Here is a 72089-nt window from a genome sequence, read left to right on the forward strand (position 1 = left end):
TGTATTGTGCGGGGTCATGGGAACATCATCTCTTACTGGTGGGCCATAAAAGACGGCTAAATGATAATGAGAAAAGGCTCTGGTAATTCAATTCCTCAAGCGTTGGTTTCCATCCTTTTTCCTCCCCCACCCCTCCTCTCTTCCTTTCTCGCTGTCTTTCTGTCCTTTTTTTCTCTGCCCGGCTAATTGCGGAACTTCATGTTGATGTTGAAGTGGCTTTATTCAGTGCGCATGAAAACACACACACAGTGTGCTTTAGCTGCAAAGAAAGAAGATGGTTTTACATCATTTTTTTATTGAATCCACTCTTATTGCTTTTTATGTAGTATAGAGTTCATGAAAGACTAACTAAATATACGGGATTTGCCTCTCCAAGATCTGAAGCTTTGTAATGCAGGCAGTGGAAAATAATAAATGAATGGGCATGCACATAAAAAAACATACATACATAACAGAAGCTATCAGAGAACAGATTTAAATGCATTTGATATTTTGCTGGTAAAATACAAATAAATAGATAATAAGTTGGATATGCTTCTTACTTCCAAACTCACTGGCTCAGTTGTCTTTTTGTACACTGACCTCTGACATCTGAGAGCAGCCGACCAGGAAGTGGATAGTGTTAAAAGGGATTGATTGGTTTGCGGTCTATAGATGATTGTTTATATCATTCCATACTGGAGGTTTGACCTTTGGCGACCCTTCTGTGGACCAATCCGCTGAGAGCCATGACCTGCATCCATTTGCAACAGCGCTAATTAGCTTTGACGGGTCTGGGTTTGCGTCGGGGTTGTAAAATGAAGCCCTGCAGTGCGCTGATTGAAGAAAGACCCGGCTACTCCACTTTGGGCCCACCATTTCCTCCCGCCAAATGTCAAACACATTAAACTTAATGTACCAGCAAATCTTACTCAATTATTTGTATGTTGTTGAGGTGTGTGTGTGTGTTTGTGCGCCCGTGTGGTGCCGCTAAATGGCGTTCATATGTCAGTGTATGTTCAGCTGTCTGAACACACTCAAGCATGCTGGTGTTTACATGTAAGCGGGGAGCGACAGAGTAGGAGACAGAGAGTTTGCTGTTTCACTGGCACGTCCATGTGGGATGAGGTTACACATCCTGCGACGCACTGCAGAGTGATGAGGAAACTTGCTTTTAAGTAAAATAATTGGTTTATTGCATCCTGTGATCTGGCTAATTGTAATGAAAGCAAGCTTACAATTTTCCAATTATAATTCTATGTCGATTCTGTTCCTCTCTAATAAAGAGGAGCACTGATGCAAAACAAAATGCCAGGACTCCATTTCCTGCTTGTGCCTTAGAGCTATTCAGAGATGAGGGATGTACACACCCTCCAAATATCAGCCCCAATACCCCACATAAAACATCCGACTGATGAATGAGAGCAATAATAGCGTGAGGAGAGTGTTTCCGTGTACAGCACACTTCCACAAATCAAATACAGACGTTTTTTTGGAAAAAAAAGAAATCATTTAAATTTCAATATAAAAGAATACATTATACATTAACAAAGTATGTAGCGCAAAATGATTGGATCATGTGACTTAAGTGCTACTTTGTTTTGTTTTTTTACTAGGCACCTAACTGACACGAGTCACACTTTGTGCCTCTGACAAATCATCGGATAAAAATCTCCTCCCCTCACAGTCGTCACCCCTCTCTCCCTGCTCCTCCTCCACACGGACAAGCGCACTTGTGCCTCTCGGTATCAGTCACTCATATGTTTCTCCACCCGGCCTGTCAGTCTCCTACTAAATTCCCTGGATCACAGTACATCTGACAGTATTTCATCTCGGATTTGAGGATAAGTGAGAGGATTTCAGTTCAAGCTGGGAGCTTAGCATGAAAATGCCGCTCAGTGTGAAAAGCTAGGAGTTTACACGATGTGGGAGCCCTCCAGTCCCCCCCTGTTTTTTCCTCCTATATTATACCCCCTCTCTCTCTCTCTCTCTCTCTCTCTCTCTCTTTCCCTCGCTCTCTGTTGTTGATTTAGCTGTGAGTGGCTGCCTGACACAACACTGGGTAAGTCCTCAAGGAGCTAAATACAGCTAACCCTGTTGCATAGTTATTCTACCGCTGGACTCCGAGGGGAAAAGAAAAAGGATGTATTTTAATTAAGCAAAACCCAGGGGCTTCAGTATTACTATGGCCACACTGGGGTGAAGACAGTGAGATGAAAAAAAGAAAGAATAATGTGTCAGGAAATAAACTGTAAGGTTTAAAGGTGCAGAAATCCAGGGGGTGGGTGGCAGGAGGAATTCTTACATTATCCGCTTTGATTTGACATGTTTTGAGTCTAAAACACTCGTTTTAGAAAATGGTTTATCCACATTAAAAAAAATATAAACCTGCAATTTTTGTGAGACAGTATATCTTCTCTTTCTTTTCCACACGTGAACGTTCCGGCGCCGTTTTTTCGCACCAGATTAGCATTTGCGCTCTGAATTTTGTGAACTGTTCAAAACTCAGATATGAAGCGCTTCAGCTAATTTCCTGCATGAAAAAATCGACCAGACGACACGCGATTTAAAACACATTTTCAAAGATGATGTTGCCCGTCGTCTTGCGTATAATCTCATTTAAATATAATTACAGTAATTACACTAATGCCTTCAAATTTCTGTGAAACGATCTCGTTAGCATGGGAGGGCTGCTCATGAACTGACTTGAGTGTTGTACTCCTGCGTGTGTGTGTGGGTGTGGGTGCCAGAATTTGCTGCAGCATACATGTCTAACAGACTCTAATAACAGATGAAGGGAGAGCGTGGACCCCCTCCACCTCAACACGCACAAACACACATATTCTGCAGCCTAGGTTAACCCTGGAAATAAAGAAATAAAGGCAATACATGGAGAACCTGAGGAGAATCTTGAATGTCAGTTGCTGGTAGGAAAGATGGATTGCCTGAATTCTCCACCAATCACCAAACAACACATTGGCTGCAGCATTGATTGATGAAGTATTTAAGTCGTCAATCTCACATCACCTGCTTTTCTTTTCTCTCGTTCAGCCAAACGGCTTCAGAAAAGCTATGCTGTGTCTGCAGATCGGATGAACCCTGACCAATGGAAAGCGTCAAGGGTTTCTCTGAATTTCAAAAAAAAAAAAAAAAACAACCCATAAAAGGACTGGTGGCGAGGCCAAAATTTGGACAAACTTAATAGTTTGCAAAGAGACTGCGCTGAGCTGTAACATTTGTTGCAACCTATCCGCCACGCACTCACACAGTCACAATATGGAGAGAGTACCACTCCCAGTATTGAAGCAGTCCTTTTCTACACTGCAGATCATGCAAGCTCCACTGCAGTCACAGTCCCGTGGAACAGGCTGCAGTGTATATAACTCAGTCCAATATTATTGATGACAAATCATGATTAACAATAACAATATTGATAAAAATGGTACATTAGCCCTCACCTCTGACCTTATTTGCAGACCTCTTTGTACTATATGATGTATTGAATATCATAATCATGCTTGAGTACACTTTTAAAAAGAGAAGTGTCATGATAATGTGTTGACAGTACATCGGAGAGCATATGCAGAACTGCTGTTTTCTTGGAGTTACCCCGAAGAGGCCATTGATCTGCCAGTTAACCTATTCTCCTGCAGCAGTTCAGCAGCAAACCCTAGGAGGAAAGCACCCCCCTCGCCACCACCTCCACCACCACCACTCCACCTGGGCCATTGTTTCCCTTCCCTAATATGATACCCCCTGAAGGTTCTCCACAGACCTCATTTCTAATCAATGCATGTGGTTGGTGGGATCATCCTGTCTCTGCAAATTAATGACTTCACTTTTTTCTGTGGTTTCATTCCATCGATTTGTTTTATTAGCCCATTGATCTCCAAGCACCTCCTCCCCACCTTACCCAGCCCCAACCCTCTGCTTCTTCTTTACTTATCAATATGAGAGCTGATTGCATCACTTCTGGGGAAAAAAAAGTGCTTCCTTCATCATGACGATGACGCTTTCTGGAAACAAATATGTAGATTTGTGTGAGGTTTTTTTTTTTTTGGTGACTGTATTTACTCTCTGTAAGTGCTTAATTGATTGACTTGTCCATAAAAGGTTCAATATATGTTATTTTTCTCTCATGTTTTCTGTGAATATATGAGTCTCCAGGTTAAACTAATCTAGTTTCATTAGTTTAATACAACTGTCATGGTCTAAATCACTCAGACATTCATCTGGTCAGGGCTCGCTGGTCTTATTAACAGCCATATCTAACGCTCTCCTCTATAATTCCCTTTGAGATCTGAACAAAAGGATAGGAAGTGCTTTACTCTGACAAGTCAGACTTCACTTCACAGGAGGAATTACAGCTTTTCATTTTCTGTCACTGGAGCGTTTTAGTGAGGTGCCCCACTACCATAACGATGTTCTTTCTCTCTTGTTTTATGACTTGAGCCACGCACAAAGAGTTGATTCACAGTAATCACTTATGAAAACACAAATGCCCGTGTGTGTATGTAAGCGACAACCGCAAAAGTACACACACTATATATTCAAATACTGAGAGAAATATAGTCAGCGCCATTTGTGCCAGACACAAAGACTTACACCCTCAAGTCGAACAAAAACACACAAATTCCCAGAAGGGAAACAAAATTCAAATGTGTGGTCAGTCGAGTTAGCCCCGGTGTCCATTATTGCTTCTGTCGGAATCCATTAGGATAAACACAGTTTACATTCTCTGGACAACCGCAGTTGCATGTTGTCCTCTCACATGTGGCAGCCATATTATTTCTGTCCTTCCTGAGCCATCAGATAGTGGCACATGCCATCTAGGAAATAAAAGCTCAAGTAATGCTAAAGGCTGTAAAATTTTGGACTCCATTAATCATCTCTTTGTCTCTCTCACTTGAAAAAAACAAAACAAACAAACTCACCGTATTTTATTTTGGCTCTGAAAATAAATCAATATCTAGAGAATGTCCGTGTTCAAAGATGAGAGAGCGACTATCAAGCACCCAGCTCCCTCGACCAAAGTGCATGTTTATCCAGCTTGTGGGAATTCCTGTTCCTCAGGATGGATCTGGAGTAGTCATGATTGGCGATGTTCCCGTCCCACCCCGGCTGGCTCTTTCATGAAATCCCACACAGAAGACTGCTCACTTTTCCCCAGCTCACAGATATTACACTTTTAGACTGGCAGCAGGAGATATTGCTACTGTGTTTACACTAGAAAAGAAAATGGATATGATCCCTGACAAACACATTCACATCTGCACATGCGGTTATTCAGAGTGAACATATGTGACACATCAGACTGTCGTAGCTTTGCATACAAGTGAACCAGCAAGACTTAAAGTCAGCAAAAGTCTCTGCTGCTTTTGCCCTTTACTTTCTTTTACAGATCTATAATTCCACATCCTCAAGTAATTCCTTAGCTTCACCCCTTCAAAAATCATCTTTCAGTAAAGCTAATCAAAATTGCACTCTCTTTCCACACTACTGCAAGTCTACACTGTGACCTTCACAAAGTAATAACTGCCAGCATGATAGATACACTGTATACACAAAGCATTTACATATGTTTGTCTGAACACGCCTTTATAATGTTTATGTTATCTTTATAATTTTACCTCTACGCTAGGCCTGCGATTCGAGTCATAAAGAATTATCTAAGCAAACAGGTAGGTAAGTTTAGATAGGGTTAGCTGCTACTACATCCCTGCATCTCCTGTCTTTACGTCTTTACATAAATCCTTTCAGGGCTTCTGGCAGCAGTTTCCTGCTCTTTCATCTGGCTCCCTTGTGGTAGGACTATTAGCTCGGCCTGTTTACCTGCAAGTGTTTGGAAGGCAGCTGGCTTTGGACGCTCAGTGCCTGCATAGGGCCAGGGGCTGCTGGGACCTGGGAACGCTGGCACCAAATACCGATGGGTAATTAGACCTTCATTCGAGAGCGAATGTGGCAAGCATTAGACACAAGGCTCTTTCCGGTTCAATTCATATCTCCATCCTGCCTTCCTTTCCCTTCTAACAACCATCCACCATCCTCTTTTTTTTTCTTTTTCCGGTCTTACACAATCCATAATGGCAGGCCGGTATTTTAATGTATGTTAGAGCAGGAAAAAAAGATCAGCAAGAGGTCAGCAAATAATCAGAATGAGGTAAGTATATATTTTTTTATATAAATATCTAAGACAATCATTTTGAAAAGAAAGGAACATGTGGGACAAAGGGAAAATTCAAAGCAATAGTCTAACGTCACTTGAATTTTGAGTTTTAATTGCTTAAACTCTACTAAATATTTGAATCACATGGAGAATCTATTGTGAAACATCTTAAATGTCTGTGCACTTTTTAGGTCCTTTCTGGGAATGAGATCTTTATGCTTAAAAATGAAACCAGTACAGACATGTTCAATAATAAAAGCAGAAGTGTAGCTGAAGTACCAACCTTCTCAAAAAACATTCTCAATAAATAAATAAATAAGTAAAAAAAGCACAAAACCAGACAACAAATTTTAAAAAAGGGTAGATACATACACACATACATTACATCATAGATTTTCATTCATCGCCACAGATTCAAGAACACTTTTAATTCACGCTGTCAATGTAATGCATTTTTATGTGGGTCTTTTTTGTGGCATTTAGCAGTTTCCTTCACTTGTGAGAAACATGACAGAGGTTCTTTCTCATGTGAGAGGAAATCTGTCGAGAGGCCCCTTCTAGTTTTGCGGTGAAAGGTGACATAACCCATAATTCCACTAAAACCACAATGTTCTTTTATCAGATGTTCCTCTCTGATACTGTGAGGGTGGTTCACATGATGCTAACCAAAGGACTGAACTGCAGAAAATGCACAAAGGTACATATGTTCAAGTCATTACATGGGGCATTAGAAAATAGGCAACCTAGCAGGTAAAGTATAATATATAGATGAAATCATAAAATTTTAAGCAAGTTATTCAACAAGCCTGTTCGCTTTATTTCTCAAGCTTTAAGTGGTTGGCCAGTGTAGCTAATACAGTTTGTGAGTGTGAATTATTAACTTACTCTATAAAGGCAGCAGTTAATTTGTTATATTAGATTTATCTGTTTTTTTGCAAATGGTTTAACAGAATAAAAGATAACGCTGAAGTTCAAAAGCACACACTGTTGCCTGCTAACAATGGCTAGCTACTGAAACAGCTAGCAGTCAAAGGATCCTTGTTCAGCTCCCTCTGAACAAAAAGATTTTATATTACACTATTTTTCACAAAAAGAGTGAATGTGTGTCAGTGTCATTTTTAAATCATTGTGTTATCTGTTATCTTACAGTAAAACTGATTTAATCTATTTAGGCTATTAAATGCTAGCATTGTGCTAGCACTTTTATACTGAATATTCGTTTAAGTATATATGAAAGGACAGCCTCCCTCAATGGCATCCATTATCAAAAGATAACTACAAAAAATGTGAGAAGCCTTGTTATAACAGGGCAGTAGCTTACATCAGTGTAAATGAAGCAGGTGGTTATCATGTCCGTAGGTAGAGACAAGCAGGGGCTTGACCCAAGATACAACATCCCAGGCAAAACATACTGTGCAGGCTCCTCACAAGCTTAAGCTACTTTATGTACCGTGAAACTACAAATTTAAAGTGTTATCGTCTACTTTCATTTAAAAATCCCCCCAAAACATTACCTAGGCTACATTTGTGCTTACATCTGACTTATGCGGTGTCACTGGATATATTGCTGTGTCACTACAATTGCATTATAATGCTGCTGCTTCTGCTGTTGGCACCTTGTTTCAATAGAATCACACTTTGAATTAGGTTGTGTGTCATCACTGACAGCAGCTCATTGGAAAAGAAGGATGGAAATGCCCTGCATTTACTCACCCTTATAAATGCTACTGCCCGCACGCATCAATAAAACCTTATTCAGTATTTTTTTTCCCCTGTTTCATCAGAAATAATATTATCGCAAATTTTATTGAAATTTCCTGATATAGTTTTGAGACACCCACCCCTAATTACAACAAAACAAGCTCCATTCAGTCATCTCATGAGTGCCCCCTAGAAAATTGGAAGTTATAGAACTGGAGTTAAATATCTCTGGCGTCACAAAGCCTATGACTTGTAATTTATCGGGTGGTGACAACTCCAAACCAAGGAAACAACAAATTATAAAATAGAATGAGACATAAAATTAAAGTTGAATTTAAAAAAGGTGAATTGAAATATTAGAATCCCTCATATCCAGTAAAATAAAATCTTTTTTTATATTTATGTCATTTAATTAATACTGTTGCAGCTCCACACAGTGTGACATGTACACATGTATATATATCAGCTATCTAAATTCTGCTGATCATAATTAGAAACTGATTCCCCGAGTCCTTGTGTTACAGGTAAAGGGCTGTGAATGGCTGACAGGCTACTCTCTGCTCTGCATTGAATTGAATCTGAAGGCTGGGGAGGATGCAGCTTTTAGCGGTCAGGGAAAAACACTGGGTCCAAATTAGCATAAACAGGAGCACAAAAGAAACAGGGGATAAGAGCGAAACAGAAAACAGTGTTGTCAATAGGACCCCCCAGTGAGGAATTTCAATTTCATATATCTAATTATCCCTGTCAGATAGAAAGAAGTGACAAAAAGCTGTCTTTGTTCTCTGTCTTTATCTCCCGCATCTCTCTCAATTAATTTCAGCATACGAATATGACTAATTGTCTCTCTGCAGCTCTGAAGCCACATAAATAATAATTTCGACCCGTGTTTGAGGGAGGGGTGGGATGTTCGTGCTTCAGTTTATGATATTTGGACACAATGGTTTGTGCATAATTCAGGTGATCACGTTAGCAGGCCGATCCAACCTCTCTGTAGACATCACCCTCTGCCCCACAGTCTTGTAGTCCGCATAATACCTCTATACTTTCCCTCTTTTGTAAACAAAAGCGTTATGTCTCTCATTTCTGTCACTGGGCTTGTTTCTTTGTTTAGAGTGGTGATATTAGCATCATAATCAGACAGAAAGAAAGAGGCGGCAGTGATGGTTGATTTATGCATGGTTTATGAGGAGAGACCAGCTAAACCAGTCAGCATCTGCTATGAATTTTCCAACATGTTTAGGTTTAGATGTTCATGTTATAACTGAGTGATTTCAACATATAGTACTTTAGTAACTGCTCTCTTTTCATTGCACCGGTTTATTTTCAAACTTGGGTGCTTTCAGTAATAGGCCTCTTTTTTAACTATTTATATTGGAATGACAAGAAGCGCTCAAACTGCTCTTACAAGTTTTTACCCTTCATCCAAATTTCTATACCCTTAAAGTATTGCACTTTGGTTTGTGACTCTGACAACTGTATAATTAATTGATGTCCTATTCACTCTAAGAGACCTTGTCATTTCCCGCGTATCAAGAAAACAAAAAAAATATATAAGTGAGGACGAAGGACAAAAATATGCGCTCGTGAAAAGATGTTTTATCACTTACTGACAGTGACATAAAAAGCTCTTGAAGGATGGCGCTGAAGTGATGACATTTGTTTATTCACTCAAATCTGCCTAAAAAACAATCAGCACAACCTAAACACAATGAGCCAAACATCTGAAACCCGTCTAAACAAAGCGGCAGTCGAGCCTGTGCACTCCAACCATAAAACATACTCAGTCATTCACTCAAAGTGAGAGAGGGAGGGCAGCGAGGAGGGGGAGCGGGGGGGATGGTATTGTTACATTTCATTAGACACATTCCTTCTCTGTGGACTCTTGACCAGTTGCCATGGCAGTTCAGCTGACCACATTTCATATCAACTTCTCTTTCTCTCGGTCTCTAAGTCTTTCTTCCTTTGTTCTTTGTTTTATTTCGGTTTTAAAGCAAATGATTTTAATGACACTGCTCTCTTCAATACAACAGTATATTCCAGACATTATAAGAGATAGATTTGGCACTCAAGACTCCATTGGAACAGCAAAGATAGTGGTAGAAATATAACTTTCAGAGGAACAGAAAAAGCTTTTTAAAACTTTGTTTTTGAGGCATAACGGGTTTAACTAGCATCTAGAAAAACTTCAATTCAATAAATATTAAAATGCCAACAAGGTTTGACTCGTTTAGTCGTTAAGGGCCAGTCACACAGACCTAGAGTCCAATCAGCAAATGTGGGGGGAAAATATGTCTTCCCCAGCCAGGTGTGGGTGGCTGCTGGAGGTTGTTGGCAGTCGCTATGAAATCAATTGCTAAAGCCCCATTCAGATGACCTATAGTTACCAGATGGGTTACTGGTCTTGAAGGAAAAGAGTTTATTACAACTAGTTGATGAGTGGTTGCTGGAGGTGGCTGGCAGTTGCCAGTATGAAATTGGTTGCAAAGAGATATATGGTGCAGCATTAAAGCCTCCTTGGGATTGTTTTGGTCACTAGCAGGTTGCTGTGGTTGCCACCAGTTTGCATAGAAGAGGCCAACTTGTCTGCAAACACTAATAAACTACTTGCCAAGGGGTAGTGAAAAGTGCTAGGCAGAGAGGAAATGGAGAATATTTGCTTTCAAAATAAATGTTGTGCCTTACCGTTGCAATAAAATAGATTGTTTGCATCAGTAAGACACAACTTTTACTTTGAAGGTGAATATTCTCACTTCCACTTGGCATTACCCTTCTTCAAATTTCTGTACAGCTTGGAGATTAGATGGTTAAGGTTTAGAGGAAATTCCTCATCTTCCATGCAAATTGCGAATGACCATGCCAATCTGCAACCAAATAAATCATAGATTTTTGGAGGTTTTTTGGGGTAGCTACGCTCTTTGTGACCAATTTCACCTTGTAAGAGCTAGAAAAGTCCAGACACCATTTGCCAACCTGTCAGTGAACTGAGGTTGCCAGGAGGTTGTTTGTTGGTTTCTACTCTAGGGACTAAGCCATTTTGATTAAAGCTGAACAGCTGAAATATTTGTAGTTCTGCTTAATATAAACACAAATAAGATTTGCAGATCTGTGGGAATATTTATTTCTCCAGTATTCAGCAAACAGCCAAAATGATATATTATGACATTCTGCTTACTGGTAGGTGAAAACCTTTAGTTGCCTATAGTTAAGTGTCATCGGCAGAGAGATGACACTTAAAGATCTCGGTTGTTCTGCAGCTACTTTCAAAGAATCAGCCAAAAATGAACAGCAGAACCAGGAAACAGCTATGACAATGGTGCTGCACTGATGCAACAGTTTCAAATCTGCAGTAGCTTCATCTGCTTGAGAGCACCCCAAAGATGTTGGCAAGCGTACTTACCAATTTGTTGAGCTTACTGTATCCATAAGGTGATTAGCAAGGCAATTGTTCAAGAGCGTTTATAGGATAAGTCACATGCTGATCGTGTCTGCACTTTTCCACATGCATAGCAGAAGCGCTACCTGTGGGGTAAAGCAAAATGTAAACTTTATTTTGGAGCATAGTATTCACAATTTAATAATAAGAAAGAAAGTAATAATAAAAACAGCTTTATGTTACATTACAGTGAAAAACAATACTGAAAATGAAACAAGCGGTTTGAAAAAATATCTTGTAGGGAGCACTTTTCTATTAAACTTTGCTTTAACACAACATCCAGGCAGGGAGCTTTCTTTCTCATCATTTGCATATTTTGGTGAGTCAACATCCTGAGTCAAATAAACTGCCACCAATACAGCCGTAACACTTGTGCCGGATTCAATCTAATAAGCAATGAAACAAAAAGTGAGGAACATAACCCCTGTATGCAAAAATCCTTCAGGAGGAAGGTCATTATTGACACCTGTTGTAGCTAAACCCGAAAATGGAACTGAGTCGCAGTCCAGCATTCATATTAACAAAATGCAACCTGTCATTCAAATCCAGGGGCACAGTTAGTCAGAAAAAAAAACTTTCCAAGCACACATTAATTAGCATTTTTCCATCAACAGTCAAGTGTTTGCAAAAAAAAAAAAAAAGGGGGAAAAAGGACGATAACAGAGGGAGACGAAATTAATTTGCATTCAGTGTATAAATAGTTCCAGGACAAGGGCTGTTAAGTTTGAAATTAACATGTAAACAGTTGGAAAGTCTGCCCTGCTACTCCCTATCCCCTTCTCCTTAACCCCCACCTCTGGTTCCCTTTTAGCGCCTTGATAAATATACATAAAGCCCCACACAAAGACCGCCTTGTTCCTTCAAATGGGCTACTTTTTAATGGAGACATATATTTCCAGGATTATATCAGCATTCAGTTGCAAATTTTGAGTTTTTAATACTCCAGTTGGGACAGTCTATGAATAAGAGTATCATTTGAATGCAAGGGAACACCTGGTGCTGAGGGGCTGGGCTTGGAGGGGGTTTTGAGCTGACCTGGTGACAGTGCCAAAGCTTCACTTGTTCCCAGAGTTTGCATTCAGATTCTCCCAGACTCGGCCATCGCTATGATACTGTAGAGTGCACATTTAAAGTTATTCTCCTGTCTTATAAATGGCAAAGACATGGCGCGATGAAGGCTGCTACATTTGAAGTTGGAAGCGTGAACAGGATGAGCTCAAAAAGTTTGAAACTCTTAAAGTGGAATTATCCAATATTGCCACGCAGCAGCTGAGAATTTATTTTATTTCTGAAGTAGTGTTTTCAGTGCTGTGATCTGTCGTACAGCTATATATTAACTACATTTTTGCTTATGAACCTTTGAAATCATCATTATTATTTTACTTTTGCAAACACCTGCTGCTTCTGGTTCATGCCGATTGGTTAAAACACAAACAAGAACTCTGAATTCAAAACTGTTACGAGAAAACAAAGGGGAAATTAAAAAAACAACTTTCAGCTGGGCCTTTTTTCTTGTACATTACTTGGCTGCATGAGAACAGAAAGAGGTGAGGGGGAAGGTGGTGGTGGTGGGGGGGACTATTTGGAGGAGGAGAGAGGCAGGGGTACAGGGTCCATTCGTATGCACCCCACATCCACTCAACACACAATCAGGCCTGTATTGCGTTTTGCAAATTTATACCCAGGATGTTGGTTTAGAGTGTTTCCCTGAAAAAAAAAAGGAGAAGGATTTTTTTTTTTCAAGTAAGTGTCTGCTTTCATGAGCAAGAGTGATTGAGGCGCACAAACAAACCTTTGTTTCCTAGCTCGCAGATGCAAGGCCCGAGCTCTGATTTACACCCTACCCCAAGACACATTTGTACTTATTTTTAATACTTTGCGACTAAGACTTTATGAAAAATAGGCTTATTGAACACTCAATGTCATTTGTGGTCACATCTCAAAAAATAAATAAATAAATAAATAAAATGGTAATGCATGAAGAAATCACACTGTTAGCAATATCCATTCCACACTGTGTATCCACTAGCCATTCAAACCAGCCTGTCTTCTCCCTCAAAATATTTGCACAGCCTTATGTTTGCAGTGACGGGAGGGCTGTACTCATGAGAAGACAATCCATAGCTAGACGCAGGCAGTCAAAGTCAAAGGCACGAGAAGCTGAAGCTAAGGGGCACCGAAGTGTTGAAAAGTTCGACACTGACTCGATGTGAATATTCATGTTTGGGTTTTACTAAAGCAAACGGTTTATAAAGAGCACAGGAAATGTAACAAGGCTGTGCAAACACTTATATCACATGTCATCATAAAATATCAGTTTGGCTTAATTTCTTCTACTTTCACCAAATGTTGTTTACAAAAAGAAATTGTATATTTGTGCAATACTTGCAATGTATCCTGCATCAGAGGAGCGGCGATATCTTGACTCAATGTTTGCCACATCAAATCAATGTGTTATATTTGAGCTGAGAACACGGTCAAGTCGGTGAGGCTGCTGACAGCATGTTTACGTCAGTCCCAATTAATAATTAGTTTAATGATTTGAGCCCTTGACATGTGGCCCTCGACAAATGTGGGCAGGAAAATGCACACTCGGTGCCGTTTGCATAAATCTACCGTTTCAGCTCGAGCTGAGGGGGAAACAGAAGGACAGGAGAGAGTGAGAGAGCGCGAGAGAGAGGTGAGGGAATTATAGGACTCAGATGTGTGTGATTGGCGGTTCCCTTGGCTCCCAGGGTTAGAGAGTTCAGAGAAAAGCCGATTATTGCTCTCCCTCAGGTCAAGCCTTCATAAATAAACACAGGGAGAGCCTGAGGCACCGTGTTTTAGTATGATTAGCATATCATACAGGCTATCGACATGGTACTTATCATATTACAGCGCAGCCGTCCTCTGAGCACACGGAGGTTACATGTACGGGGCTGCTGAGCATACATCTCTGTTCATTAGAAGGCTCCTCGGGGAGAGAATAAATCATATCAGCACGTGGTTATACCAGCCCAGGCGTTTGACTCCGCCATACAGCGGATGTTAACCAGAGCCTTTAATAAGCTGGAGAGGAGCTGACAGTTAGCTTCAGACTGATGAACAGCAGAGGAGACGAGGGGCAACGATAGGGAGGATTGATAGTAGGAGGGAAGTACACTGAGAGGCAGAACTGTGGTACATGAAACTAATCTCTGGACCACTTTTCTGACACCTTACACTTGTGCTGGCCTCCTGAGTGTTTGGACCTGACTTCATCCTGGACACTTTTAAATCTGCATGCCAGCTGCATGCTTACTGGGTTCATTATGTCCTCAGCATTACAATTAATCTTACAATGAACCTTAAAGTTCTGCATGATTACCAATTACATGTGGGACTCACATGCCAGCGGCCTTTTTTCATTAAAAAAAATATAAGTGAAATGAAACAAAAGGTACCATTTTATATTTCAACAAAAATAGAATTAGCATTAGTGTTTTTATCAAAGACGAGCAAATGACTAAACAAACTACTGAAGCTTCATCTGCACTCATCAGTTGGCATCTGAAAAACAGTACTCTCACCTGCCCAGTAGAGGTGGGCGGATCGATCCAGATATTGATAGTACCGATACAAATGCTGCTATTGGTATGGGATCGATACTTTGATACTATCTTCTAAGTTCAGTGTGCTTAAAGGAGTTTTGTTGTGTTAATTTGTTCGTAGTAAAGTTGTCATTTAAATGTGTTCAGAATCAAATTAATGATTCATATTATAAATCATTACACACTGCCTTTCACAACACAATCTGCCTTTATAGGTCAAAAGTATCAGGACTGATATTTGGCAATACTGACCCTATATTTACTTGGTATCTAACTACTGCCCAGATTGTTGTTGAATCTTTGCTTTAAAAATATATATATACTAAACTAATTATACTAAAGGCTAAACTATTTGTTTAACTTTTTCTATTAAGCCAAGTTTTAGCGAAAAAATGAGTGAATACCTCTCCTGAGTGATTAGTTACTCCACACAGCTAGTTTCTGTAAAGCTCAGTGAACAGCAGACACACAGCGTGCACAGTTCTATTCAAACTATCAGAAATCGTGGCTGGATTTACTGAGGAGAGTCAGCCTGTCATGATAGTGCAAAGCATGAATGCTGCGTGTGTCAACAAGTACCAGTTCCAACAAAATTTAAAAAATGCCTGCAGGTTTTAAAAAAGTAAAACTGCTTTTTAAAGTAAGAAAAAAGTTTAAGCTACCAAATCTAACATAACAAGAAATGTCCAACCTGACTTCAGTCTAGGCTTTTTAGTAAGACTGGCAGACTTAAACTCAATGACTGTGGTTACTGGCTACTTGGAATTGTGATCCGGTGTAATAAAATATGAAAAGGGTGACAGATTTTGGTGCAGTGAACAGAAAAAATAATGTTTCTATGGATGATAAAATTAGCCCAGAAGGAATTATGACTGTGTCTTAAAACTGCACGGGATGGAAGTCACCCCGATTCTCAGACACGCTGCTCAGATTTCAATTTACGGCAAGCCTTTTCTCCTCAGCTACACAAGCTCAGCTCACAGACCAGGGGCCACAATTAGCAGCTAGCCATTCTGACCAGGGAGAAAGAGTTAATGACATCCGCACCTAAGCCCTCCTAAGCCTAGGGAGCCGGGGCACCGAGGAGCCTCAGTGCTCTCCTCCTTCCAGTCAAGCGTGGCCTCTTTAGGTGGTCCGCACACACACACTGGAGGGGATGATATATTCTGACTGGTATTAAAATATCCTCCAGGAGGCCGGGCTGCCGGGGATGGCCAGCTGGGTGGATATACAGTAAGAGGCTACAATGCAAAAACGGGGATATTGGATGGGTGTTTTTCTTGTTTGGGCTTCATGGTGGTGGCACAAAGCTGGGATCAGTCAGGATGCCATGTCGCCTGGATAATCACACCCACCACTGGCATGGATCTTATGCCAGAGAGAGGAACAGCAAACATCAGAAGCATATATTTAGTTTTGAGACCTAACATTAAAAAATAGGAAAAAGTCTAAACGATCTCAAGTTTAAGGTTTTTATTTGACCTCGTTGGACTGTTTGCAGATTTCCTTGCATTGTTGTCTGCATACGGCACCACGCAATAATAACACTTTATTAACTGATCCCACCACGTTTCCATTCACTCCATCACGTCCATGCCTGTGTGTGCATTTCTCTGTGTGTTCTTAAGTGATGCCATCCCCTCGTGCCCACCCCTCAAATCCCCACACCCCACCCACCCATGCAAATTAGAACTTCACACACGGTGCGGCAAGCTGCTGGGTGCTCTGTGATTTCACACGACCAATTAAGGCCCTCTTGGCAGTTGTGTGAACAGTTTCATTAGAGGAGATAATATTGCAAAGTGAAATGATAAGCAATCATTATGATTAATGCCCAGACATTACATTGCTCGTTAATGAGGTGTAAATGATCTCATTATTTTTTGAAAGAGTACAGATTAGATTAAAGTGGAGTGGACAGCGCTCCTCGGTGTTCAGATAAGTTAGTGTTAATTAGGCCCAATCTCCAGGAGCAAATGAGCCGCAACCCTTTGGTAAACAATTAGGCTTCCATAGCCCTGGGCTAGATGGACAGGGATAGGCGACTGAATGGATAGATCACTGGAGAGATGGATGTTGATGGAGTGTTGAAATCTGAATCAGATTCATTGTTAGCTTTCCACACAAAATCAGACAAATTGTGTGCCTTAGTGTACCGAACAACAGAGTGGGGCAGATATTTCAGGGTTTTAAATGTTCATTTCCATCTGAAGTAACACATATATACATAATACAAGTTAAGATTGCGGTTTAGATTATTTTTCTCCCCTCGTATGTGTAATTGTGGAAAATTTAGCGTCTGGGTCTTATTATTAAACAGTTAGATTGCTGAACAGTGAGCAGCTGCTAAGGGTGAAATTAACAATGGATTTCAAACAGTCTAAACTATTGTATAGACTGTAATAGCTTTCTACGTCATACAGAAGTAAAGTATTAGCAGTTGGAGTTAAACTTTTTCTCCCTGCTTTTAGTACAGATCCAGCTGTTTCGTTACTATAATAATAATAATACTAATAATAAAAAGGTAGACTGCAATTATTATAAATGTAGAACTTTCGATAATCCAAGCAAATACTTGTCTACTGTATCTTGTACCTCGATTGTGTCCTAAATCAGGCAGCATGATTTCAAATGACAGTGAGATTTCATTGAAATATTAAGCACCAAAACCTTCAGAGGTAGTTTCATAAACAGCCCTGGACCTGGACCATATCAATGCAAGGCTGTCCGTCTATTGTACACGCTCTGAAAAACATACTATGGAAAACAAATATCAGCATCATCACAGACTGTCGAAAGACTGCGAGAGATTTCCTGAGCTCCTCACAGCAGCCTTGCAGCTGCTCTCAAGGTAACAAAACGCACACTCATTGGGTGCTTTAAATTACTTTTTGGCAACAAACTGAAAACAGGGAGAGAATTTGGAAGTGTTTTTATGTTTATTTCATGAATACAGAGCTCAGCCTATTGATGTCAAATTATCATTTGTTGGGTCTTTATTGACTCAAACAAAACTTTTTTTAGAAGAAGTTTTTTTTTTGCCTTATGCACAATTAATAGAAACAAAAAAGACACAACGGCTTTTGTATTTGTGCTTTTGTTTTTGAGTGAAATTCATTCATTCAACAAAACTAATTTATAATTTATTACAGTACTTTAAAGGATATGCATCATCAGAGTTTTACGATAATTTCAGTAAAACCCGGAAATCAGATTAAAAGTTAGTAAGTGTTCATTTTCAGGAGAATAAAGAAAATATGTGTTTTTTTACAGTGTTAATTAAAATTCTTTTTCCTTGAGGCGCTAACAGCGAAGCTTTTACAAAAACAACTCATGATGTCTCAAAGGTTACTGCAGAGTTTGTGTACTTTATCTAAAGACAGGCCGGACCAGGCACAGTGGGAAATGTCTGCTTCTGACAAAATTGATTTTACCGTCCTCGCCTTTTGTCTGAAAAGATATGCTTAGATTATGACGAGAGAAGCGATGCTGTAATCCCTCAACCAGGAGTTATGTTTCAGAGACATCAAGCCCTTATCGGTGATTGATAACGCTTAACTCAAAAACATATAGAAGCATTAGGAAAGTCAATATTTTGCCAGCGACTGAAGGTGACCCCTGGTTCCTGTGTTTGCGGTGTGTGCGCGGAGGGCTTTGATGGTAAATTTGTAAAGGTGGTTATGTGGGGAGGCTATTATGGATTTGCTATCTTGGCCTGAAGTGTTTGCGGCTGATTATGTGATTAAATCAATAATAATTTCTCTTTGGGCTCCTTTGCTCCTCTGCTTCATCTTCTTTTTCCTGTGTAGTTGAGTGGAACGGTGGGTGGGGACTGGTGTACACAAGTACAAATGTAGGCACAAACACACACACACGTGCACGGCAGAACAACTGCATAGCAGATGGCACAATGGGCACACAGAGGACTCAGAAAGTTTCTATAACCAGTACACACAGAAATATATGAGTGGAAACATGGTAAAAAAGGGTAAATGTTTACAAAGTAAAGTACTGTACACACTTCTGACCTTCCTCAGAGATGCACAGCTCAAAATAACACCAAAGACGATGCCCAACACCTCAGCTGTCTTCACCTCTGTGTTCCTTCCATCAGACCACAGACCCTGGATTGGCGACTTGTGCCAGCCACTCCTTAGCAACCGCCATCGGTCCTCTCTCTGGTTTTGCCAGGTTTGTTGTTATGTCTAGACTGCAGGAAATGCAACATTACATTTGTTTACAACCAACAGGAACTAGAACCAGAAGCTGTTACGTGATTAAAGAGTGCTTCCCAGCGAGAGAGTGTGTGTGGCTCAACCCCCTGGGTTTGGCAACAATCGACTCAATACAGGCGAACCAAAATGGAGAAAGAGAGAGCTGCTGTTTCTATCAGTTAGATGAGCAGATTACATTCAACACTGTATTTTCTTAAGATTTGGGGGAACTGAAAGTAAGCAAGCGCGAGCCGAGCTGTGAGTTTGAATGCGATTGTTTTTTTGTCCTGTATTCATGCAGGTGTTTGTTTGGGCTTGTGACTGTTTATAATATGCATTTAGTGAGTCTGTGGCTGCGTGTGTGTGTGTGTGATTGTGTGCAGCTCAGTTAACTCACAATCCCTCAGCACCCTCTTAAATCTATACCCAATAAAAATCAGCACCGTCTCGAAAAACAAAACCCAGGGAAACATCTGTAAAACATCGATTTTGCAGATTGCAAACCAACTGCATGGCTAATGAGAAAAGAAATCATTTTTGATTAATTAACCTAAAAATTGGAGAATCTAAGCTGCCACCAGGGAGATGACAAGTGGTGCAGGCCCGATCACGCAGGAGGAGGAAGGACATACAGTAAAGCCGCTTAGAACTCCATTTGGCTTGGGGACTGAAGAAGGAAAGCGCTCCAGGAATGCTAGTAGCTGAGGTATGGCTCCCATTACTGAGCCAAAATCACCAAGAGTCTTTGTGGTGATCAAATAGAGGAGTGAAATATTTTCCACTCAGTGATTGTGCCCATTTATTCAGGAAGAGAAAAAAAATGTTGGTTAGCTATCAGCTTGCTTGGAATTCACTGCTTTACAGTGCGTTAGTTTCAGTTGTGTTATTTGAGGGAGGGGGTTAACCCAGATCACAGCAGCAGACAGATACAGACGCAGTTCAGATGCTTTCTGGCTGTAGTCACAGATATTGTTCCTCCCAGCACTCCCACATCACCTACATCACCTCCAGAAGATGTGTCCCACCTACTTTGGATAATGCATCACACTCCCTTCCAGCTTTTATTGGATCTGCTTCAGTCTTTTGTCACTCTTGCTGGGACGCTGTAAGTGTTTATGGGTTGTAGCCTTAAAATACTGTTGCATAGGATTGTCACAGGAAAACTTTAGTATTTAAATCATATCCTCTCCACTGTGTGTAAATATAATTGTGTAAAGTCCTCAATATTACAAGGCCAATTAATAGAATGTGTCACTGCAACTATAGCATGCATTGCAAATTAATTATTTTTTTAATAGGTACAATTAGTAGGATTCCAACTTTTTTAAAACCAAACAAAGTGTAAAATGGCAGCTGTTCAATGAGCACGGTACCACATTTATGCAGTTTGAACAAAACACGCACTCATACTCGAGAGTTGTGTTCTGCTCACACACACAATTGAGGGAGGGTGTAGAGAGCCAAGTTGAGCTGCACTCACAACACAGCTGGTTGTCCAAGGTCAATAAAGAACTCGGAGTGTTTATTTGTCCATGTGTTTTATTTGCTTTCTAATACAGCAGAGGTTCAGATTTGAAAGATCTACTTGAAAAGAATCACAGTGTCTAAAGAGTGTGGGAAATTTCCACTCACCATAGAGGTTTTTCTGTCTCCCCTTCCTCTTTTTTCAATTCTATTAGTTTTTCATAATTCATTACCATCCTGCCTATTTCCCCCTGGTGTCTTCATTTTACCCCTTTTTTCCTCCTCGAGAAAGCATAATAGTCGTGCCCTAGCAGCTCACTAGGGTGTTGCAGTAACAACCTCCTACCCCTCTGATGGCTAGACAGTGGGCCATTGTAAAGCTGAATCGCCATGGATTTATGGCCATAGTCCTGAGTTCCCAGAATGCAATGTCACTCTGTCACGCCGTCATCAATCTGCTGTCTCTGACCAAAGACAAAGAGGGAAAAAATAGCCGCTCAGAAAAGTGGCACAACAGCGTGAGCGATACTTCTTTATGCATGATCTAATTTTTATCAGCTCCCTCTCCGTCCTAGGTAAAATGCGTGGGCACAAAGAGCTCCATTTACTCAAGACATGTATAGGTGCAACGACATGAGGCATCATCTACTATTTCCAGATTGAGCAATTAAGAACTGGCTGGTTGAGTGCCAAATGTGGCCTTTGCGGCAAATGAACACATCTTCTCATGCCAAACTTTTTCAAGACGTTTAATCTTCATTAAGCTATAAAACCTCCAGCACAGGAACACACTGACATCCACTAATGACTCAACACAACTTTTAAATATGAAAAAAATTTGGCCTGAATTTTACTTGATAAGAAAACATTTAGAAGCGTCTTTATCTTAACACTTTTTTTTCTTACAAAAAAAGTCTGTTGCTACAGACTAATTGCTGGAATCTCTCCTTCTTCTCCTACTTCTCAGAGTTATTCCACATGATCTACAAACCAATGTCTTAAACATCATAAATTAGCTTCAGAAAGAACGGCTGGAGTTTCTGTGCTTCTATTATGAATAAGAGAACCAAACCTACATCCTCATGATTAATGTGCTCTCAAACCCTTCTCATAGCCATGGTAACCAGGGCAGTATGCCACGCCGTTTAGAGAGTAAAAGTTGTGTTTTTCCCCCCCAAGTCTCTCACTGGTATCTCCTCATCGCCAAACACTTTACATACTAGATTTTTAAAGCTGGGAAAAAAACCCACAGAATATTCTGCTTCTGCTAAATGCTGTTACATAACATGCTAACACAATAAACAGTAAACATGCTTACAGTGATTCCACTTTACTTGTCTCTCTTCCCTCAGATGCTTGAAAATGTTATATAGAATATGTGAGAAGAAAGGCCCTTGTGTCATGCTACAGTCAGGACACATAAATCATAAGAGAAGTACAGGGCTATTGGATTAAACAGCAGTAATTCCACTTAATAATCACATACGGAAACAGACACGACCGAAACAGATGTCTTCACGTGGCATTCCCAAGCTGAGGTTTTAAGGGGAATTTATAGAAGTGGAAAGACTAAAGAGGCTTTTCACTGTAGGAAAATGCTATTGTGAGACCCGGGAAAGTCAACTCGTCATAAAGAAGGACAGTTTTTGTTTTTTTGTTTGTTAGTTTTCCAACCACAGGACTCAATAATGCATACATACAAGCTTGTGTAAAAAAACAACTGAAGGAAATTCCCGAACATGATCAGTCATTTTTCTGGTAACTATAAAGGAACAACAATTGTGTAAAATACCTTATAATTGATTTTCACGCAATAAAAAGTATAAATAAACACATTTAATCTCTTGTTTGGAAAATTTTAAAAAGATTAAAAAGAGTTACATTGTTGTCTTGTGTACAAACTACACAAAATAATATATAGGAGCCAAAAAAAAAAGAAGGAAAAATATGCTTTCAGGTAAGAGGAGCTTTTATATGCTCGCAATAAAGCAGAGCATTCTTTTTTAGATGTCCATAAAATAAAATGCTGAATGGACTTATAGAGGCACAGGCAAATGCGAAGTGTGAACATTAAAAAAGAGGAGAAAGGGAGAGAAACTCACCCACTGTGACAGAGCTGCGATTATAAGTTTGCTGTTGATGCCTCGGATCTGTCAGCTACCTGATGTGTGCCTCCTCTAATTTACTGTGTCAATAACACTGCTCTGGAAACACGAGCAGCATGATACATGGAGACGGTTTGCGTGGACTTCCCTCCAAAGTGCCAATTGTTGACAGTATAAAATAAAAAGAAAAAGTGCCATTATCTAAACCACCTCGCACATGCCTTTGCTCTTTGTAGCTGCTGCCTTTTTTTCCTTCTTTAATCTCCGCTAGTCACCAGTGGATGTAAACGCTGTTTAGTTTCCGCTTTACCTACTTAACTGTTTAATCTTCTAAGTTTCCTTGCTTAGTGAATTTTGGTGGAGAAGCTACAGACGAGCCGTTTTCTTTCTTTTTTTTCTCGTAGCAACATAGCAACATGTAGCCAGACACTTGTTTGAAGAAAGTTTGTTTTGCTTTCATTACAGTTAAGGACTGTTTTCTTTGACTAAAGGTCTTAACAAGAGGCAACAAAGTTCAATTAAAGGGAGAGTGAAGAGGTGAGCATTGATTTAAAGACAGTATTTCAAACTGCACCCCAGAGTGCAGGGCAGGTCTCTCACACTGATGACACTAATTCTTAAGGGAAATTCATGTTAGTTGGTGTCTAGACGTTTTATTACTTGACCAGGGCACCATAGGAAAGCTAGCTTCTCATTTTCAAGACTCAACTAAGTACGAAACAGATCATTTTCAGTGACACTTCAAGACGTGAAGTTCAGTTTATTAGTTTACTGATAATCACAGGTATTCGTTAACAGCATGCTATAATTAATGCTACTGTACATTAATTATTAGCTAACAGGCCGGCCTGTGGACTTACCTGCTGATCGCTCAGTTTGTGACTTTACACAGTGAACTTGTCTGAGCTAAAGCTGAGGGCAATTTTTTGAGTCTGCTACAAAGCCAACAACAATGTGCGTTCACATTTCTCAATCAAACTTGCTCACTTTTTTGAGTGTGTCATTGCACAAACTCAAAAAAGCAAAGAGGAAAGCTGGGCGGAAAAAAAGGGGGGCTGCCTCCAAAATATCTAACACAACACTAAGCAAATATTAAAACAGTCAGTCGCTCACATCAGAGCGACACAGGTCGGGCTTTAGCCAAAATTCTGGAAAATGCTGCAGCACATTTTAAATACCACACACACACACACACACACACACACATACATATATATATATATATATATATATATATAATGTATATATATACTTGCTAAGTATTATTATTCAGTCCTAAAACTGAGGGCTTTAAACACCGCCATTTAGTAAAAGCTGCTGGGGTCTCAGAGGTACCCCACAAGCCCTTTGGCTGTAGCCATGTGACTCCCATCGAAGCGCTGCGATAATAAGAGCAATCTCACTCCGAACTCACTGTATCTAAATTCAAACCTCATTTGCTTAAATCTAAATAAGCAGGTTTGTTGGCTAATCCTAACCAAATATTTAGAAAAAGTGAAAAAAATGAAGACAAAACTGAACAGTGACTGAAACACAAGACAACCTGCGTCCTCTAAGTTCACACTCCTGTTAGTCACACAACTGTCACACAACCCAACCTGCTTATTGTGTGCTTTAAAAATCAGTTACAACTTTGTATCCACCTTCCAAATAATCTTTATAGATACACTACACAGTATTTATTAGCATTTTTTAAGTTTTATGACAAAAACTGTTCCTTAGTTGTGATTTTGTTGTTAGTTAACGAACAAACTGGCGTTCATTTCTCATGTTTTTGCCACTTTTATCCGAGTATTAAAACGTGAAATAATGGGAAACAGAGGAAGTAATTCTCCAGTCAGGTGCCGTTAAAGCACTGCTGAAGGAGACGGCACGGGACAGAAACAGAATATTTCACAGAAGCATACAGTCTCCATAAACACACACACACCTCTGATATTTTCATCAGCTGCAAGCTTTAATCTTGTGAGTGAATCGTAATCTTGAGCCCGCCCGGGAATATTTACCATCTAATGTTTTATTTTATTAAATGTCAAATTTTACACTTCACTTTTTCCACCAGAGCCAAAAGAATTGGAACACTTTTTGAAGCATTTTCAGATTTCTTAAACGCAAAATAAATGTGAACTGATCTTTTGTTTTTCTTCTCTTCTAATTTTTCAACAATGTAAAAATAATTGCCACACGTTTTATATGACTCGCAATCAATTCAGTTAAAGAACGGCAATTTTAAACCCATAAAAGGGAAAGAGAGACGTTTGTTTTCAGAGACCAAAAGGGATAAAACGTCAGCATATTTCCATACAGCAGGTTTATAAATTGTATTTTTTCCCGGTGCTTAAATTGTGATCTTAGATTCATTTTGCAAACCACAGTTAATTCTAAAAGTCTATCTCCAAATTGCTTTTGAAGTGAAAGGAAATTGTATAGATTAAGATTATTTTAGTTCATTATTCAAAAAGTATCATTACTTTATAACTTTCTATTCCTTTGTTAATTAAGAGTACTCTTAGTCTAATGTGTTTCCATCTGCATGGATTTCACACTTTGAGAATAGATTCTGTCTCTTTTTTTTCCATCAGTACTTACAGCAGGAAAACTATTTGTACTTGCTATGAGCTAAATCAAACTTGAGTTACAGCGAAGGACGTACAAAAAAACATTTATATTGGGAAAAAATAAGAAAACCTTTTCCTACTAAATGCATTTGTTATTTAATTTGAATATAGTGCAAAGATGCAAACTTCAAAACAGGCACACACACACACACGTACACACACAAACACACACAGTTGATTAGCAGGGCTCCTGTGAGTGTGTGTCACGTTTTAGTGGAAAATTACAGCTCTTTCAACAATTCCTCAGTCGGAATCCCATTCTAAAGTGGATTTTATCTGCAAATCACAATTATTTTGTTCATGCTCTGTTTTAATGGGCACACCCGCTGGGCTGAAGAAGACACTTCTCTATTCATAAATGTATTACTGCTGGGGAATCATTAACTTATTGTTAGCGGCGCGACTGATGGCTTATTGACATGACAACATTCAACCAACACTTTTGTCTTTAAGCCGTGCATCCATATCACTGAAAACAATGTCATCTACCCCATTTTCACCACTCCCCCTTGTGTGTTTGAGCTTAGTGGAAGGCTTCTCTGTGACTGGGGGGAAGAAGAAAAAAAACGCACCCAGCAAGACATAAGTGTAGGCTGGGTTTCTGGGAAGACTGAAGAGGTTTTCTTTATGATGAGGAATAAGAAAAACAAAGGCACCAGATGCCACAGTAAATGGGACAAAAGGGTGTGAGATGATGTTAGACAGAAATCGCTGTTTGCTGAAAATGATATAGTGCTTCTGTTTGTGTCAACTTAAGAGAATAGTGATCGAAGCCTAAATAGTGGCAAATCAGAGCGGGGACGACAAATTGCCATGTGCGGATTATCTGAGGAGCGAAGCCCCGTCTGATATTTATGGCTGGAAATGCAGGAGAGTCATAGAGTCAGACAGTTTGCACAGATGGTGGCCATCCTCGGTCAACATTCAAATAAAAATGGAATGAGCGTCTCCCTCTGTGTCCGGCTATTCCTCTGTCAGCGAATGCAGACACAGATAAAAGGACAGGGTGTAAAAGTGTTTAAGTAGCCAGAAGTTGTAAAGAAGGGGGTGGGGGGAAAAAAAGAAAGCAGAATCGCTATTCACTGCTTCTGCAATCCTTTCTGCCTTGTTGAACTTTATTAAATTCTGTCATTCTCTCCTTCCTGTCTGACTCCCATTGTCAGCTTCCTCTCATGCGTAACTCTGATGTTTTTTTCCTTTTATTGTTTTTTTTTTTTTTTACTTTTCGCAGAAGTATTGTTGAGGACATTCAGACTGAAAGAATGTGATGGTGGTAATCATAGCACCACCTAAATAAATCACACCGAGATGAATCAAAAAGTCTGGAATGCGTGCTGACCGCTTATTGCGAGAGAAAATGTCCACCTAATCAGTTTCTCAGTGGTCTGATTGGGGCCGTGCTCACTGGGTGGTTATGAGTAGCTGCTCATAGTTTAGAAGAGATTGCTTAAAGCCTAAATCATTTTTATTGTGTTATCATAATCGGAGTGAATTCAGACATTGACTGCAGTGCTTTCAAGTATTTTAAACATTTGCAAATTAAAGTGACATCCGCTGTTAGCTACCAGCCTAAAAGGTATTAGTTATTTATGTGACATTAACCACTAGTTTATTAGAAAAATCCCTAAAATAACAGATGGAATAATTTTATACCAGTGCAACACTACTACTTTGTTTCTTCTTTCCATCTTTTACCAGAAAAAGTACATTGTGAATGGCAAACACCGATGTAAGTACTAACAACTGAATAACACCATGGTTGTAAGTTACACCATTATTCTTAGTAACACTAAGATGAAGTTCCTACTTGGAGACGTTTGAGATACCTGTGTGAATCACAGCTGCTCTGCTATCTGTGGGTTTTTTCTGCTATTTTTTTTCTCTCCGTCTAAGAGACGAGTTTGATCTTGAAGTATGTCTGTTGTCTGGCCATTCATTACAGCGCCTATGAAAGCCACGCTAATGGATATGAAAGGCAGATCAATTGTCCAGGAAAGGGGAGATTAGGGAGGGATGAGTCACTATATTCCTCCTTCTTGACAACCACGTCATGCCTCGCAGCCTCTCCGGAGATGTCCCCGATTGATGCCTATCTTTCATCAGTTTGGCTTTAATCTGACATTCCACGTGCTTCATAATCATATCAGCAAAAAAATCTATATCGCATCAGCCGTTCTTTCGCACCTGTAGAGCAGAATATACGTTCGCCTCTATGGAAGCAAGGGGGAAAAAAAGGAGTGCGAGGCACGTCTTTATCTATTGATCACATTTTGAAGAAGACACAAAAAAACACTGCGAGGAGATGAACAGAAAGGGTAAGAAAAGGCTGTTCCCTAAAACAAACAGTGATTGTGAAGTGACATTCTGCGAAGAAGTGGCAGACTCTCTCTTGGTGCCGGCCAAACAAACAAACAGTGGGGCGAGACAAAGTGCAATCACTGACCTTTGTTCAAAGAAGCCATCTAATCTGTTTCCACTTTACTTAATTAGAAAAAGCAGAGGGATTTTTAATGTGCACAGTGTTAATGGGAAACAGCTCACAGGTGCTAATTAAAAAGAAAAAAAAATACTGATCTCTTTGGTAACTTTGAGTCCATCAATCTATATATTCATCCATTAAAAACTTAGCCAACTTATCTGCGATTAGATGTTCACTGTTATTAAAGCCGGATAATAGCGCCCGTATTATATCCCAGTATTTGTACAGTAAATGAATCAGCGTTTGTTCCTCAAACATATACACACCTATGCGCCGTGAATTACAGGGTCTGGCCTTTGTCAAATGCGGTAGCTGAGTAATTGAAGCCTTTTCTCTGTATGGCTGACGGCTTTCCCCCCACTGAAGGCTGCATCCTTATGCAGACACTGATTAAATACTGCTTTACAGGATCGACAGAGGTACCATGTGTGCCCCCGAGGTGGCAAACGTATTCGCTTCCTCTTTGACTTTGTCTGTTAAAATAACACAACACTCGGCTGCTCCGCTTAAACAACCCGGTTTGCGTTCAACGGACGACACAGAGGGAGCCAACTTTATTATAACTAAAATAGCACGAGCAAACAGAAAAATTATAATTAATATTTACAGCTTTGTTGGAGACTGCTTTAACTGGAAAGTTTACATCAAAGCTCTCTATGAGTCCACACACCACAGCTACCTTTCAGTTTATAGGTGAGAAGGTTCATGCATGACTACACTCACCAAATTCCCCCTCAGCTTTAGTTAAAAAAGAAAAGTTTGTTTTCAAACTCCTATGAAGAGCAGTGCTGTTAACCTGTAGTTCCACTGCAGTTTACAGTGCATACTGATGGATATCACAGTTTTTAAGGTGGTGCAAATAGCAGCTACTTATTAGGCAACTCAGGATTCTACTGTTAGTAACATATTTATGATGGCAGAGGAGTCACTAGTTCCTAAAGTACTTGCAAATTCTTTGTTTTATACTTTTTTCTTTAACAAAGGGTAATAACTAACGCAAAACTTTACTTGAGAAGCAGATAATGATAAATTAATGATAATCGTGTGTGTGTGTGAAATATATTTTCGTGGTGACACAGCTGATGACTGTAGTGATTGTCAATTGTAGTTTCTGTTATTTCACATTCCTTATGCTCCCCTGAGCAGCTGACACAGTTCGAGAAAGGTGATATAATCAGTAATTAGTGCCATTTGAAGATATTTAGTAAAATATTTGGCCACATTTAGTGAAATCTCATTCAACCCCAACATAGAATAACCATGTTAACCGCGTTTGTGTACTTTTTTGTTAGTGTGTGCACTTTTACTTTATTCAGATCTGACTAATTCCTTTCACCCTACATAGTTTGCACAGGTTGTCATTCTGATATCCAATGCCTCAAAAATATAGTCTTGTACAGCACTAATATTATATCTTTTATACAATAGTTTTCTTAATAAGAAAAAAATACAAATGATTTCTTTCTAACATGATACAGGAGCCAGTAGCTGATGAGCTCAACCCCATGTTATGCACCCTTGACCACATTAAAGCCCCCCCTTTGAATGGGCAGTGTGTGGTCTGCCTCTCAGGGACGGCAGGGGGACACAGGAAACAAATTAGCTTTCTTGACCTTGGCCCAAGTTTCCCTTCCACCCTTCACCCCTCCTCCTCAATGCCCTTCATCTAGCCACTTCAAGGGTCAGCTGGATGACAACACGCCTCTGTTGTCCTCCACAGTGGGGATATGTTCAGATGAGAAGCTCTTAGGGCTGACGTGCATCATAGGAAGTGAGGTTTATGAGTTCATTTTCTATATGAGGACAACTGGTTGTGGTCAAGATGATTACTAGGGAAAAATGTCATATTTATGGTGCTGAGTAATATGGTCATTTTCAGGGTACATGCAGATAACAAAGAGGTTTCTTTCACAGATTAAAGGGTGAAAAAAATAAAGCGAGATCATGAAAGGGTTAATATAAGGTGACGAAATTTCAGCATGGGATTAAACAGTGAAATCGCTTGAAGAAAGAGCATTTCCTGACATCGTGAAGTTTTCCCACCCTCATTCTCAAGTTCAACACTGCTGTCTCACACGCACACAGACACGCACACACCGTCATGCAAACACATTGCAAAAGTAGATTTTCTCCCATCTTAATAAGTTTAAAATCTTACATAAGAACTCAGTTGCAGCGCCACTGCCCGGGCCTAAAATGAGAGACCTTTGGCCGTGTGTGAAAAGAATCCTTTCAATGATAGATATTGGATTGTAACACCGGTAAGCAAATCTAATTCTCCCAGTTCACGCAAAAGCACGTGCATCGGTGTTCAGCCTGAGAGCAAAAATAACCTATGGTGTCCAGGGGATGGAAGTAGCAGCACATATTAATGCTCATACTCTTCATTGATCTATGAGGACTCCTTAATCTTGTGGGCAGCTTCCACCTACGTATATTTCATAATGTGATACACTGTGCATCGATAACACTGGTAAGGGCCTATACTGTCTCATGCTGGCTCACAGCATTTATTGATCCCGGAGTGAAGTAAACATGTCTTTAACACGCGGGACTGTCACTCCTGGCAGATATACGAAAATTGTCCAGGCAAGAGCCTCGTTATTAGACGCTCTAATGATGACGGGAATCAATAGTTAACAATGACAAGATATCATCTGAGAAGTTAATAACTGTCTACATGGAAAATGAGGAGGTTAAAAAAGCCTGCTCTGTGGGGTTAGGGGAAAACAAGCACTTGTCGAAGACACATTTATTGTTCAGCACTTTCAACTCTGTGCTGGGGATTATTTATGTGCTGTATGATTCAACTGCTGTTCTGGGAATGGATAACAAAAAATACATACAGTAAAATGACTCAGGGGTATGGCTTTGGCAGAGTACCAAATTGACCATATCCTTGTGACTAAACGGCGGCTTAAGCCAGAGCAATTTCCTCTGCATTATGGGCAGGCAGCCAAGTAAAAATGATTATAGGTGTGAGCTTTGAGCAATGTTTAAGCACTCCTGGTTTTTGAAAACCAGAGATCCTGGATACTGGTATGTTTTTGCACTAAGGCTGTTGCAGCCTAGTTGTTGTTTGTGCAGCTCATGCTTTTTCATGACAAAACATATAAAACCTGGCCTGGTTAAAGGTCATTTTTCATTTCCCATTCAACGTTTTCCCCTATTTTCAGCTAAATATTTACTTTTTTATGACCTATATTTGCATTGCTTCTAGTTATTGAGACTGAACTCTCTTTTTGATTAGTTCTTTTTTGCTACTATAACATTAGAATTGTTTCATATGTGAAGGTGGTTTCCCAAGAACCTGGAGAAAACATACAAATAAACCCAAAATAAAAAATGTCCTGTCAAAAAACCAAAACAAACAAATGAAATAGCTAGCGGATTATTATAATTATAACTAGCTAATAACTAGTTGAAGAGTCTGACCGCTGGGTAAACCATATGCCACCAGTTGCTGATGACACTGGCAAGTGTGTGTGGATTCCTCTAAACTGAGATCACATGGCCGGCAGTCTGAGTCCAGACAGTAGGAAGTGAAAGTGCTACTGCAGCCACAACACAGGTCATATCTCAAAGACGGTTTTCAGCTGTACAGTGCAATAGGTCTTCTCCTTTTACACACAAAACTTACTCACAAAAAAAAAGACAGAGGAAGAGGCTCAGTTTAAATGATGCAACAAGCAGGCAATGTGAGGATTTAGGAACTGTCAACACGCACTTTTCATTGAAGACAGAACAGGAGAAACAACCAGATATGATCTGTAAATTAAATCAGTCCCGCTCGTTATTTCACATGGTTACCATAAGTGCACATCTCCATCAACCAATCAAGCTCACTGTAACTGTCTACGTATTTTTTATTTCCGAAACGAGTCGGGTCAAAGTTTAATGCTTTGACTTTCTTTCCAATCAGTTTCTAAAATCTGCTGCTGACAAATAGATGCGCCATAGATATCAAAGTATTATCAGCGTAGGTATTTGTTAAGAAATAAAGGCGAGGAAGATCCTTTTTAGAAGCGCTGCCTGCATTATCAAAATATCACTGCTCACAGTTTCATTAGAAAGCTCTCTGTTTTTTAAGTATCTTAATGAGCTGAACCTTGAAAGCCTTTTCAGGGGGGGAAAAGGGGACAAACTGCAGGTTCCTCAGCTTGATTTTGTTTTATCAGTGTTGTCTTACATCAAGGGAGGGACAGAAGGGCAAGCTTGTGTGGTCTGACAAAGACGGCGACAGATGTGGAAGTGTGAAAAATAAAATGAACTGGGTATAGCTATTTGTGTGCAATGAAGAAAGACATAAAAAAGCAGCTTTGCGCTGAGATAGTTGCTCTAAATGAAATACCTGCAGATTGCATGTTGCTTTGCATTCGCAGGGGTATTCAATTTTAATTAGGGTTTTGGAGACATCTTTTATCAGACTGTCACTAATCTCTCTCTTACTCTCTCTCCCACCCACTTTCTCTTCTCTCAGATACACACACACACACACACACACACACACACACACACACACACACACACATGCTAACATATGAAAATGCAAAAATAGAGCCACTAGAAAGAAAGAAGCAAAAAAATTAAAAGAAAATCAGAAGATTTTATGCAACAATTTGTCTGATACACACGTTATTAAAAAAATGAAATGGGAACAAAACCTTTGTCCCGTTTCATTTTTAGAGGAAAAACCATTAGCACTTCTTTTTAATTGCCTTTTCTTTGGGGCAAAGGTGATAATTAATTTTGCTCTGGGAGAAACACAGTAACAAGAATATAGACATATATATAAATATATTAAAAAATGTTAAATTGTATCTTGTCTTCAGGGGTCCGGGAGGATTATAATACTCAGCTGTCCAAGGAAAAACAGGTTTGCTATTTTAGATCCTAAATGACCACAATTTAGCGAAACTACATTTAAGCTGAATGTTTTACAGCTGTAGTCCTAGCTAAGAAATCCATAAGAAATCATGCCCCTGCCTATAGAGCTTAGCTTAATATGATGACAAAATTTTATGCCAAAAAAAATGATTTTAAAACGACTGAAATAAAAATAAAACACATGACATGAGCTTTCTATACCTCAGTATAGTCATAATGGTACGTTTTAAAAACAGCCTCTCAACATAGCTGTAAAAAAAAAGAAAAAAAGGCAAATTCTAGCTATAAAATGTCCTCTTCCGCCCTTGTATTCTAGCTGTGTGTGGTGTGGTGGTTAGCTTGTCTCCCTCTCTTCATTCCTGGCCCTCTTCCATTGTTAGTCACCTTGTTTATTGGCTGGAGCAGCCGTGGCGTACTGGACATCATCTGAAACTACAAACGACAGGATGCAATAAGCTGGAGAATAGCAGCAATCTGAGGAAAGTTCTCCATTCACCAGAGCTCCCTAACTCTCTGTCTTCTTATCCTGGGCAGAAAATAAAAAAATCAATACGGGCTCACAGGGCTTGATAAAAGTGCTGGACAGGGAGAGAGGCAACCCTGGATATAGTAAATTAAAGTGATCAAAATTTTCCAGTCGAGTCAGCCCGCAGCCTACATAAACTAACAACCCTGTCTCCACAACTGTCCGTCATCCCCCTCCACCATCTTCATCCTCTGCTTCAGCATTATTTCAATTTTTCAGTTTCTCTGGCTTTTCTTTTCTCTTAATTTAGTTTTCAGCTGTAGACTTTTTTTCAGAAATCTCACATGTAAATTAATGAAACGTAATTTTTTATTCTTGTTTTCTAATAAAAATGTAAAAAAGCAAATGCGGGTGGAGAGAAATGAGTTTGAATTAAACTAGGACCCTTCTGCTTAGGCTTGTGAACTATTCTCTAACAAAACACCGACTCAACAATCAGAGGCAAAATATTGTTCTTGCAATTTTCTGTAAATATTTTCTATTGCCATGATATCTTTGCAAAGGTACTAAGCTCAAGCAAAACACTCCTTAAACAATTTTTTTCCCACCAGCTGAACGCATCTAACGTGCGCTAATGCTATCCAAGACTTAAACAAAGCTACTCTGGGAGTCGCTTTTCCTTTTGGGTTTGGGTTGAAATGTATTTTTTTCCAACATTAATCCTGCATGCTGAAAAAGCAAACCCATAATCATATCCAGTGCCCCAAATGTGATGCCAGAGGCACCTGATCAACACAAATCCTGCAGACCAGGACTCTGAACTTTCACTGGTGTAGCAGTGAATTGGTGTATTTACATTTACACAAATGCATCCTAATGATTTACAGGTTTCCTCACATAAACAAAAAGTTATGACACATTTTATTTTCCACTTTGTATAAATTCTCTATATTTTTCTTTGGTCTGCAACAACACTGATATAAAGTTCATTAACAGCTATATCTTATTTTTTAGGGCTAGACTCTTACTCACTTTACTGGGTGATTAATCTTTGGAAGCATAAAACAAAATATAAGAGCTTTTTTAATTAAAAAAAATTATATATATATAGTTGGTAAATGCATTTGTATAAATGGTTGAAAATGGGGCTGATGATGGCAGTGACACTTCAGCAAACTGTAAAGTCACAGCCAGCTTAAAAATCCAAAAAGAAAAAAATATAATACTATGCAGAGTTTATGGTAACCCTAAGATTGTTTAACTATGTATAATGGTAAAAATATTTATACTAATACTTCTTCATTTATTTTTAAGTAAACATTAATAAGCCCATCTTTAATCAGGTTGCATGTAAAGGAGGGAAATGATAACCTTACAGTCATTACAATGAATCAACAAACTCTCACAGTATTACTAATGATTGGTCCGTGTAAATCCTCATCCACATGCTGGTGATGCTGAGAAAGTCTTAAATATGTAGTCTGATGATACACAGTGTGTAATTTGTGAATTTTACAGTGTTTTTACATGCCATCACTTTAACTGTTATAAATGTGTACTACCACACATACACTAATTCAATTACAGTAATTCCGGCAGCAGCTGACTCACTCTGCTAACATACACCCACTGCCAGCCCACACAGGGCCTCCTTGGCACCTTGTCCACCTAACAGTAAGAAGGGATTAATGGGGATTGGCCCATGCAGTCCAGTCTCATGGTGTGTGAGCTTTAGCACGGAGCTAATCTGATATTCAAGCTCAACAGTGATAACTGCAGTTTGATGGCTGTGGAGTGTGGGAAAATACTGAATCAGACTTATCACGTCAGAGGAACTTGTCTGTATCTGGGGGTTCATCATTTTGATAAGAAATGATCATTGAATAGATGTTAAAACATGAAAAAGATTCAGGCAAAGGTGTGACCTTGACTTATGCGCGTGTCCTACAGTATGTGCCAAAGTGACACTGGACGTGTGTGTCAGGGATCAGCTTAAATGAGAGACCAGCCACTTGGGCCATCACTTGCTGTGGCCTAATATCCTGTTAACCTGGGTTAGACAGCAGACAGCCTTGAGACACTTAAATCCAGCCGTAGCCCAGAGCAACACGCACATGTCCTGTTAGCTCACATCCCCGACTGACTTTCCAGGGACCTGAGAACTACCACAGCCTCCAGCCAAAAATCTGTAGAGCCCTTCAGTCTCCTCTTCATATGATCTGTAAGGCACAACTAAATGCTGATCTTCAAACAAGACAAAATGTCATGTTGATAAACTCAATTTGACATCATATAGTTAGTTAGTTGTAAATACATACCTGATACATGAATCATAATTTGTGCATTTTTAACTAAGAAAATACATAGTAAGGAAAGACACGCGTCATCAGATTACAAGTCAAACCAGTCAAGTTAAATGCACTAGTTCGAAGGAGGATTAGCGCTGAATCCTGTTTATCTATGTGTCTTATTAATCTTGTGTTAGCCATGCACATCCTGATGGTCAAACTCTGCCCTTCTGCTTCTATATTTAACTATTTTAATCTCTTTATAAAGCAAAAGGATTCCAATTACAAATGCCACAAGAGTCAATCCAATTGAAAAACGGTTGGCAGTCCTGTGTTCAACACTTAAAACCTTAAGGAAAGATTACAAAAGGGCCGCCGCGTGCAAATTCGAGAAGCAATGACTTAAATGCATCAGTTTGAAACTATTTGCTTAAGTGTTTCTGTAAGAACAGGACATCGTTTGATTAATTGCACTTCCTTACTGTATGCTCCAGAGTAATTCAAGGAAGCATCAATTAAAGTGTTTAAAGCTACTGCATGCAGGATATCTGTAAGGATGCAGGAGTATTAAGATTAGGATTACTAGTTTTAGTGCTGGGAAAAAAATAGTCTGCATGGTATTTCCACCTGTTCTTATCCCCATTTAAATATTGCCATTCTGCTGAAACTGCTGGTGTGTCTGTGTTGTACACACCAAAGTGTCCTTAGGTGCTGTGATTCACTAGCATGGCGACACTCAACATCCAGAGCAAACTCTGCTAAAAGAGAAACAAAGATCTCCCTAAAGAGTGCCAAAGGCCACACAAGGAGGCAGGATGAGTGGAAGTAGAATAAATTATAAAACTGCCAACCAGGAGACCAAAGATTGTGTCTCATGTTATGTGGGAAATGTGGGTTTTTTTCTGTCTCTCTTAGTGCTGCTTTATTTTAAATCAGTGTGGGGTTTTTTTCTTTCTTATTGTTAACTGCTTTCCTAATCATTGGCTGTTTTGTTCTCTTTATGCAACAAAATTCCTTTGTAGATTTCAGGAAAAGATCACAGTTTGGGAATGGACAGAGCCAAGGTATGGGTGAGCAAACCCGCAGCCATCGCAAACTAAAGTTTGTCCATCACTGCACCCCACAACAACACTGGTGAACTCAAACGGGAACTTCACACATACTAATAGATTGTGAGTTACACAGACTAACCGCGGTTTTTCTAGCAGAAGTTTTTGAGGAGCTTTTTCTTTGCAGACATCGTTCCCACACAGACACGTTTTAACAGCTCAGGCTCCCAATGAAATTGCAATTATCTTTGGAGTCTTTTCCAAGAATGATAACTTTGTTTTAACTCAAGTATTTGCCCTAATCAACTAGCTGTAAACTTACTTCTCTGTCTGCTGGTCATTTTTTGTGAAAAGCAAACAAATATATATTTTAATCATCAGGCAATAGCAAACTCTTTGAGATATGCATGTTAGCAAATCCAAACAATGTAAACGTAGCATACATAAACATGATTGGTCAATATATAATATATCTCAGACTACTGATAAACCAGAAGGCCTCTGGTAGCATATTCACATTCAGATTTCTGCTTATGTTTTCACTTGTAACACAACACATCATTCACGCTTGATCTTCTGTGTATGAACAGTTTGGATCAGGTGCTTCAGAAGCTCAGCCTTACCAAGAACGATCGATCAAAATGTTTCCACGTGAACCCACGCACACGTCCATCCCTCCTCTATGCAATGCATGCACACACGCACACCTCCACACACACAAAGCTTGATTTTGAAGGGTCCTTAATCACAACCGAGAAACTGACTGATCGATGACAGATACGAGGGGCTACTGTGCAAATGCTAACAGGAGCACATTTGCTTTTGGAAATGTATTTATTCTGGTCTATTTTTATCACAGATTATATTTCTCTCGTGTGCTAACGGGCTCCGAGCCCCGCCAAGGTATTAATTAAAATCTAAATACTAAATACTAAATATTGATTGATACGTTATCAGGGCATAGCAGTTGGTCTGCAGGCTATTGATCCAGCCTGTGATTTATTATCATATTTAAGAAAAATCATTTTGCGTGATTACACGAGGTAATGGATTTTTAGCAGGGATGTAATTCTTTCCCCTCCTTTTATTTTCGTATCGCGTTTGTTATGTGGAAGGTGGCGCAGACTTCTCAGTTGCATTCGGAGATCGCTGATATCCTAGGTACTGCACACTGCACCCCCATCCCCCTCTCCCGAGCTTCCCTTTCAGCCCAGCCTGGCCTGCCAGGGACTAAAGCTTGTGTAAGAGAACGATCCCCCCGCTCTTGTCATTGGGAATAATGGGTATTGGGATTACCTCTTTAATCACAACAAAGATTAACAGATGGTATGAGAACAGTTATTAGCAAACATCTTGCACTCATCAAATCAATAAGATGATTTGTAATCAGGCTGTCGGTGCGAGTGAAAAGGGAGCCGGGGCCGTTCCCAGTGAAAGTTCCTGGCAATCAGAGGCTACTGTGTAGCAATTACCTCTCCACAAAATAGGTGCTCTTCCTCCTCTGGCTGGCAGTCCTCCAAAACACACGCCAGACTGATAGCAACATAGGGCATTAACACGGCAAAACACAAAACACTGCATGGGTAACCTTGTATTTGATCAGGTGTTAGGTTGCTCCGCGATTTCATTTCACTTTGTGCCTTTTAATTTGGTGGATCTCGCCTTGTACTTGAAGAGGGAGAAAAAAAAATCTAAATGTTTACACATGCTGTCTCTCACTACAAAAGACCGTATAGCTCATTAGCGGGTTGCCATAAATAAGTCAGCGTTGGGGACAAAGAAGTGAATACTATAGACACTATACAGAGAAGGGTTCCCTGTGCAAATATTTCTCCCTGGAGACAGAAAGAGAAAGACTGAAGGTCTGTTGACATAACGGTGCATCCAGAACGGTAAACTGAGGAATCTTCCCCACAACATGCAACTCCTTTACAGCAGTAATGTTCTACCAGCGCTTTGCTTTTTTTATGTCTCTGGGACGTGCGTGTGTTGGAGTCTGATATCACTGAGACAAACGCTGCAACATATTTACTTCCAATTTATTCTACGTCTTAAGTTGAAAACAGTCTGTGAAACACATTCATGCACAAATGCGCATCTATTTAGATACCAGCACTTAAAAGGAAAAAGTCAGGAATGGTTGGGTTTTTTTGCAAAAAGTGGCAACACGGGACCTCTTCAGCTTTACCTCTGCTTTCTGGTGATGGATATCATTTTGATTCTAAATGCTGCTTTTAATGCTTGCAGGCTGTTTGCAAGCAACCTCACCTTGTATGCATCTTTGTAGTGGGAACAGCTGAAACAAACCGATGCAACACTGTGGACTGAATGAAAGCAGTCACTTTGGGAGTAAAATACAGAAACACACACTTGTGAGAATGTGGAATATCAGAGGCACAGTGTAAAAATGAGTGCGTTTAAGTTTTATCTCTCTCCACAAATTTGTACAGATATTTACACACACACACACACACACACACACACACACACACACACTTCTAATCGCAAACTACTCATAATGACACAAAATCTCTCAGCGTCCCACACCGACACGCACTCTCACAGACACATACCTCTGCACTGTAAGATAGCACAGATATGTGCCAGGATTAAGCAAGGCAAATGGTGCCAAAACAATGGCAGTATGAAGTAACTGATGCTGTTTAAAAATTTAGAGGCCTGTATTGAACAGACAATGTGGCACACACATCACTGGACCACAGATCCCTGCAGCCCAATGGTCTGGTTTCTGGCTGCTCACATGCATATGGATAATCTCTTTCTAAACAACCCCACAGTCGCATCACGACCGCTACACCGCTGCGCAGACACACTCGGTAGAAAAGCTCACGCTGCACTTGTAAACCTGAAATGGATTTCAAGTTCAGTGAAAATGATTTTGCCACTATGATATGCGATAAAGCACAGGGAAGGATATTTGTATACTTAAATAGAAACTTACAATCGCACAGTAACTGCAGACAGACACACACGCAGCCCCTCCCCTCGCCCACAGTCACTTGTCGAGTGGCTAATATCTTTCCAAGGTCAAACCTGACAAGGAATTCCAATGAGATTAAGTGTCATCAGTGCGGCTTTAGCCTTTTTCTGCTCATTGTTCTTGGAAATGGCATTAGAGCCACAGATGACCAAGGCCTTGGAGCAGTAAAACCTCTTCCCCTCCTGAGTGGTGGGCCCGGTTGATACAGGAGATATTTGACACAAGGCCTCCAATTCAAACATCAAAGTGCAATAATGTTCTCACATGTATCTTTATCGAGGAAGCTTACACCAATATAAACCGATCTACGAGCACTGCAGTTTTATTGCACGCCGACAGTGTTATTATTTCTGCATGCTGCAGAATTTTATTCAACTTTTTCTTGTGTTAATTCTTAATTTTTAATTTTCAAGAGATCCATAGGTTTCAGACTCTGAGTCTGTGACTCCTTTTTCATTTCAGACCTTGTAAGACCTGCAGTGGCAAGCCAGTGTCAGTGTTTTTGGCATTCATGTAGGTCTTTTGGGGGCTATAAAGCAATAACAGAAATGTTGCTGCACTCTATATGCAGTAAATGTGCTTTCACACTTAATTTGTTCTGATGACTTGCATGCATATCTCCACACTTTTTCATTCACACGAGGAAGTGGCTCAGTCCGGGAGATAATCCCAGCGTGTTTGTTTGTACACACTTCGAGCAAAGCGACAGCTTATGCCAGTGTGTCAAACAGCATTTTCACACCAAATTTGACACATAGTCCTTTGGCGGCAGCAATGAGCATTTTGTCATCTCCTCTCAAGTGCCAACTCGACGTCCAATTGCGGCCCAGCTACTAATTTAATTACAGTAGCAGAAGAAATGGGCTGATTCAATTCATTTCAATTAAACCTGATTGGACCAGTCAGATCAAATTTTACTCATCTCAGGTACAAGCTGCCTGTCACATTTTATCTCAGCTTGGCTCAAATGAAGCACGATGAGCAGGTCCTGATGATAACTGGAAATATATGGTTGGGTTCTATCAAGCAGACTCATGTGCCGCCTGATCTCTGATTGTGCGATCAGTGTGAGAGCACAAGACTCAATTTTCAGAGCAGGATCACAGACAGTTACCACTTAGTTAGAGTCCCGGCTACAACAGCCATTACTTATGCATGATGTCCACAATTATGTATCAAATCGTGTGCAAGTATGTGTGCGTTTACATATCCGACTAAAAGATGTGTAGCACATAGCAAAAACTATGTCTGCTAGAGCTGCACATGAAGTGTCTCTCTCTGAACACCCCCCACCCCCTCAAAAAAAACTTAATTTAAAAAAACCCCATACAAACAGCTCTGCATGCCACAATAAACTTTAGAACACAACTTGTGCTCCTATTTTTTCATTTTAAAATAATTAATTTTTAAATGCAGTATAAGTAGTATAAGGATAAAGGGTGGTGGGGATAACCATGTGTTTACTTTATACATTTACAAGTATATTTGCAGAAATTAACTCTAGGACACAAGATTATTAAAACCTCTATAGTGACCATACTCCAAAAAATACAATCATCATAATGATGCTGTATATGTGTAGTATTATTATACTTCAAATACGCTAAATTCTACTATTAATAATGCATTTGCCAAAACGTAATAATTGTATTTATTAGCTGTAAGATTGGAAAGAAATCATTGCTAAATTGTAAATTATTCGTGGACTAATTACAAGGAATAAAGTACAAGTTTAGCAACAGACAGAATGTAAGTATAGATTGTTTCAAAAGCGTACGCAGACAATGAAACAATATAAATATTGTTTGGGTTTGCCTTCAGAGACGCTGTAATTGAGTGGCAGAAAAAGTTCCATCTCATCTCTGATTGGTGCAGATGAAGCCCTGGGATTATGCCATAGGCTGCTATAGGCTGCTACAGTAGCCTGCGGTGTGTGTAAATGCGTCTTGGCACCAGTTGCGGCGGCGCAAAGACGTCTGATTGGACACCGACGCAACGCACGCATATTTTTTTTTTCATACTGCGCCACTTTAGCGGTCTAATCACATGCTTTACAACCTGAACCACACATATAAAAATTCAATTTCTTAGATCCTCCTATTTAAAGATATGTAACGGATAACTTTAAAGCTATTATTATACAGTGATGCACAGCGGCCAAAGCGAAGCAGTAAATTCAAACTCTGGGAGTCTTTTTTTCTTCTTTTTTTTTTACCTCTCTGGTGTCTTCTTCACGCTCCGGCCTCCCTCCACGATATCCGCAGTGAAAGGCAGACAGGCTCACGGCGGACTGCAGGGTGTAAGAATAGAGGAGAGGAGTTGTTACCGAAGTCTGCCTGTGCACTTTGTGATGCAGCGAGGGCCAGCGTGGAAGCCCAAGCAGCCCTTTTCTCACCTTGCGACACAGATCCAGAGGGGGTGAAACGGGTAAAAACGGTTGTTTGGGTGATTACACGTTTCTGCTCTCCCTCCTCTCCCACCCTCCTCCGCCACCATGCCCCCCCTCCTCCTCCTCCTCCTCTTCCACCAGCAGCACCAGCAGCACTCTCACTCCTCTCTCGGAGAATAGAGAGAGTGGCCCCCGTTGTAATAGCCTCGGTGGGGCTCCAGCTCTGCAGCGAAGCAGCCTTTGAGGTTAAAGGATACCTCCGAGGCGCATCCGGTATCCGCAGTGCCATAAAACAAAAAAATGGCTTTTTAAAAACGTATTTATTTATTTATTTGCTCGTCCACTGCAGTAAATTGGAGAACAATAATATTTGACTTGGTAATTTATTTTTTTATGAAGTCATATCAGGCTATATAAAATCACAGGGGCTCTTGGGGTTACGTGAAGCTTAGAGGAAATCAAACTTTTCACGTGAATTCCAAAGCTGTTCGGCAGCCCTGTCTGGACACCCCCTCTCTTTCCCTCTCTCTCTATAAGTGTGCGCGCGCGTGTGTGTATGTGTAGTCTATACCGGATTAAATGGCACCGCGTCTTAAATGGCACCTTGCCTCGTTTCCCCTCTCCTTTCATCATCAGCAAAATAAAGATTAGGCCTACAGAGGAGATTGTAACGGCTCGCCTTTAGACGCGCGGGGGATCTTCATTCCTCCGCCTTTGTGATGATATTGATGATGATGATGGCCAAGTGGACAGTTTGATTTTTGTGTGGCGAGCTAGTTATAAAGAATCAATATTATATCAAGGGGGTAACTTTGGTGATAAAGGACTTCAGCCACTCTGGCTATTCATCATAAGTCTGTAGCAAGCAGATAGGTCAAAAGAAATTATATTGCTCTAAAGAGTGTGTCTCCTTATCTCTCAGTACCAGGGGAGTGGAGGACACGCCGATCGATACAGTAGCTGCCGTATACTCCTTGCAATTATCAATAGCTGATTTTGTCTTCCTGGGGCTGCATCTATTAATACCAGATAATAACAGCCTTTTGGACATAACTTCAAAGGGGATGATGGAAAGAGATGGAGAGGAAGAAAAAAAGGGGGGGAGGGGGGCACCGAAAGTTTGCTCACAGGACGACCTTGTTGTCAACAGATTTGTCTCTCATATGAGGTGGACGCGGGGGAATAGACAAGTCAAACAGAGAAGAGGGAGGGAGAGGGAGGGGGAGGGAGCGGGGAAGCTCTAACTGAGCTCACCCCTGAACTGAAAAAAGCTGAAGATCTATCATTACAGTAAAAAGGTTTCTAATTTAGTCAGGAATTGGCAGCATTTGTGCGCCTGAAGTCGGAAACTAGCGCGATTATGATGTGCCCATTTTCCACATCCACTTTTAACGATGCAATATGAAAATACATTTTCCTAAAGTTAGCAATACAGAAATAAACATGAAACCGTTACTTCTGTCAAATAAATAAATAAATAAATAAATAAATAAATAAATAAAACGCGGTGTTCGCATGACACTCAAGCACGAGCTCATTTGGTTCCTTTCTCCCCACCGTGCATGCGTACATTTTAGTGCAAAATGATTATTCATTTATGTATTTATTTTAACCGTGTGTTGAGGAAAAGAGGTTTTAATTATATGCTGTATGATGTGTACTCTGACACACTTTACTTATTCATATTCATATTATTATTATTATTGTGTTGTTTTGCAATAATTTCCCAATATTAGTGTCGATACATAAAACAAAGCAGCCCACATGTTCAAAAACCGCCACCGTGCGTAAAATGTCCACATTCCAGAAATAAAGTTGGAATAAAGCCGGGGTGTTGTGATTGAAAGCCTACCGTGTAATCAGAATATCGCCGATGTCATAAATTAAAAATACTCTGCCGGATTAATATGTTGACCCAGCCTTCTGGCGGATACGGGCGGTGACGGGTGAGATATTATATGATGGGAGGTCAAATCTGGGTGTTCACACAGAAGTCTGAGGACGATCCATTGAACAGTAACGTGGTGGTACATCCTAGTGGTGGCTGAAAGCAATGGGCTGAACCCCTGCTTGGGGGTTGACTCTCACACACAGCGCAGTCCCCCACACACAGAGCCATGCCCAACAGCGAGAGACCGACCGACGCTGCTAGAGGGCTGCCAGAAGATAACTTCAAAGTTGGTTTCGATATGAGCCCGAGAGCCGAGCGAAGGAAAGACACCGAGTAAAGCTTTAGTTTTTTTTCTTTTTGTTTGTTTGTTTTGTTTTGGGCTTTTCTTTTTTTTCGGAAATCAAGTGGTGCTTGGGTTTTTTTTGATCAGCAAATATCCAGAAAAGACGCTTTTGGAGAGCGCACCGAGCCGAGGGCGCATACACGGCGAGAGGAGGTACACAGGAGGAACTTCGTCGCGGTCAGACACGCACCGAAGCGACTTCTCTTTGTCGGACACACGAGTGTTTGATCACACAGACGTTCTTGTTGTTACTGAGAGGAGCACTGTTGCTAATCTTGGCGCCGCTCTCTCGGAAGACGCGCGTCAAAGTTTGGAGAGCGGAGCTGCGCCTTTAGAAAAGCAAAAGCTGGTGGCAGTTTATCGCTCTATTGCAAATAACTTAACTCGTCCCGTCCACTTCTCCTTGCTGCCGGTGCCCGTGTAGCAACTCAAACTGCGGCTGCTTCACCGGGAAGATATCCACCGAGAGAAATCTGACACATCTCGACTCTAAACGTCGCTTCCTTTGAGTCCGATTCAAGGAGTTGCGTGTTCACCTCGCCACACGCACAGAACAAGAAAAATAAATAAATAAATAAAAGAAGTTAGAGAGAGAGGCGCTGCGAGAACTGAGCCAGTATCTCGGGACAGACTTAACGAGAAAACGTTTTCTGAAGTTCTGCGGTAAACGAGGGATCGTTGAGGCCAGGGAGAGACACTTCGTCAAAGAAAAGAAGAAAAAAAGAAGAACGCGCTGGTGAATCCTTAGTACTTGTGAGTCAGTGCGCTTACTCAAAGGAGTAGGGGGCAAAGGAGCCCGGCGTTCCCCTTGTTGGAGACCCCATATGAACTGGGTATAACAAGAGATTTTGGTGTGTTGTGTTGTGTTGTGTTGTTGGGGAGGTGGAGGTTGCATAGTAAAGACAAAAGAGACGGATAAAGTCTGAGAGTGAAGCGGCTAATTGCTTAGTCCGTCCCTCATTACCATATCCAATGCGCGTCCATTGGCCTCCAGCCAATCCTCCCCACCTTCACACACTGCCATTAATCGCGAGGCATTATTCACTATCATAATTATTATACCGACATGCGCAATCCAACGCACAGCAACAGCAGCGGCAGCAGCAACACCGGCTAATTTCAGATTTATATTTTTTTTCTCTCCCCCTCTCTCTCTCTCCGCCACCAGACTGTTTGCGAACTTTTTGTGTGTTGATTCATTCGCTCTTCGCTGATGTATCTGCAAAACGCAGACACATCTCGGAGCGCAAACGCAGCAGCATCGCCACCACTAAAGCCAGCAGCATGTCCCGACGCAAGCAAGCCAAACCGCAGCACCTCAAGTCGGACGAGGATCCCGCACTAGCCGGGGTGATTTCCGAGCACGGTGAGTGGATTTGATCAGCTGAAGTTCCTTTAGCCTGATCTGCTTTCAGAGCTCCCCCTCACAGCTCTGCTCTTCAATTTACTTTTGTTTCTTTACTTTGTTTGACAAACGTTTTAACCCATTCTTTTAAATTAAAGAGGTTTAAAGTCATTTGGATTATTATTATTATTATTGTTCTTATGTTTTTTGTAGTGGAGTGCAGTGGATTTATTTCATAGGCACAGGGGGAATCATTTGCAATAAATCATAAAAGGATGCGAATATTAAGTCAAACGTGTCAGCTTAGTCGAAGAGGAAGTCTGACGATTTAGAAGTTTTGTGTCTGTTTTATCCTCCTTCCCTCCCTTCCCCCAAAAAACTGTTAAACCTGCATCATATGATCGTCTTTTGTCAGGCAGGTTAATTTTAATAATAGTTAAGAGTTTACACTTTGGTTACAGCGTCTACATTAGGTGCCGGAGGCCCATTTTAAAGGCCTGTTTAAAAAACAAAAATCTCGGAGCTGTGTTCTTCTCAAATACTGTATTTCAACACTTTTGCAGTTGGTTTTGGACGTGCACGCGCACACGCCGAAATGCAAGCACGACTGTAACAAACACACGAAACAAGTTGGAAAATTATTTGGGGGTTTTTTTCTCCCAGAGGTTTAGAATTATTTATTCCGCAGATGTGAAAGCAATAGGTCGTAATAGTTTTTTTTAAAAATTTCATTAAAAAAACGTTTAATTTATACGTTTCTATTTTTTATTTTTTATCTTGTTTTTTTTTTTTTTGCATGTGTGTCTCTTGTCCCTGAGCGCCTGCGGAATCTGTTGCAGGTCGAAGGCTTGTTTTGTTATGGAAATGCTTTTTGTTTACCCCCCCCCCCACCACACATAAATTTAGCACACTTGATTTGTTCCTTTTTGCGCACAGTATCGACAAGATCGGTTGACAAAGCTCGTCTTCGCCATGTGGGGAAAAAAGGGATTATTTGTCCTTTATACTGCGCTTTTGCGCAGCAACACTATCATTATAGGGCTAAAGTCAGGTCCGAAGCCAGTTGAAGTGCTGCAGGAATAATATGACTGGATTTCTATTAAAAAATAATTGTGAAGAGCACAAATCCTCCATTATTTGGCAGATTATTATTGAAATTGTGGCAAATCTAACATTTAAAAAATCATTTTATGTATTGGAAATATGAGGATAAGACAAAATATGTAAATTTACTGCAGCATATCTTAACAACAATACTGTAATTTACTTGAAAACTTAAAAAAAATCACAATTTGTCTCCCTACTTCAGCTGATGTCAATTTCATTTCTCTTATTTAAACTTAGAAAGCTGTGTGTGTGCGTGTTTATGTTTGTGTGTGTGTTTTGGGTATCAGTGAAGCTCAGAGCTCTCAACAAATCACTGCTATTATTTATACCTTTCTATCTTGGCCCATGTTGGCCAACACTCACACCCAGACGCAGACACCCACACATGCACACACACACTTACACACGCGAACACACACACACACATTTTCCAGGGTTTCTTTAGAATAGAAATGTGTGATGTAATCTCTGGGGAGAAGCTCTCTTTGCATGGGGAAATGCTGGTGTGAGGGGTGGGTGGGTGGGGGATCACACTGATGATTCCTGACTCTTTTGTTCAGTTTACTCTTTGGATCTCTCCTTTTTTAAAAATATAATTTCTGACTAATTGACAAACACAGACACTTTTCCTGTTTCGGTGTTTCGGATGACCCTGCTCAGATTCTGTACAGAGATAATCATCCATCAGGTTGCACTCCTGTAGGATTGTGGAATGAAAATCAAACTTGTTTTTGCTCCTGTCAAATCTCACGTTTGGATGATTTTGAGGTTAGGTTACAAATATTTGATTCGAAATGTTGATTGCAATTTATAAAACAGAAAACAGTCAGATCCACAGAGAGAGGGGAAAAAAAAGAAGAGTGGAATTTAAAAAGAAAAAAACCTCTACACACTTATTCTGAATTTTATTCCACAGATTAACACACACCTCCTGGCATAATTAAAATACACACAGACTCAGACAGCGTTATCGGTAACATACTGTATGCTGTCAGTGCCATTGTGCTTGAGACTGGAAGTGTCCGTGGAATGTTCTTTCCTTGCTGAAGCAACTATACTGGCTCGCTTGTTTTCAGGAAAGACGTAGCAGTGAAACAATCTCAAGCTTTTGGCAGAGCACAGTGAGCCCATACATACTTAAATAAACCTAATAATACCATGCCTCGACCAACACTACCTTACATGATGAGCTACGAATGTCACCCTGTCAGTGTGTCGTTGCAGCATGATCGGATTCTCCTCTCCCTATTGCTGTGTGGTGCAGCTTGCGACGAACACTATCGATTGTTGGCCTTGACATAACCACCGCGTATTAACGTCGACGGGATTCAAAAGTTCCAGTCGTCAGCCGCTGCTCGACTGAGACTTAAAATCCATTTTTGCTCAGCTCAGTGCTGAAGAGAACATCAAGAAGAATGTGGTGTTCAAATTGTGCTCAGGGATCTTCACCCTTTCTTACAAATAAGAAAACAAGGAAAGAATCAGCCAAATCGAACCCTGTGCCTGGGAAGCTTCAGCTTACACCTTCATTTTCCCTAAATATTCCCAATATTATTTTGTCTCCTTTGTATGTGGTATTTATGACTGCTGTCCCTCTGCAGCTTACTGAGTACTCTTTAATGTGCCGCATCCATGAAAACATGAAAAACTAAAATCAAGTGCCAACAAGCCCTTGTCTGGCATATCATCTCCCCCTCAGGCTTTCCGGACACTTTCCTCTTGGGGGCATGGGAGGGTTTTTGTGTGTGTGTGTGTGTGTGTGTGTGTGTGTGTGTGTGTGTGTGTGTGTGTGTGTGTGTGTGTGTGTGTGTGTGTGTGTGTGTGTGCTACGATGGGGAAAGGGAAGAGGAGGGGGTGGTCTGCTTAGGAGTGCTTTTATAAAGCTTGCTGACTTAACCTTTGTGTAGCCCCGGGCAGCCAGATCCTGCCGCTAGATGTCAAGCTCCTTGTACAATTAGAACATGTGTGCCGTTGACCTTGGCAGCGCAGCTTCCTCGTGTCCTAGAAAGCGTTAGCAGCAGCGGGCTTTTCACCACGCCACCGCTTTCTCGGCATCCAGTGTCTTTCAAGGTGTGAATGTGCAGGGGAGCGATGGTGGCCAAACTCTGCGCTGTCACACGAAGATTTAGAAGAATTTTCAAAGGTAAATTTCCTCAGTTGTCAGTGGACACGCAAAGCATCATTTAAGCAAGAAAGATTTCTTTTTCTAAAATTATTACTCTGGAAAAACATGAGACACTTGAGGAACAGGTAACAACACTGACTCAGGTCACAGTCGCAATTATTTGAAGTCAAAATTTTCTCACAGTTCAAATGTTCAGGCTGAGCCCTTTTCCTTTCTTTTCGTCATAGCAGCAGAGGCACGGGCGTGTATGGTTATGAATCCAAAAAAATGTAATAAAGTGAGAAAATCCCTGCTGGTAGTGACAACATGGTTGTTACCACTTCCCCTGCAGCGGGGCTTTGTTTGCCTTTTGTTTTAATCCACTCTCACCATTGGGTGCAGGCCTGTGGACCACCCACATAGTTGTGCCAAAGATGTCTTCAAGAAGGCACTCAAATATGGCTGTGTCTTAATTACCACTCAGCACACGAACAAGTGAGATCCTGATTGAGAGGAAGGACTAGACAGGGAAGGGAAGGACTATTTAACGTTAGACAAGACAGCAGATTTGGAGGATTTAGGAAAAAAGCTAACATGTAGTCAGCTGAAGGGGTAAATTTCCCCTTTAAATGGTTTGGTTTTGATGGTTTAGTTTTGGTTTATTCAGATGATTTTAAACACCAGTTTGTCCAGAAAGTGGGGACGCGGAGGAGCAACGTGTGAGCGGAGATGTGCAGCTTTGCCTTCTGTGTAAAACAGGAAACATATAGCTTTGAGTACAATTTGATTGAAACAAACCCCACGCAAAGATGAATTAAAAATCTTTTTTGACGTTAGAGAACGAGAGCGCATTAGATCCTGTAGCCTCGTCTCGGACTCTTTTTGTAAATCCGGAGACAGAGAGGCATCTTGGCAAGTGTCATCTGGACAGAGTGCCGTCATTGAATACTGTATTGCAAATGCTTACACAAACAAATCGTTAATGTTTTGGCTGCTCCACATCTGCAGGCAATGACAAAGGCCTCTCTGTTGGGGCAGATATGACTGTACCACTCTGCAGTAGGGCTGACCAGGCCGATGACACACACTCACAGCGCTGTGCTGAGGACGACTGAGCCTCTGCAAGTCCGAGGATGCACTGGGTCATTCGTGGATATGCTTCATGGGTACAAAAGGACAGCATAGTTATTTAGATTTCCTTTTTTTTATTGAATCTTGATTATTTTTTTAAAATCATGCAAACATGCAATTATTATTAACTTTGCTATGAGGCTTGACCAGTATGATAAAGAGTCATTCTTTTAAACGAAAATGAACTACAAATGTTCAGAATTTAAGTGACATTTGTCTTTGTCCGGTGCAGATAATGTCCCATGTAGAACGAAGCAGAGTGCACGCTGTATCTCAGTTAAAATGTCTCGTCAAACAACTTCAAATAACTTGAAACGTCTTTATTTTTTATTTATTTATTTTTTTTGTACTCACGATTAGAGTTGCGGAAGTGTGTCAAAAAGTGTAATGGAAAAATTTAATCAGGCCACAAATTCCAACATTGTTGGACGCAGCAGGCCTCTTTCTGTTTTTTTCCCCCCTCAACTTGCAGCTTGAGCAGGACCAACAGGGATGCATCTCTCTTTAAGGGTCCTAAGCTATCCTCACATTCTTGAGAAGAATGCATTTTAAGGGGGCAGAAGGAGGGGCCTTTTTTGGAAGAGCGCAATCACAGAGGCTGGTCACGATATACTGCTCTCACAGACTGGTGTTGGTGTAAATGACATCTAAGTTCTCGGCGTATGATGAAGACTTTTTAATTGGGCATTTAAATTACAATACCCTGCACTTACTGAGATTGAAATACCTCAACGTAGGCTAAATGCTCCCACTGTCATTGCTGTTTGTTTTCATTATGTGAATCTGGAAATTGTTAAGAATGGGAAAATTTGTAATTGGCCAAGGCTTCGGTGCTTCTCTCAATGCCCGGCTCTGTGACTTTCACAGAATCCGTGGTAAGCACGAATACCTCATCTGATATAATATGTCAGATTAGCAGTTTCAGTTGGCATGCCAGAGATTGCTGAGCAAGATAGCGGACACACAGATTCAATGTCTACAATCCCCCTATTGACTACCTTCAACTTAATATTTGTATCCGGGTAAATGAAGACTCTTAAAGCAATGAAAAACCGACTGGATTTTTTTTTCCATCCCCTTCTTTTTCATACTGTAGGAAAATCAATATTAGCCCCGTCCCCAACACAAACACACGCATAAAATCATATAGAAACACACACACGTACGCATGCATCCCTTTCCACTGTGTTGCATTGCAAACCCAAAGCAGCCACAAAATGTCGCCTCTTAGCTCCACAGCACAATAGCACTGTACAGGTTAAAGCAACACAGTTGTTTTGAGATTATGAGCTTTCCTAATGCTCGTTTGTTTGTTTGTTTGTTTGTTTTTTCCTTGGGAAGTATGACAATAATCTGTAATGTACGCAGCTGTAATTTGTGTTTCTATGATTAATGCTGACTAACTGTAGCATTAGTCAAAGTAAACCTGAAAACGGCAATTTCGTGTGTTTTCCTTGTTTTTTAGTGGCGTGCACATTTTTAAAGAGACAGTGTATTTTACACAACTACACAGCGTTTAGACTTGAATTTAAAAAAGCATCAGACATAAGATTTTTTTATTTTATAATAATAATTAGCGCTCTAAAGTTACTAAAGTTATCAGACAGGAAGGATTGTTTTGATGGGCAAAATGTAATTTATAGAGTCTTTTCTTTCCTTTTTGGTTTTTTGGGTTTTTTTGTTTTTTTTTGAAAATGAGTAAATTTAGGAGGAGAGGTCTGTGTATGTGTAGAAGTGATTGGTGCACTCTACTAATGGCAAAAAAGCATATTTTTGCAGGTCTACGTGTCGTAATTTTTTTAGGTGTTTGTCCTCGTACATATGCACATAATCTGTGAATTCTCTTTGTCCGTCTTAGGAAACGTGTCAGTGTGTGTGTGTGTGTGTGTGTGTGAGAGCGAGAGAGGTCAGAGGCATACAAAGACCCCCACTTGTAATTGTATGAATGAATAAAAGAGATTGACAGTAATACCATTCTAATAACTAATCAGCTCAACACAATGCCTACTCATTTGTGTTGACCTTTCAACCCTCAATTATGGAAATGAGTTCTGCTGTCCGCTGCTGGGCTAAGGAGCTTTTTAGCCTGCCGTCACGTGTCGCTGACGTTTCCAGTCACTTGCTCCTTTTCACTTGTCAATTTCTGTTTTGTATTTGAGCTTAAATGACTAATTTGTTTTTCAATGGATTTTTTTTTAATACCGAGGTCTCAACGTACAATGTATGTCTTGGGATAAAACCATAAGGATTTTACATTTTCTTTTCCTTTAATTCCTTAATTGTTTTTTTGTTTTTATTGAACTGGCAGCACCCATGATTTAGTAAAATAATATCTTACTTTGTTAGCTCTAAACCCAATGAGGATGAGAGCACGGAGTCTGTCCAAAACCGTTCTGCTGATAATTAATTAAGTCACAGACACCAGACCACGATGGCGCATGGCCCCTTTGGCCACAAATTACAGGAGGAGTGATGAATTTCTTTCCTAATGAGTCACTGTAATTGGCAAAAATGCTTCATTTCTGCTTTGCTATGGCTTACTCCACTTTAACCTTTGAAGTTAGCACAAGCAATGTATGAATCTCTCTATTACTCACTTGAAAAGCATAACGGGTCTTTTAATGATAAGGAAATGTGCACTATATGTTCCAAGGAATTTTCTGATTCTGATTTCTTTTTTTAAAATTTAGTGCTGGTTTAGCCCACTGGGTGAGCTGCCTAGAGCAACACAGAAAATATGCACAAGTGAAAGCAGCTAAATTCAGACATGCAACCTTTATGCTTTGGGATTTTTTTTGTCATACACATACAGTAATAATTAACCTGAATTTAACTTTTTTCTTAGTTATTAACTACTTTTAAAGAATATAGGATCACTGAAGAACATAACCTTGTTTTATAGCAGCCTTCGCATGAAGTAAATCTGTTTTATTTCCAGCAATTGCCCATGAAATTGTCTTAACATTTTAAATGTGTATACACAGTGGTTTAATTTGTGGATAAATAGTTTACCAGATATTCGCTGGTCGTCAAATGTAAACTGAACAGGAGACGACTCTGAAATAAAGTACGTGCTAGATGTCTTGTGGTGACTGAGTGTGCTTCCTACTCAGACATTTTTATTTATGCAGACGTCCCCGACAGAGAGACCCGCACACTATAACTAAGGGGGGGAAAATTAATAAGAGGAGGCCATTTTTACAGGTGTGAATTTGGTCCACGCTCAGAGCTCGCACGGGTTTGTTTGACTGTTGATGGTTGCATGTCGAAGAGGAAGTGGCTTCCTACAACTGTGATTAAACATGTGTAACTAATCAGTGACTTTGCTGCCATGGCACTAGCATGTAATTTGTTGAGTCTTATGTCAGAGAGCATGGCCGGTGGAGAGAGAGGAGTAACACGCCGAGTGTTGCCTAACTTAAAGGGAATGTTTTCTATTTGGAACATTTTGAAAAAGACACGAAATTGTGAAAACTTTTAAATTATAGTAATTTGTTACACACATTTTAAAAGGTCAAGATTTATGGGTTTTTTTTCTATTTGTAGATAGTGTACAAAAAAAAGTCAAAAGTCAACAGATATCATCACTTACATATGATAATACATTTTTGTGACAATGTGGCAAAAGTTCAGTATAGTTGTTTGCTTGGATCCAGGGCTCTAACATTACCTTTGCGATGCTAAATGGAAAGCCAGGCATTTGAAATTCAAGTGGAAATGACTGAGCTTGATAGCAGAGGGGAATCCTAATGGGGCCATCAAAGTCCTGATTTGTACCCAACAGATGAGGCAGCTGTGAATTGTATGAAATATTGGAAATCAATATGTTCTATGGAATTTCATTAAGTGGCAGTATCCACAACTGATAGGCCCTCATAATTTGATGGATTGCACAAAGAAAATTATTACCTGGCCCTATGGAGAGTGTGTGAATGCACAAATCTGGGTCTTGAGAATTGGTGAACTAGGGCAATTTGTTCAGAGTGAAAAAAAAAAGAATATTGATTTTGGTTATGTTAAAAGAGAGAAAAAAAAATCAAAGGTTAAATCTTTGCAGCACTGCACTGGAAAATATGTGTGGATTCTTTATTGATTATTTATTCATTAATTCTTCTTTCTTCCCTCCCTCCTCCCTTTGGTTTCTTTCTGTCCCTTTTCACTCCTCTGACCCCCCTCCCTGCGCTTTTTGTAGCCCGAGGTGATGTGCTGGATGATGCCGACAGCGGGAATGAGAGCCGCAGCGGCAGTGAGGAGACCCATGTATGTGAGAAGTGTTGTGCTGAGTTCTTCAAATGGTCAGACTTCTGTGAACATTTAAAGAGCTGCACTAAGAACCCCCTGGTGCTTATAGTGAATGACAATGAGGACACACCTAACCCCTCACAGGAGTACCCTACAGAGCCCTCCCCTGCACCCAGCTGCGCTAGTGAGCAGGCTGACAGTGAGGACCCCAGGGAGGGCAGCCACAGCCCTGCTGGTGAGGGGGATGACATCCCAGAGACAGCAACCTTAAATGGGGTCAGTGTCCTGGAAAAGGAGGACGAGCAGATGGAGCTGGAGCTTTCTCCCGAAAAAAATGTGGATCCTGAAGAAAGAGATGTGACATCCCCTGAGCCAGATGGCTCCCTACCTCAGCTCAATGATGTCGTTCCCTCTGCTGTTACAAGTTACGCCATGCCAAGCACCAATGTTACCTTAGAGACCCTTCATGGCACCCGTGTTGCAGTTGCCCAGTTTTCACAGAGTGTAAGGGCAGCAGCGGGCAGTGGGGTTTCCACCATGGCTATTCCCATGATCTTGGACCAGCTGATGGCCCTCCAACAGCAGCAAATTCATCAGCTGCAGCTAATAGAACAAATTCGCAGTCAAGTGGCTCTCATGAACAGACAGTCTGCCCCACAGCCTGCTCTTAACCACCATCACAGTACCGCTACTGGAAGCCAGGGGCCCGTCTCCTCCTGTGTCCCCCCTGTTGCAAGTCAGCTTCAGCTACATAATTTTATCACTCCCCCAGTCCATCAGCTGCCTGTTAGACTGCCGGCCACTCTCAATGGTCAAGGACCTTCACCTCTGACCTCAGCAATAGAAGGGCCTCTCTCTCAAACACCACAAAGCAGCAGTCAGCAATCTAACTCTTCAGCTCCGATCACATCCTCAAATAACTCAGCTTTTCCTCCACCGAGTGGTACTGGATTGTCATCTCTACTTCCCCCCTGCTCATCCTCTGTCACAAACAACAGCATTAGCACTAGTAGTAGTGTAACAGGAGGTAGTGGCATTAGCAGCAGCTCAACTCTTTCCAGGAACTCTACCACCCCTCCTTCCCTCACTCACAGCACCCTCCTGAGCTCTGCTTCCAGTCTACCGCTGATACCTCACAGCTCTTCGAGCAGTGTTATCTTCCCTAATCCACTGGCCAGTATAGCAGCCACAGCCAATGCACTCGATCCTCTCTCTGCTCTAATGAAGCACCGCAAGGGGAAGCCCCCAAACGTGTCTGTATTTGACACTAAGCCCAGCTCTGAGGACCCCTTCTTCAAGCATAAGTGTCGGTTCTGTGCCAAGGTGTTTGGCAGTGACAGTGCCCTACAGATCCACCTGCGTTCCCACACTGGAGAAAGGCCCTACAAATGCAACATATGTGGCAACCGCTTCTCCACCAAGGGGAATCTGAAAGTCCACTTCCAGAGGCACAAAGAGAAATACCCACATATACAGATGAACCCCTACCCTGTGCCAGAGTACCTGGACAATGTTCCCACAAGCTCAGGCATCCCATATGGCATGTCATTGCCCCCAGAAAAACCTGTTACCACATGGCTAGACAGTAAGCCAGTTCTTCCCACAGTTCCCACCTCTGTCGGACTCCAGCTGCCTCCAACATTACCGAGTATGATGGGGGGATTTGGTGAGTCTCCAAGCCTCACTCCTCTCAACAGGTCTCCTCAGAGGCCATCCCCACCCTCAAGTGACTGTGCATCTTTGTCCCCAAATATCATCACTGACTCATGCATGACCACTACTTCACCATCCCCAAAACCAAGCCTAGGGTGTGAGGCACCTCCTTTACTGAAACCCGAAGGCATTCTTTTGCCCGCAAGCTGCTCTACTAGACCGGGAGAGAACACGACTAGCACAACCACCATAACTCAAGTGCTTCTTTCCACTACTGTCACCTCCACATCATCGTCCAGCAGTGGACAGGTCTCTGAACCCATCAGTAGCCCCAACTCGGCCTCTAATTCTGTCTCCCATCCTGTCCTTCCCATGCTCTCAGACCATTTTAAGGCCAAGTTTCCCTTTGGAGGCCTCTTAGACTCTATGCAAACATCAGAGACATCCAAGTTGCAGCAGCTTGTTGAGAATATTGACAAGAAGATGACTGACCCCAACCAGTGTGTCATCTGTCACCGTGTTCTGAGTTGCCAGAGTGCTCTGAAGATGCACTATCGCATCCACACTGGTGAAAGGCCTTTTAAATGTAAGATATGTGGGCGGGCATTTACAACCAAGGGAAACCTGAAAACACACTTTGGTGTCCACAGGTCCAAACCTCCACTTCGGGTTCAGCACTCTTGTCCTATATGTCAAAAGAAATTCACCAATGCAGTTGTACTGCAGCAGCACATCCGTATGCACATGGGCGGGCAAATTCCCAACACACCCATCCCCGAAAGCCTGCAAGAAATGGAAACTGACCCCTCCTTTGATGAGAAGAGCTTAGATGCCATGAGCAATTATGATGATGACCTTCTAGATGAAATGGAGCAGGCCATAGATGATGAAGCTGATTTAAAAGAGGGAGATATGGACTCATCCAAACCTTTTTCACCTGGGAGCTCTCCACCAACTTCCGTAATCTCCAGCATTGCTGCAATGGAGAACCAGATGAAGATGATTGACTCGACCGTCAACATGACTCGTACATTTGGTCTGAAGCCTTCGCAGAATGGCAGTAGCTTTGGAGGGGAGACTGATTGCTTTACCACTGATTCTCTGTCTGCAGTTGGGGATGTTGAGGGTCAAAGCTTGGGGAGCCCCGCTTTGTCTGAGTCCTCTGGCTCTATCCAGCATTTGTCCCCAGCACACAGTCATTCTGAGAGCCAGCGATCCAAGTCCCCTGCTGTACTCAACAATAATAACATCAGCAGTGCCATGACAGCAGAGGAGGTCCAAGACAACAATACAGCTGGCCTGGCAACAGTAAAGTCGGAAAAATCCGAGACGCCATCTCCGCTTCCTGCAACTGAAGGCACTGGGGCCCTTGACCTGACTGCCACTCAGCCAGGCAGGCACTTTATCAAAGAGGAGAGCCACTTCAACGTGCTGTTTCTAAACAGAGATCGAGGTGTGTATGTGCAAAAACACAAATCTAAAGTGAATTCATTATCTGGGCACATTTGGGAGTTCATAATAATGAATTAATAACTACATCTCAATATCATGATAATTTAAAGATGAAAAATTGTTGACAGTAAGAGAATGAACAAATAGAAAAGAGTTGTTTATGAATAATAAGGACCTTGACCAAATAACTATAAGTTTTCAGCAGTGATTTGTAGATTTTCAAGTCAAATTCTGACTGTTCAAAGGCTTTTGGTGTTTTACTAATAGAATATAAATCGAATTGTTCTGGTTTTTTTTACTTTTGTTTGTTCAGGGCTGAGCACTCCCAATTTGGCCAGCACCGCATCAAACATGATTAAAATGGAAATGAACGGCCATGGGAAGTCAATGTCTCTGAGCGACAACCCTCACCTGCCCGTGGGCATTCAGGTTCCAGCTGCAGCGCCCCCAACCACCATGAGCCCTAGCATCAACCCCATGTTGGCTCCCCCGCCTCCACGACGCACTCCTAAGCAGCACAACTGCCATTCATGTGGGAAGAATTTTTCCTCAGCCAGTGCTCTGCAAATCCATGAGCGTACACACACTGGGGAGAAACCTTTCGCCTGCTCTATTTGTGGAAGGGCTTTCACCACAAAGGGCAATCTCAAGGTATGACCCAGCTTAAAGTACATTGCATCAGTTGAGTTTTACATAGGTTCATTCTGCTATCAAAGACGCACGGCATTTGAAGTGCAAGTAGCCCTCAAACCACTCATATTGTCACTTCTGAATATTTGCTCCACAAAGTGACAACTTCAGATTTATACCACAAAGATTTCTGATTTTAAAAGTTATGGCAATTTATATAAAAAAATTAGTTGTGAGTGCAATGTTGCTTTGCATTATTTAAACATCACATGAAATTTAGAAATTTAAAGTAGGTACTATCTTCATAGCTCTGTAATATTTACAGATTTCGCCAACAAACAGCTTTTTGCTCTTGCAAAGTACCACATTAATACATTTTATTTACTTAAAATTATGTATCAATTAAAAAAAGGAAAAAGAAACACGAAAAAGAGAGCCTTCCAAAAATGTGGCCTTATATGTTTTTACATTTAGTTTTCCTTTCCAGTACATCCCACACAATTTCTATTTTGAGTATTTTCCATTTACAATTACAGGGTCATTATTTTTTTCATTTGTTTGTCGTTTTGTCGATAATTTTAGGTTCACATGGGAACGCACATGTGGAACAATGCCCCGGCCCGAAGGGGTCGACGACTGTCTGTGGAGAATCCCATGGCCCTGCTGGGTGGGGACGCCATGAAGTTCAGCGAGATGTTTCAGAAAGATCTTGCGGCTCGGGCCATGAACGTTGACCCGGGCTTTTGGAACCAGTACGCAGCCGCCATCACCAATGGCCTGGCCATGAAGAACAATGAAATCTCTGTGATCCAGAATGGAGGCATCCCCCAGCTGCCCGTCAGCCTTGGTGGCGCAGGAATCACTTCATTGGGAGCAATGCCTGGAGGGATGGACCGCGTTCACACCGGCAGCAGCCCTCCCATGACGGGTATGGAAAAGACTGGTCTGGAGGTCACAGCTAACCGTCCCTTCTCCAGATTTATGGAGGAGAACAAAGAAATTGGGATCAATTAAAGAGACTTTTCTGTATAATTCCAGGTAGGCAAAGACTACAAGGCTGTTTATGAGGAAACTGCTGATCCAGTCTGAACTCATGCGTGCTATATTATGTACAGATTAAATATTTTTTGTTTGTTTTTGGAAACATAGTATTTAGTATTGATTAGAGGTTTTTGCCTTTCACCCATTCCCTGCTCACTTGATATTTCGCCTATACGAAGAATACTTTGTCTCTTGTTTGAGAATATGTCGTCTTGCAAGATTTGCATGGTACTTATTGGTTTTTATCAGTACGTTTGACTGCTTTTATGAATTCCTTTGAAAACCAGGATCCTGCCTCGGTTATGATTGGCAAGCATCTTATCTGGACAGGACTAAAACACAAAAAGGGCAGCGTTTTTGCTCAAAGTCAGTCTGAACGTTGTCTGCCAACCTCGTTTATGGTTGCTATTTTGAATATAAAGGGCCATGGATAGACTGAAGAAAAGACTGAAGTATAGCGTTCTGTGTTCGCCTGATTTTTTTTTCATGATCTAGAAAACTTGAAAAAAATAATGTTTGAACTATTTTAATCTTTACATTTAGTCTCCCAGCATTGTCTTATATTATTGTCGTGTGTCTTTAGTATTTATGATATTGACAAAAAAAAGCGGGTATACAAAAATATATTTAATGGCCCAAGCATTTTATTGATCTTTTTTTCTAAACTGCAGGCTTCACTCATGAAAATCTCTTTCAATGAAGACAATATGTCATTTGAGTTGAACAACAGAGAAAAACAGTAGGTTTTATTTGGATATCGGTTGAGACTATGATTATCTCATTACACAGTGAAGAAGCTAGAGATATCCGAAGCTGCTATGACCACAACCCTGCTTTTAACCTTTGTAAAAAAGAAAAAAAAGTGATCCTTTTGAATAAATATCTATGTATAGAAATACAGACAAATCTAAAACAGGTATGCATATTTTGTATCACTTAAAAAAAATAGACATCATGAGTTGAGAGTATTTGTCATGTTTGTGAATGCACTTTTTAAAAACAAGACGTTTTGTCTGTGAGTTACCGTTAACCTTTTGACTGAGCTATCTATCACGTGCTGTTTTCATTGTTTTCAGCATACCACTCCTACAATTGGCAGAGTCAGTTCTCTGTTATTGCATCTGTGCTACTCGTCAGAGTACAAACTCATCACTCAATCAACCTTCTTAAATAAAATAAAAAGAAAACAGGTGTGTGTGTTGCAGTGGTCTCCTTATCTTTAATACATTTTCTCCTTCTCTTTGTTTTTTTTTTTTAGTCATCCTAATTATTACCATTGAAATTTGGTCTTGCAGTGTGAGCCACCACGTGAGTGTGGAAAATTTGAAAACAGCTTTTAAATCCATTCCTATTTAAACATCTGCAAAAACAACAACTTTGCTTTTGAAATTCCACCACACATATAGCAGATATATTAGTAAGAAATGACTTATTATCTTATCTGCCAAAACAAACTGGTGCTTTTTGGATGAGCCCAAAATGATCTTCAGCAAAGAAATGTTTCCTCTTTTAGGTCATAAAAAAATGGGTGGAAAAAAAAAACAAGGAATCATTTCCAGATGCTTTATAATGGTCTGGGAAGCATTTTCTTCAAAGAGGCTCTTCAAGAAAAAAATTCATTCATTAATATTTTGTTTATGTTTTTACTTAGCAATGAGCTTTTCAATTTACAAGAAAAAATATTACTGAATTGTCTGCATATTTTTACATTACTTATGTGTGTGCATGTGCATGCTTTTCTGTCCAGTTTAAACACACGCATGCAGCTGATGGAGATCCACTATTCTGCACGCGCAGAAAAAGGCACATTTATAATTATTTATAAACACAATAAGGAAAAAAGATGCAGCAATTTGTAATAATACACACAATTTTAAAATGATCTCATGTGCATAGTTGTCTGTAATGCAAAGAGAAGGTTTTTAAAGCTGCAATCCTTGTTTTCCTTTGTCTTTTGAATGTAAACACGCACACACGCACGCACAGTTAAGCAAATGTCCTTGTATTTGTATTTGTATATTTTAGATCATCTCAGTTTGAATTGTTATATCAGAACACTACAAATAATTTGTGACTATGGGTCAAGACTTTAGCTAAGCACATGCAAAAACCCATGATGAACCATAACATAATAGAGATAAACAAACCATAACTGTTGTGTAATATAAATGAAAGAATCACGTGTTAATGTGTAAAACAATGTTCACTTTATACCTAAAAACCTCTTCTCTTCCTGCTGCAGTCTGCCAGGAGACAGTGCTGCGTCTGAGAGGGAATCAGCGAACTTATTGTGTGTGTGTGTGTGTGTGTGTGTGTGTGTGTGTGTGTGTGTGTGTGTGTTTGTGTGAGAGCCGTAAAACGATGGCAGCCTCCTTGCTGCAGGACATTTGACACATGGTCCACATGTGTGCGAACCCACACACACACCAAGCTTCACACAGCTTCACACTCCCACATAAAAACCTATGTTCTCACTTTCTCCAACATAAAAAAGACAAGACTGAATTACACCAAATATTCTTAGCGATGGGGGAGAAAAGAAAATATTCCTGCTGTGAACAACATGAAGCCGCATCAGGTGCAAGATGAAAGTTAAGGCTAACTTTAATCACTTGGAACAAAAGACTTTTTTCTTAATGCTTATCTGTGGCAACTTGGCTGGCAGATGTGACTATAACCTTGATCTTGAATTCCTCCCTATATAAAGTAAGATAACCATAGCTTTAAAGGCACTCTCATATCGGTCTGGAGAGCAGGACAATAAACCATTCTCGAAGGGAAAAAAACAAAACAAAAAACAAATAAAGTCACTCAAAATCAGCAAATCTAAAGACTTTACAATTTGCTGTGTGGACACATTCATTTAGACTGAAAGGCTACATGAAAAGTTTCTACCAAATGAGCAGCAGATACATTTAAGCTACAACCATAGATCTCATAGATATAATTATTATGCCTGGAAACTCAAAACAGTTAATATTTAATAACAGATATGCAGAGAATTGTATTATTTTGGTCCTTTAGCAAAATCAGTAAGGGAGCCAACACATTATCCACTGCGGCTAAGTGACAACTCATCTGGTGAGCTTTCACCGCTGAGCCATAAGTGTTTATTTTTCTGTTATTTTTTCCTCCTTGACTTTTACACGCATATTACTTTTCACGTTGATGGACGTGAGCAGAGGCCGCCCTCGGGGGCTCTCTAGCTACGTTTCGGTAATGCGTGCTGCCGTTTGCGAGCCCATTGTTTGACATTTCACTGTCAGCTGATCGCACAGGCTTAGTCAGTGGAATTGTGGAGTAATGAAAAAATTTCATACTGACTGTTTCCCTCTGTGAACGCGCTCATTTTGCCCATATTTGAATGAAAAGGAATGACATTCCGCTCGTGCCTGCAATCATGCGCTCGCGTTTTGCGAAGAACCAGAATAGATGCATGTAAAGACGCTTGTTTCAGGCCCTGAACGGGGATTCTTCTTCTCAAGTGTATAGCTCAACAGGCTGCTGCTGCTCACAGTGATGCGCTGTAAAGGAGAGCAGTTAGAGGGTTATATGAGGTTATAAATTACCACACTGTAGGATTGCTTTCCCACCCCCCCTGAGAATTAGATATTTTGTTGCAGTTCTGTCCTTTTTTTTCCATTAAGCAATACAATACAATGGAATGCTCAACATGTGAAGTGCAATTTTATTTTACTGTTAAAAAGAGAACATTTATGAGAAACCAGGGGAATGCAGACAAGGCATTATTTGAGGTGTGTCCATTTAAGAGATTTTTAACAAGTATAATTTTAGAGTGGGTTACAAGGCTAATTATCTAAGTAAACATGACTTGCCTTTCTATTTCTTTAGTTTGTTTTCTTTTCGTGAAATGTGGCACTTTCCCCTCTTTGTTCAGCACACAGAGCAAATTGCTTGGCCCCTTTTGTTTCATCTACACTTGACTCATGTTTGTGTGCTACCTGTTTGAAGTGAAAATGTGTGACATTTGGGCATGGCACAGTGTGAACAGACAGGCCATCATTGGGACGGGGCTGTCGGCTGTTTGTTTAATGCCCTGCCTACTGTGAAAGTCTCCCTGAAACAGGCGCAGTAAATATCCCCATTGATCCAGAGGCAGGGGGCCCTACGATGATGTAGTGGCGAAGAGCCACAGGAGTAAATCTAGCCGACAGTAATCCAATCCCATTCTCAAGGCTCTGGGATCTGAGATAGGTGCTTTAAATCCAAAAGTGTGCCTTTTTGCACAATTTCTCTGCCTGTGTTGATGCTGTGTCTTTTGTGTTTTTTTTTTTTAAACTTCCATATCTCAGCTCGAGAGTCGGTCGGTGGCCTGCTGAGGCGCTTCATCTCCTATCCTTTATATTTGCTTAAGTTCCAAGTCCTATAATGATGCCACAAATTTAGCTTTGTGCTCATTTCAGTGTCAAATTCACGCCCACACTTCTCCTCCTGGTTTTGCTCGTCTAAAGCATGTGCATCCACCTGAAGTAAAAACTCCAAAGTTAAGAGAGTGTGAAAGCTGTGTGTGTGTGTGGGTGTGTGTGCGTGCATGTGTGTGTGTGTGTGTGGTGTGTGTGTGTGATAGCACACCTCAGGTAATCAGTGTTTTCTGTGGATGGCAGAGGGACACACTGGAAACTCAGAAACCCCCATTAGGCTGGAATTTCCCTTTGATGGCCAAAAGCTGCCTACCAAGCGCTTGACTGGTTGCTTGGCTGCTCCAGCAAGTGTTAGTTTTCATGCAGGCTCTCAAGATGACAAAGTTACGCAGCCCAGATCCCCCGGAATAGGACTTTGTGGTTACTTCAAATTCTTTCCTGTATGGATTGTTAAGAGCTGATGAAGCATGGTGCACTTTAGCCTGGTGGGCATTTGTAACATTAACAGTTTGCTGCAATGAAGGATTGGCTATTTCACCAACATAGATGCTTGTAGTCCTAAATTAACATCAGAATTATTTTTAATGCACTCTACTGACTGTAGTCAGTGGTTATTATACCCTCCATTTAGCTTCACCTACCACAGAGTGCAACAGAAAGTTTCAGAAAAGTAAGAAACATCACGATTAATTTCAGTTTAAAAAAAGGACTTTTAATGGGAATTATTGCACTAATAGGTTCGACATTCACGGTCAAGTGTGTAAACCCCCAAAAAACGGTTTTGTGGATCTTTGTGTGGGTGTAATTTTGCAAAACGGCTCCAGAGTGGGCAAACTCGCCTTCACTTTTACATATCCATTTCTTAAAAACTACGTGAGCGGTGAAATGCAGGCTAAAGGATATCCCCCTTGTAATGCTATTGAGGGCTAGCCAAGGTGCGATTATAGTGTGCAGTAAGGTGCTTACAGAAAACAAGGAAAAGAAGTACGAGGAACGGTGGGGGTGTTTTTTGGAAAATCAATGAGTGCGCAGAACATAGTGGTGGTGCACCTGAAAGAGAACACGTCATCAATTAAACAAACTTGGTGAACAGGGCCAATTCATCAGAGTGCGGTGTGGATCAGCTATTGGGTTCAGCTTCGACGTGACAAATGCCGGACCTCCTCTGTGTGCCCAAGGTTGCCGATCGATAGAGATCATCATTGTGATGTGGCCTTTTATCTCACAACCCGCTCCCTCAAGCCTTATATTATTCCCAACACAGAGATCTCAAAGGAGGAGGAGGGGTGAGAAGGGCGCGGGCCTGATTGTATCTTTTATTCTCAGAACGCATAAGCATTATTTGTTCAAACGATTTTCATGGCTTTTGATGACCAGCTTTGTCCTCCAGCGGGAAAGTTTTGATGGTTTCTGTTAGGTTTTTGTTTTTGTACCTGCTGCCGCAGTTTGCCTCATCTGGGGATTATTCCTTGGAAGATGAAGATCACTCTGGTTAACATGACACTGTTTGCTGAGCGATTGAATCCTCTCAATACAAGCCTGCTCCCCCTCAGCGGCACTTATTCAAATGTGTCAAATCCGGCTGAGGGGAAAGCCTCCAGGGTTCCTATTGATTTGTGCCATTATGGAATTCCATGCCAATAAACTGTCATGACTTACTGTAACAATCCAATGATTCGGCTCCATTTCAGTCACATGACAAAGAAGAGCTTCCTCATTATCAGAGGCCATTATGAGAAAATGGAGTTTTGCAATTGAGTTATGCAATGATAAATATTGACTTATTTCGGCTTTAATCGGCTGGTTTAACTGTGTTATTGGTGTATGGGGCCTATAGAGTTGCCAGTAATTGTAGTTGTGGTATGAAGGACTCAAGACCCACAGCGCTGTAGGCATGTGGATGCTTTCATTTACAATATTTTCTTTTCTTGTGCAGCTTTCCAGTTGCCTTGTCCCCTTACAGAACACCACTCTCCCGTCAGGTCCCGGCATCCTACTGAAATAGAGAAGGCATGACCAGGTGATGGAGGACAGCTGAGTGGGTCAGCCTCCCCTGACACCACACCCTGAACCCGCTGCTTCTCACCTACCCTGCAGCTGAGCCACAAACCACACCCCGCCACAGTAGTGTTGTTAGTATGTGCATCGTGATCCACTCCTCTGACCTAATCTCTCATTCTTTTGTGAAGCCAAATGAGGCATACACAAACTCTGATGTAATGTCTGACATATGAATTATTGCTTTTTAAAACAGGAAATGTTGGGTAAGATTTTGATGTAGTGTGTATATAGAGTTGACATCTTATGTTTATTGCCTGTTATGCAGTATATACACAGCTGACAATCCCACTTGCAAAAGTGTAGTACTGAGTGTTTCAGCTTTTACCTGCAAAAAACCCACTAAAGATGTAAAAGGGAATCAAACAGAAAGTAAGAAAAATTTGTGGAAATAAGGGCTTTTATAGGGCGACCTGTGATAGCTGCAGGACATACTGTGTTGCAGCATTAGGGTTATGAATGGCAAAAGTATGATCCATTAAAAGAATAACTGGCAAGTACAGTATAACGCAATCATACTGTTTCCTTAAATGATGAAGCAAAAACAGTAGCAAGCTTGGTCCATATATGTTTATTTTCTCATGGGTCTTGTAGTCTAAATTTATCAAATCTGTTCAGTTCTTTGCAAGTGCTGAAACACTACACCTGAGCTGTAGTGTAAAATATGCATGTGGACACTATCAGTTACATGCTTCAAGCCTGCTCCAGCTGGGAGAAAATTAGGATATTACAACTCACTCTGTGTTTCACCAGCCAGTCCCAGTTTCCCAACACTGATTTGAGCCAGTCTCTGCTATCTGCTGTTCATTAGATGGGATTTCAGCCCCCGTAGCAGCAGGAATGAATGAAGGAACTAGCTCCAGCAGTTGGACAAATATAGAAGAGAGGGCACTTGTTTGATTCCAACTGAAATCAAACAACAATCACATTCTAGCCCTTACAACTATCAGCGCTGGGTAAATCTGTGTTATAAATCTGATGTCAGTTCCAACATTTCCAGGCTGGCCCACCTGTAGTGATGTGTTCTAGGTCAACTGGGCCCAATTGGTTGGCTAGAGCTAAAGAGAGCAACCGAAAGCTACATCTGCTCAGACTAAGGAAGCAACAACAACAACAATGTAGCCAAATAAAAAAGTTTCTGGGACACAAAAAAGTCCTATATTGAGAATAAAGATAAAAATAAATAAATCTGAATTACAAAACTGAAATGATAGCACTTGTTTTCATTGCAAGGCTAATACTAAGTACCAGTCAACATCCTTTGTGTAATTACTGTCACTACCAAAAGGGGGACATGCATGTTAGTCAACAGCTCATGACACTGCTAACCCTTTAAGGATGCAATAAACACATCCTGACTTCACAGAATTACAGAACATTCTCTTTACAGGTTACTCGACCATTTCCAATTTAACTGCATTTTCTCTTGGTAGTACATTGCTGCATAGTCTGTCTTTTCACACCTTTGCTGGAAATTGTCTCCTAAAAAAGTGATAGTGGATCTATACAGAAAACAAATTGATGCAGAGCATTGAAACTGCACAAGTCCCTAAAATACCTTACAATATGGGCAATAAAAATCCCAGCCTCAGCAGATCCTTTAAAACCGTCATGACTCAGAGTGTTTTTGATGTATCCTGATCGTGAACAGTTCTTACTGATGTATGGAACTTGAAGATTTCAGAGTTGTCTCTGTTGGTGATTGACATGATGAGAGGATCAATGTTAAAGCCTTCCTGCCAAGCAATAATCCATCCAAACTGATCACGCTTAAAATTGCCTAGTGGTATTGATTATATGTGCAGGCACAGAAAACACTGTAAGCACTGCAATAATAATCAAGTTAGCTGAGGGGTCAGATTTCTTCCCCTTGTTTTTGTCTTTGGCATTTGTTTTAAATTTCCATTGCATTTACAGTCCATAGTTAGTCACTTGACCAAATTAGTACCACTTTAGCATCCAGAATGCTTTTAAATTTGAAGAACTACCAACCTTATGAAACTATAACAGTGATGTAAGTTTAGTGGAATTTTTAAAAAATGTAATCTTGCATTATTGTAAGGACATTTGCAAAAGAAATCGATGGTGCACTAAGAAGTATAAGAAAAACCTAAGCTCTGCTCAAAAACATAGTTCATTTTCTATTTTATAACAATCCATCCATCTATGTTTGCACACTTATCCAATTCAAGGTCAACGGGAGATTGAACACAGTCTCAGCTCTCACAGGGGGAAAGCTGAGGTACAACCTGGACAGGTTGTAGGTCTATCAAAGGGCTAAAGCATAGAAACAGACAACTATTCACCCTCACATTCACACTATTTTAGTTCTCAGTCACACAGCCACAGGTTGTGAAGGAAAAAATGTGTGCAGCAACCAGTTGGTATTATTATTTGTAGTATTCCAGGAGATTGCTGACAGTGGCTAGGTAAAATTGGTGAGATTATTTTGGTTGTTAGCAGATTGTACTCTTTAATGGAAGATGCAAAACTTGTAAGTGAAAAACCAGAGTAGTTTGTGGGTGTTTGCAGACAAGTCAATGTTTACCATGCAAACTGTAGCAATCTGCAAGTGGCCAGTATACCTGTCTTTGGATTGTGGAAGGAAGCCGAAACACCTGGTGAAAAACCATGCATGCATAGGTTGCATGTTTTTCCATGCATGCATGGAAAAACTTGCAAACACCATACAGAAAGACCCCAGGTGGCCAGTGGATACGAACTCAGGACATACTTGGTGTGAGGTGACAGTGCTAACCATGTGTTATCATTAAAAAAATCTGTGTTACATAGATGCCCCTCATATTTTCAATAAATCAGGTTCAGGCTATAATATTGTCATAGCTTTTTGCTTGCATCCAAGATTATTTTAAATAAGTACTTATGTGTTACTGCGGTCATGTTTACAGATAGTCTCAAAGCCGTCCCAAAACATACGATAGTGATGGTGTTCAATGCAGTGTTAAATTTGTTGACCAATAATTTTTTATCATAGTTTTTGTCAACATTTTTTTTTCTGACAAAAACAAGACAATAACTAAATAAAAACTAACACCCAAGGACAAAAACTATGATGAAACTTTAATGAAATGTACTTTAGCATCGATTTTCCAATAGATTATCCAATTAGAAGTAATCTCCTTGTGCTGTAACGTTAGACACACACTTTTGATCTGCACCAGGAAACAGTACAACTAGCTCCATGTTACTCATGAAAACACAACAAAATGTCAACGCTTGGGAGGAATAGTGGAGCAGACATATGGACACATTTCACATTTGATGTCAACGAAAATAAGACTCTTTGTAAACCATGTGGAGCAACTCTCATCAATAAAATCACATCAAACTTATACACTTTATATTTTAGTCAACTTATAGATTTAGTCCAGTATAACCTTTTGATAGTTAGTCAACTTAAAATAAAAGAATTTAGATGCCTAAATGATAACGAAATGACTTTTTAGTCAAAAGACTGTGACTAAAACTAAATCAAAATTTGACATCAAATTAACATTAGTTCATTGTCCCCAAAAAACATGTAGTTCTGACAATTTAATTCTAAGAAGTTAGCCTATGTGTTGAATGTAAACTATTGACCAGAGTTACTTAGAAACTTTTAACTCCTGGACAAGAGGATTAGTAGACTAAATAGCAAATTTAATCCTTTAAGTTCACTTTTAGTTTACTGTATCTCAAATTAAGTGAAGAGATAACTCTTCTCTTTTTGTGAAAGATCCATGCAGCCAAGAGCCAGGTAGTAAAAGATATAGCGGCCTAAGCAAGTACTTTAAAAGTAATTTAAAAGAGGTATGTTTTGCAAAATTATATGCATGAATATCTATTTTTTTTCCGTGGAGCACTTTGGGCAGCGCATGTGCATGATAAAAGCTATATAAATAAAGCTAGCCTGTGTTGAGTAAAACGAGATATGCTGTGGCAGCAGGTTGGAAACTTAGCAGCCTGCAATGGAGTCTGCAGGACAAAGCCATCCATGATCACAGTAGACCATTGCATTACATCTTATCATTTCCTCTGGAGCTGAAACTCAAACTGAGACTCATCAATAATGCACCTATGATCTCCCATTCAGAAGATCTCAATGGCAGATCAAGCTACTCTTGTATCTCCTCCTCCTCACTCTCCACTTCTAGCACATACTTTCTTTAATGCCCATACATGTAAATTCATGCCACTGACCACAATCTGCACACTAATGGCTTCAAATGTCATGGACTCTCATTTGGGGGTTTAGTTTTTAGCATAGATTATCCCATTAGTCCATTCATTCTGCCTTTTTATTAAAACCACCACAAATGTCTCCATAATGATTTTTTTTGTTCTCTTGGTCAGAGCAATAAAACGTTAAGCTTTGTCTCTGGACAAAGTGATATTCTTGACTATATGGGGTGAGAGATGCTCCTCTATTTGGCTCTCTTACTCTCTAACTGAATTATTAAATACTCAGAATCTGGTTGAGCAGTATACATTTTCCTAAAGGTCACAAAGTTCATTAACTATGGACTGCCATTGATTGTATCATTGTGTGTTTCTCTTCTTGGTTTTCTATCCCCTTCATTGAGTAGGCACAACTTACGGACAGACTTCCACTCTCCTCATCTATAGCCTGTTAGTTCTAACATATATATTCTCTGTTATTATATTTGTTATTTATATTTTACTATAACATGTAAATTTAAAATACCTTCTTGAAATTAAACTGCACCAGTTAGACCTTGATCTAGGATACGACTTCACTAAAGTTTGACTTAGGTTTCTGAGTCCAGCGCATGTTGGCTGGCTGACGAGCGTTTTAGTTTGGAGGCCGCTTGCTTTTTTCCCCACTAGCTGTATCTTTAGACAGAAAAATCCATAATGACTATGACAGCCGCGGTATCTGTTTCACAACAGTCCGCTCGTGTCAATCAGCGTGATGCCGATAAAGATCTGTATTTTGATTGAACGTGTGCAAAACTACTCATACTTTACACAAGCCACTTTGATGTTAAACCATTTGAAATCATATCAGATGCTGCCCTCCGACAGAGCAGCCCAATCAACGGAGATGATTTCATAAAGAGGGCTCTTGGGTTTCAGCATCATAAATAACTCATGGTAATCCCATATTTCTCTGACTTCTCTCATTTGAGGTTGAGCTGGAAAGAGGGCAGTTGTGACAAACATTGTTAGCACGACTGCCAAACCATCCAGACCTGGCTATATATGTCTTGGCTCCCCTGGACCTATGAGGTGATGTCCTGAGCTACTCACATCCTTACACTCTTTAACCCGTAATAGTTACAGTTTAAAGGACCATTTAAATATAATTGTGAGAATTACTTTTGTCTTTTTAAGTAAGTAAGGTGCAACTAACATATTATAAAAGCATGAATGTTTGTATAGTCTCTTTCTTTCTTGCACGCTGTAAGTAACGTTGCTGTTTTTGGCTGCAATTTTTACTGTTATAATAATGATAATAAAGTGTGAGGCCGTGTGCATGCGAGTGTGCACGTGGCCCTCTGTAAGGATTTTTGAAATGGCTTGATTCATAAGTACCCCTGCTGAGACCTCTTCCTACACGTGCAATTTTCCGAAGCCAGCCACTTGCCAAGCAATAATTATGCTGAAGTTTTCAATTACACTCCTTCCATTTCATTAACAAAAAATGTTTGGCTATTGTATAATTAGATATATGAGCTTACCACCTACATTTAACATAACCACTACACAGCAGCTTGATGGAAAACAGAGAAGGGTTTTAGCATGTGTGCGTTTACGGTGGTTCGGTAGTCGGCTATAAAGAAAATTCAGCTAGACATTATACAGCTGTCTTCCTCCTGCCTTTACCATTGTTTGAAGAGGTCCTCTAATCCAGGAAAAAAATATACAGACCTATAATTGAGCATCATGAAATGTTTGATGAAGTATGGGAGGTTTTGTTAACATACAAAGCACACGTGTGCACGGCATTTACACATGTTATCGGTTGTTAATGCCTATAATTAACATTTTACAGTGTGTTACTACATCGGGCATTTATACCCGGCGTGCTGGAGAGATCGTTAGTTACCTAGCGACTGACATTAAATTCAACTAGAAAAAGAAAATACATCAATGAGTATATTTATTTTCCATTTTATAGAATGTTTGACACATAAGAGCGCAAACTCTGTCTCTCCTCTCGCTCCCCTCTCTCCCTCTGAGAAGTATGACCCGTTGATGATATTATATAAAAAATTAAACTGTCCATCATCATGGTTATCTTGCCATCTTAAGTGGCTGACCCTGTTACCACACAGGCTTGAGTTTCAGGGCAATGCAATCCTATACATGCCACGGTAACTCTCCTCAGTGCTGTCATTTTGTCTGTTCCCTTTCACATCCCTTGCAACAGGTTTCCACCGAAGGCCAAGATTGCTCTCAGTAAAGAGGTATGTGTTGCTGCTTTACCTACATTAGCAGAAAGCTGCAGCCATTATTGTTACTGAAAGGAACTCAAATATTAAACTGGACATGTATTTTAAAGGGAAACTTAACTTTGGAGTTAATTCAAAAACAGAATAAGGATGTTTTATAAATGATATGGTACCAATAAGTGATGGTTGCTTTGTTTGCAGCTGACCTAGTTGCTTGACACCAGTGCATTGCTGATGGACAGCAACACCTCTAGGTGTGTCTGTGATGTCAAAAAGCTGACTGAGATCATGCTGGAGCCAAAAGAAAGAAAGAAAGAAAGAAAAGGAGTGGAGGAGAGTGATCTGATGCGCAGAGATAAAGTCAGCAGGGGACAGAGTTTTAATGAAGCCTGCCTCTCAATGGAGTAAAGGCTAGATGTTCTCTTCAGTGGGGCTGTAAAGTGATCCAGGTCTGATATTTCCCGGCCCTGTGACAGAATT

At 40.5% G+C, this 72089-nt stretch overlaps 1 protein-coding gene and 2 long non-coding RNA genes across 5 annotated transcripts; 2 read left to right on the forward strand and 1 right to left on the reverse strand.

Moving 5' to 3' along the window:
- Nucleotides 1-11258: 11258 nt before the first annotated feature.
- Nucleotides 11259-41894, reverse strand: LOC120442595. 2 transcript variants are annotated; one of them, XR_005614795.1, is made up of 3 exons: nt 41821-41894; nt 41641-41715; nt 11259-11368 (listed from the first exon to the last, which is right to left on the reverse strand). It is a non-coding gene; the product is annotated as an uncharacterized LOC120442595 (long non-coding RNA). The 2 variants fall into 2 exon arrangements; XR_005614796.1 differs by lacking the exon at nt 11259-11368 and adding an exon at nt 32931-33053.
- Nucleotides 41895-43945: 2051 nt separating this feature from the next.
- Nucleotides 43946-59938, forward strand: sall3a (spalt-like transcription factor 3a). Of its 2 annotated transcripts, XM_039618995.1 has the most exons (5): nt 43946-45414; nt 53928-53995; nt 54122-57083; nt 57396-57733; nt 58295-59938. In XM_039618995.1, the coding sequence occupies exons 1-5, from the start codon at nt 45333-45335 to the stop codon at nt 58724-58726; spliced, it is 3882 nt and encodes a 1293-aa protein (XP_039474929.1). In that variant the 5' UTR covers nt 43946-45332; the 3' UTR covers nt 58727-59938. The 2 variants fall into 2 exon arrangements, with proteins under 2 accessions (XP_039474929.1, XP_031604039.1); XM_031748179.2 differs by having other exon boundaries at nt 53928-57083.
- Nucleotides 59939-70367: 10429 nt separating this feature from the next.
- Nucleotides 70368-72074, forward strand: LOC120442598. Its single transcript, XR_005614802.1, has 3 exons — nt 70368-70443; nt 71588-71624; nt 71811-72074. It is a non-coding gene; the product is annotated as an uncharacterized LOC120442598 (long non-coding RNA).
- The last annotated feature ends 15 nt before the right edge of the window (nt 72075-72089 follow it).

Source organism: Oreochromis aureus, linkage group 11 (assembly GCF_013358895.1).
Source record: "Oreochromis aureus strain Israel breed Guangdong linkage group 11, ZZ_aureus, whole genome shotgun sequence".
In the NCBI taxonomy this organism is placed as follows: Eukaryota; Metazoa; Chordata; class Actinopteri; order Cichliformes; family Cichlidae; genus Oreochromis; species Oreochromis aureus.

Bases quoted from the DNA above. Each gene is read 5' to 3' on its own strand.
- sall3a (XM_031748179.2), top strand. From the start codon at position 45,333: ATGTCCCGACGCAAGCAAGCCAAACCGCAGCACCTCAAGTCGGACGAG. The intron at 45,415-53,927 runs GTGAGTGGATTT...CGCTTTTTGTAG, and splicing joins CGGGGTGATTTCCGAGCACG to CCCGAGGTGATGTGCTGGAT. The intron at 57,734-58,294 runs GTATGACCCAGC...CGATAATTTTAG, and splicing joins CCACAAAGGGCAATCTCAAG to GTTCACATGGGAACGCACAT.